The sequence below is a fragment of the Miniopterus schreibersii genome, assembly GCF_964146895.1.
Source record: "Miniopterus schreibersii genome assembly, chromosome: 12".
NCBI lineage: Eukaryota > Metazoa > Chordata > Mammalia > Chiroptera > Miniopteridae > Miniopterus > Miniopterus schreibersii.
This window is the reverse complement of record NC_138112.1, coordinates 65,667,940-65,740,028: the sequence shown is the minus strand read 5'-3', so window position 1 is coordinate 65,740,028 and position 72,089 is coordinate 65,667,940. Positions and strand designations below refer to the sequence as shown.

At 41.2% G+C, this 72,089-nt stretch overlaps 5 protein-coding genes and 1 pseudogene across 6 annotated transcripts; 5 read left to right on the top strand and 1 right to left on the bottom strand.

Annotated features, from left to right (window-relative positions):
- Positions 1-4,549: 4,549 nt before the first annotated feature.
- LOC308565755 (olfactory receptor 5B2-like) lies at positions 4,550-5,497 on the top strand (the record flags this gene model as incomplete). The annotated part of the gene is made up of 1 exon (XM_081155356.1): positions 4,550-5,497. The coding sequence occupies one exon, from the start codon at positions 4,550-4,552 to the stop codon at positions 5,495-5,497; it is 948 nt and encodes a 315-aa protein (XP_081011482.1).
- A 5,473-nt stretch (positions 5,498-10,970) lies between these two features.
- LOC308565791 (olfactory receptor 5B2-like) lies at positions 10,971-11,836 on the bottom strand (annotated as a pseudogene). Its single transcript has one exon. The product of its transcript is annotated as an olfactory receptor 5B2-like (transcript).
- A 7,204-nt stretch (positions 11,837-19,040) lies between these two features.
- LOC308565802 (olfactory receptor 5B2-like) lies at positions 19,041-19,997 on the top strand (the record flags this gene model as incomplete). The annotated part of the gene is made up of 1 exon (XM_081155414.1): positions 19,041-19,997. Exon 1 carries the CDS (start codon positions 19,053-19,055, stop codon positions 19,995-19,997), a length of 945 nt encoding a protein of 314 aa, XP_081011540.1. The 5' UTR covers positions 19,041-19,052.
- Positions 19,998-24,778: 4,781 nt separating this feature from the next.
- Positions 24,779-25,747, top strand: LOC308565588 (olfactory receptor 5B2-like; the record flags this gene model as incomplete). The annotated part of the gene is made up of 1 exon (XM_081154902.1): positions 24,779-25,747. One exon carries the CDS (start codon positions 24,779-24,781, stop codon positions 25,745-25,747), a length of 969 nt encoding a protein of 322 aa, XP_081011028.1.
- A 5,665-nt stretch (positions 25,748-31,412) lies between these two features.
- Positions 31,413-64,744, top strand: LOC308565586 (uncharacterized protein; the record flags this gene model as incomplete). The annotated part of the gene is made up of 4 exons (XM_081154900.1): positions 31,413-31,523; positions 33,249-34,212; positions 58,566-58,727; positions 63,723-64,744. The coding sequence occupies 4 exons, from the start codon at positions 31,413-31,415 to the stop codon at positions 64,742-64,744; spliced, it is 2,259 nt and encodes a 752-aa protein (XP_081011026.1).
- On the top strand, positions 50,761-51,726 carry LOC308565746 (olfactory receptor 5B12-like; the record flags this gene model as incomplete). Its single annotated transcript, XM_081155336.1, has 1 exon — positions 50,761-51,726. The coding sequence occupies one exon, from the start codon at positions 50,761-50,763 to the stop codon at positions 51,724-51,726; it is 966 nt and encodes a 321-aa protein (XP_081011462.1).
- Positions 64,745-72,089: the final 7,345 nt, after the last annotated feature.

Sequence of the window (72,089 nt, the reverse complement as noted above, 5' to 3'; positions counted from 1 at the left end):
TAGTTATTAACACGCACTCCAAACCCACAGCTACATGCAAGGGTCTTTGGAGTTAACTCGCAGTGACTTCTAAGGCCTCCCAGGGATAAAGGCTTTCTTCTGGAGAAAATAGACACTCATATGAATGGGGGCTTTCTCACACACAGAAAGTAAGACTTGCAATTGTTTTATAGCGTTTGATGGGAGTTTACAGTATTCCAGGCTCTGTGTTAAAAACGTAAATATTAACTTATACGCTCCTCCTAACAGCGGTGTGAAGCAGGCACTGTCATCTCCATTTATAAAGACGGGAATTACTACACCTGCAACCATTTTCATATGAACTTCAGGAAGCCACGTTGACGTGGGGCAACACAACTTTTATAACCTCCCAGCCTACTTTCTAGTACCCCTCTCATGATCCCACCCGATTGCCACCAGGGAAGTTAAGTCTGAATCTTTTGCTGGAGATATCTGCACTATTAAGAAGAAATAACCCCAAGGAATGTAAACACATTAGTGCTTCACAAACTAAGCTAGGTCTCTACAGTCTAATTGCTTCTCTCTAAGTGACTAGTCCCCTGACACCTTCATGTACACATAAATCCCTCTGGTTCCCAGTCATTGGCCTCTAACATCTCAACAGGACTATTTAACATCATTTTAGAGGGACCAGCCTGTATGCCAAAGGCTCTTTGGTGTTCTTTGATTGATCTTAATGTAAAATTTTGTCCATTTACTAAGTGACCTTACTTCACTGATGTATTACCCTGACTCTGCAGCAATGGTCAGGGGTAAAGCCCCAAGCTAAAATGTTGTCATGGTGAGTATAATGATTCTTTCTTGGAGCTGCTGAGCATTTGCAGAGTACATTTCTCCTATTTGTGCTCCAAACTGTGTCCCTGTGAGACAGGTTGGAAAATATTTTATAATTGTCACCTGATAATTACCTCTTCTTATATTTCCCAGCCTTTAGAGAACTTAAATCTTTGTGTCCAGACATTAAGTAAGGACTTCAATGGGCTCCCGTCTTTCTTTTTGAGTGGGACTGACAACTTGAGGATCGTAAGTGAAGTTGTATCATTTCCCTTTGAAGAGCAAGGTAACCTTCTGGCTCAGTTCCATGGTCTGTTTAGGTGGAGGTACTGGAAGGTGCGCTATGTTAAGTTACAAGGGCAACATCTTCCTCTGGGTTTTTCAGGGTGTAATATCCCAAAGTTAATACTCGGAGGCTTCCGTGCTGTTTACCCAGAGTCCAGATGCTACAACAACCTCCATTCATTAGGAAAATGGTGACTTTTCTCAAATTACAGAGGATGGCATTTTTCTCATCATTTAAAATTCCTGTGCTTAGGAAAGCACTTAGGAAATGGTGAGCACTGAGTAAGTGTTCCGTGAGGCAGTGAGCGAACAAATAAATAAATGAGTGAACCACTGAATGAGTTGTTTTTAGAGCCTGTTCATTGGACCCATTCTGAAGTTCATGGTCCTGTGTTATGAAAGCAAAGTCTCACGTGTAACTTGGAGCCAACTATTCCAAGGCTCCTCATCAAAGATTTTAGATTTTTTTGAACAAGGAATCCACAGCAAAGGGTGTGATTTGCATTGTCACACACCCACACCCACACACACCCACACACACACACACACCCAAGAAGCAAAACTTCCGTAAGGCCCAACTTACGGTTTCACTCGCAGCGCATCTTTGCCCTCTGAGGTTTATCCTACATGCGCCGAGTACTTAGGACACCTAGGAAAACACCTGCACGCCGGGAGTGCCGTGTGTCAGCAGTGATGACTAGTCATTGTAAAATATTGGTCTAGGACAATTTGTAGTAAATTAATTCTAAGTTCTCACAAAACAAATTCATGGAGGGTTTACTGGTCAACGATTTGGCGAATATAGAAACTGTATTGATCCAACAAAAAGGCGTTTCATAGAATATTCTTCTTAATTATATTCTAATAGATATACATATGTTCCTCGTGTGATTTAAATATATTTTACTGAGTAGGTACTCAGGGGAATTTAAAGAGAGCTATTGACATTAACTGTATTGAATAAATGTGGACTATTTTATAAAAGATATTCATGAAGAGTATATTCTATGAAAGTATCGATGAAATACATGTAAATTCTGTTCCTCTTAGATTTTTCATCTAGAGTCTCAGAGTTTTTATCTTTGGAGATCCACTTTCATATAGAAACAGCAATCATTTCTTCACTAGCTCACTCATCCGACAAAAATTCATTGGCTGTGTAATAGGTGCCATGCACTGTGCTGGGCACCTGGATACAAAGATAGTAAACCAAGGCTTTTCCAAGAGCCAATCTAGAAAGCAATGGACAGATAAGTAAAATAAAGTTCCCTCAATATATGTAAAACAGTTACCTCCATTTCGCCATTTTTGTGGGGGGGGGGCTTTTAGAGAATTTTAAAATTGTGTTCAAACTTTGAAATGAAAAAGCTACAGTTCAAATATAGTGTGTGGTCCTAAATCTCAAGCACTTTTTACTACCTCAGATAGACTTACAGTTATGAAATAATTAAGTCTCCTTAATTATTATCTGTTGTGCGCTCAGTTACATACTAGACACACTGGGGGGAGTGTAAGGCAACATAATATATTGTTTATATTATGCATTGTTTCCATAGCATTCAACTGGGATTCAGACTGTGAGGGGTTTGAATCCATATGAACTAGGGCAATAGTACCCGGACTGAAAGGCTATATGGCTCCCCGTTACGCTGTTGATATTACTGTTGTTAGGGGTCAAAAAGACATTGTCTGTAGGACATATTTACTATCTAGTTGAAAAGACAAAACTTCAACATCCTTCAATGTCTACTCCTTAGTTCCCACCATCTCTCAGCTCCCGTATCTCCATCTCAACGATCCATTCTGGGCCTCAGTTCTTACCAGATGTGCCCTAAAGGGTGGCTTGGCCTGGGGTAGTCACACTGGAGGTGGTGACAAGTGAATGGACTCGGGGTACATTTTGAAGGTAGACATACAGGATGTGCTCATGGACTACATGCGGAGTGTGAGGGAAAGAGCTCCGAGGCTGAATAATTCTGGCAGTAAGGGATCCTTTGTTGAAGACTTCATCAGGTCCCACCAGATATTTAGCCTGGATTCTGAACATTGTAGAGGTTATTTTGTAATGAGAGTATGCACTGGGTGAATTGATTGGTACAGCTTTCAATAGGCTCCTCGGGCAGAAACCATGCCATGAAAGATGGCGTCTCAAAATTTGTATCTGTAATTATCCCTAGAACTCAGCCTCCATTTTTTGTTCACATTTGTAAAAATAGTATGTTTATGTAAACAAATCTGGATTTAAGTTATGAGCTCACTCATTCACATGTTTCTTTAGTAATGTGGTTCCAGTAGCTTTGTTAGGTTTATTTTGTTACTCTCTTTCAACCTATCTTTTATGTACTACTATAACTACTGTTAATAATAATAATATTTATTTAATCATATTAAAACATGGGGCTTATTGCATGCTAATTATGTATTAAGCAGTATTCTGAGTGATTTAAACACGTCAACTCATTAAATTCTCCAAACAGCTTGGCAAGGTGCTATTACTATCACCCCTGTTTTAAACTGAGGCCCAGGAAGGTTGTGACTTGCCCAGGGCTGCCCACCTGGCACGTGGAGATGCGGGAATTTGAATGACTCCAGAGACCATGCTCTTTACCAACCATGAGACGCTGCCTCTCTAAAGACCCGTGTTGTCTTCAACGCACCTTCTAAAATTGCTATGAGAATTCCCTAGAGTAAAATAGGAAATGCAATGCCCACTTTATTTATTTATGTTTTGGATGAAGAAATTCAAGCTCAGGGACATTTAGGTTGCTTTCCAAGGGGATGAAATGAGAATGAACACCTTCCTCCACCTTCTGCCGCTTCCCTCGAGGATGAAGCCAGGCACAGGCTGTACAGAGCACTGTTTGAATGGTCACAGTTTTGAGATTTCTTTTTTTTTTTTGGCATATGTTTCAAGGGGGACAGTTTTCACTGAGAAGTGAAAGGGCAACTATCCTTTCTTAGATCCCAGGCGGGTCACACTTGCTTAAATGACAATCTTCCCAGCACTTCTCATCCAGAAAGGCAGTGGCACATCATTTTTGTCTGGTGATTGCCTAGTAGGATGGCTGGGACATTAAGCGAGGTACTGTTCCTTCTTCTCAGGCCACCTGGCACATGGAAAGTCCTCCATTAATGTGAGTGTTACGTGGTCAGGGGATGACAGGCTCAGTGACAGAGAAAGCAGAAGTTTTCAACCCAAATGAAAATAAGCAATGGATACTTTGAAGATACGGTCATTTGGGATACCTGAGGGGGTGTGGAGCTAAGGAACGCGTGTAAACCCTTACAGATCGGAAGGCGGGGGTGAGAGGTGCCAGCGTCTTGGTCATCGGGAACCCTGCACTGGTCACGGGGTCATGGCGCCCTCATGGCATGTGGGTGACGTGGGCACGCTGTGAGTCGTTTCCCACGCGTAAGTAATTCATCCATTTTGCCTCTCTTGTTCTGCCAGGTGACACACGATTTCGAAATGGCCTCCATGGAGAACAGCACAGAGGTGAACGCGTTTAGACTCTTGGGACTGACGGACACACCAGAGCTACAGGTCCCCCTCTTCGTAATATTCACTCTCGTCTATCTGATCACGCTCATGGGAAACCTTGGGATGATCGCGTTAATTCTGTTGGACTCTTGCCTGCACACGCCCATGTACTTCTTCCTCAGTAACCTGTCCCTGGTGGACTGCGCTTACTCCTCGGCTGTCACCCCCAAGGTGATGGCGGGGTTCCTCACAGGGGGCAAAGTCATCTCCTACGGGGGATGCGTTGCGCAGATGTTCTTCTTCATCGCTTTTGCCAGTGCAGACTGCTTCCTGCTGGCTGTCATGGCTTATGATCGTCACACCGCCGTGTGTAAACCCTTGCGTTACACCAGCATCGTGACGCCCCGGGTGTGCGTTCAGATGTCCGTGGGCTGCTACGTCTGGGGCTTGGTTGAATCCGCCATCCACACTGGCTTCACCTTCTGCCTGTCCTTCTGCCGCTCCAACGTGGTCCATCACTTTTTCTGTGATATCCCTGCAATCCTGGCTCTTTCGTGCTCTGATATCTCCATCAATGAGATAGTGCTCTTTATCTTAGCAGCTTTCAACGTCTTGTTCGCCCTAACGGTTATCTTGACCTCCTATCTGTTCATATTCATCGCCCTTCTGAGGATGCGCTCAGCAGAGGGGCGGAAGAAGGCCCTGTCCACCTGCGCCTCCCACCTCACTGCTGTCTCCATCTTCTATGGGACTGTCATCTTCATGTACCTACAGCCCAGCTCCAGCCACTCCCTGGACACCGACCAAACGGCATCTGTGTTCTATACAATCATAGTCCCCATGTTGAACCCTCTTGTCTACAGTCTGCGGAATAAAGAGGTTAATAATGCTTTCAGAAAAGCCATGAAGAAGATGAAGGTTCTGCTCAGCACATAATTTTAGTTAGAGATATTATACATCTGTGTAGTCGATCAGTTGTCTATTGCTATGCAACAAATTACAACAAGACTTAGTGACTTAACCCAACAGCGTTTATTTCTCATAATTCTAAGGGCAAGTACTTTCACGCGGGCTCACTCATGAGGTTGCGTATCTTCTGCACGATCAGCTGGGCTGAGAGGGTCGAGATGGCCTTACATTTCTGCATGTTCAATCTGGCTACTGGCCACTTCTGCTCTGCATGGTCTCTCATTCTCCAGAAGTCTTTCATCCTAGTATTTTCAGGCCAGCATTCTCACAGCGTGACTGCTTAACTCCAAGAGTTTGTAATGAGTGGAAAAAAAATGAGAAGTCGAGGCCTTATAGTTCCATTAAAGAGAAAAATAGCTTAAGCTTCACTGTTATGGTAGAGTCAGGCTGGCCCAATCCCAATAATTACAAGAATTTAAAAGTCAGGTGGTTATCACCAAGCAGATTCAGAATTATTGAAGGAACTGAACACCATAATTCAGGTAAGACTATCACACTGTTGACCAAAAAGTTTAATCAAATTGTAGTTCTGGAAGGAATATTAAAGTTTATCAAAGTTGATACCTTTGTTCTATAAACGAGGAACCCATGTACTCAATTGGCCGCTGCTACGTCTGAGACTTTATGAGCTCTGCTATTCATACCGAGGGCATCTTCCCACTTTCGATGAGTGTCCTTCTATCATTTTTTCTATAACAACCCCAACTCCAGGCTCTCATGTACTCTAACACCCCTTCCAATGATATTGTATTCACATATACAGTGATGCTGAGAAATTTGCTCAGGTTTTACAACTCTCAAGTGGAAACTTACAAGTAAAACCCAGGTAACTGGGCTCCTATAATACAGCTCCGCCACCTTTGTTGGTATATTATTAAATCAAATTGGGGCTATAAGAGGTGTCTTCTCATTTATTATCACTTTGGCTCCTAAAATGTATTCAATTACTTTCCTTTTAGAGTTTTTAAACTAGGAAGTTAATTTTTTTTCCTATTAACTCACTACCATCTGACTTACTGTATATATTTAGTTATTTTATTATTAATCGCTTCCCTCTGTAACATAAGCTTAGGGAAAATATGGATTTTCAACTATTTTCTATCCACAAATCCTACAACAGGGCCTGGCCCCTAGTAGATACTCGATAAACATTTGTTTGATGAATTAAACGCATGACATCCAGATTTCCCTGCCGAGGACCAGATACTTAATGAGATATACTTTTGTATCTCCACCTTGCTATCCCAGAAGCATCTCAGGTACAATAGAGCTTTCATTTTTTGCCTCCAACACGTTTCTCCTTTCGCGATGGCTGTGTCACCAGATGGCTGTGTCACCAAATGGCCGCAGCACTAACCCAACGGTGTGGAGTCTTCCTGATCTCTCCCTTCCCTCCAGTCATGACTCCCTCTTCCCCAGCACGTCATTTAAATTTTACTCGCATGCAGACGGTATCATTAGAGTCCTTTCTCTTCATTCCCAATGCTATGTACTTAGTCTAAGCATCTCTCTTTCTCCCATTAGTGTCTGCTGAAAATCCCTGACTGTTTTATAGTACTAATAACATTTTAAAATTATTATTGCATTTAGTTGTTTTCTTGTCTCCCTCATAAAGCTGTAAACTCTACGAGGATAAGATCTTGTCAGTATTGTTTCTCCATTGCCTTTTCAGGGCTTGATGTGTGTAAGAACTCATTGTATAAGTTGATTACCTGCATCATTTGAAAATTAGATGTTGAATAAATTAATGATGAAAGCAGACTATTCAGTCCTTACTGTGTCAAGTATCCATTCATTGAGAGAAATTTTTAAATGTCATTGTTTTCAGAATCCATACCTCCAAAAAGTGACGGTTTTATGACCCTGAAATCTTCCTTGTGCTGTTTCCTTTGACATCATTTGTGTAAAGAACATCTGATTTTTTAAGCCTCATTTCAACAATATTTTCTTTCACAAAGCCTTTCCTGACTGTCCAAGTAGACTTGACCACTGACTCCTTTGTGCCCCTTACGTGCTCCATGCAGACATACATCATTAGGAGTCTTGACACTTTGTTTCACAACCTTGGTTTGGGTTTTCCTGATGTAAATAAACAAATAAACACACAAACACTTCTTCCTTAAGGAGAAATTTTATTTTTTATTAAATTTATTGGGGTGGCATTGTTAATAAGATTATATAGGTTTCAAGTGTTCATTTCTATGATACGTCATCTGCATATTACATTCTGTGCCCACCACCCAAAGTCAAACCATCTTCTGTCACCAAATATTTGGCTCCCTTTATCCTTTACTACCCCCACCCCTTCCCTCTAATAACCACAATACTGTTGCCTGTGACCATGAGTTTTCAGTCTTATATCCCACATATGAGTGAATCACATGGTTTGTAGCATTTTCTGCCTGACTTATTTCACTTAGCATGATACTCTCAAGATCCATCCATGTTGTCACAAATGGCAGTGTTTCATCTTTTCTATGGCTGAGTAGTGTTCCATTGTATATGTACGACATCTTCTTTAGCCAGTCACCTATTGAAGGACACTTTGGCTCTTTCCATGTCTTGACCATCATGAATAGTGTTGCAATGAACATAGAGAGGCATATATCTTTGCGAATAAATGTTTTCAATTTTTTTAGGTAGATACCCAGAAGAGGGATTGCTAGGTCATATGGTAACTCTATTCTTAATTTTTTGAGGAACCTCCGTGCTGTTTTCCATAGTGGTTGTACCAGTTTACAGTCCCATCAGCAGTGAATGAGGGTTCCCTTTTCTCCACAACCTCTCCAACACTTGTTATTACTTGTCATGTTCATAATAGCCATTCTAACAGGTGTGAGGTGGTATCACATTGTAGTTTTGGTTTGTGTTTCCCTAATAGTGAAAATTTAAATAATTTGTATAGACCTCCCCTAGGATATGGAATGTAGCCTCTTCCACCTTGAGTGTGCACTGAAGCTTGGTGACGTGCTTCTAAAGTATAGAGTGCGCAGGGGGGGAAAGGTAGCATTACATTGAAGAACCTGGCAGAAGTTCAAGGGATCATCTTGTTTAACTGATCAAGGTAAAATCCCCAGTAACAAGTCATGTTGGCAGTGTGTGTCCCTGATAGGACATGATGAGAAGGTCACTTCTTATTCTTTCTCAAAATTTATATAACGATGTCAAAAAATCAGATAAACATAAATTGAAAGGCATTCTACAAAATACTTATTAAGGTGACAAAAAAATTTTAAAAACTGAGAATCTGTCACAGATCAGAGAAGACTAAAGAGACATGACCAATGTGCAATGTTGCATCCTGGACTGGATTCTGTAAGAGCAAAATGTCCTTAGTTGAAAAATAATGATCTGAATAAATTTTTGACATTTTAGATAATAGTAATGTATCAATGTTGGTTTCTTAGTTTTGACAAATATAACGTGATAAAGATATTAACTAAAGAGGAAACTGGGTGAGAGGTACATAGGACTTGTCTGTTTTGAACCACTGACATTAAATACATAATCATTATTTATGGAGACATTTTGCAAATTGAAACAGGTAGGAAACTTATTATAATCTCATTTTGTCTTTTTATGGTTTACTAAACAAAATTTATTTCATGTGTTATTTTCCACTTACTGAGAAATACTAATAAAAAAATTAAGATGGTTTGATACGATGCATTTGATAGTATGATTTCTAAAAAATTAATTTCTCCAAAAGTAGGAAATACAAATAGTGAGTGAGAATTTTTTTTTTTTTTAAAGCCTAGCCATGGCTCATGAAATGCTCTAAAATTCTATTGATTGATTTTAGAGAGGTAAGAAGAGGAGAGAGAAAGAAAAGGGAAAGAGAGAAAAAAAACATCAATTTGCCATTCCATTTATTTATGAATTCATTGGTTGCTTCTTGTATGTGCCCTAACTGGGATCCAACCTACAACCTTGGCATGTCGGGATGATGCTCTAACCAACTGAGCTACCCAGCCAGGGCCTCTAAAGTTATTTTCTAAAGAATTCTATGACGGATAATGAACTCCTATAATTATCAGTGGTTCAAATATATTGACTGCTGGACTCAAATTTTAATTAATTTATTTATTCATTAATTTAACAAATATTTATTGAGAAATTAGTATAAACCAGGTTGTAATTTATGTATTGGAAATGAAGTTGTTAGTTAGGAAGACAAAGTGACTCCTCTTGTGTGGTGTATGCTCTCAGTAGGGAAATACATATATATATAAATAATGGTAATATTTTAATAGCTGAGTGCTGATCAGAATTATGAAGGCTAAAGCAAGGAGTGCAGGAAAGGAACAGTGTCCATCGAGAGGTGGAGGAATCTGGTATGATAACATTTAAGCAAAGACACGAAAGAATTGAGCTTTCTGAGCACTGGCAGCAGCGAGTGCAAAGACCCTGAGGCAGGAGCATGCTTGGAGTTGCCCAGGAAAAGCAAGGAACTCAGTGTGACCAAGGTGGAGTGAAGGGGGAGGGGAACGGTGACACATGACGGAGCTCAGCTAATACTGAAGCATCCATGAATGAGTGGCATTAATACTGTCATAGAATTTTCAATGAGAAAAATGGATAACATTATTAATCACTGTTTGTTTGTTTACAAAATATAAGATAAGGTAGTCATATACAGAAAAATTGGAAAATTCCCTTTTATTTCTCAATCTCCTTTGCTTATACTCCAGCCTTTTTGTTTTTGAAATTCATCCTGTAAACAAACTGTTTTTGCCAGTAGACTTACTGAAGACAGAAATATCAGTTCCTTTAAAATATTATACATATGTAGCTCTGAATAAAATGTGCCAACCAAAAGCATGTATCTTTATTCAAACAGCCATATCACATTTTTCTTCATGTTAGACTCCTAAAATAGTTTTGAACTACAGAAATACTATTGGACATAAATGTATATTCTGATGTATAAATTATATTAACTTTTAAATTAAAAACTGGCCATACTCCATCCAACTCTTTTAACAAATTTCCCACTTTTGCATGTATGTGCACATAGGGGATTCTTGCATGTGCTTCTTTTCATGGATTCGTGTGTGCCATGTTTTCCATACATGCTTCCATTGCCACATGGCAGAGAAAATATGAACATGGAAATAAATTAAATATAATTAATAAGGTTTATTACAAGCAAGGACACCAAAATTCTTAAGGTCCCCTTTGGCCATTCTAATTCAGATATCATGTATTTGGACACAACATTTTCTTTTTTCTAGATGATAAGCTTTTGAAGAAAGAAGAGTATTCTCAGCAATTTATGGGCATTGTGGGCCATAAAAATGTGAGTCATGCACGTTGAACATCTGACAGGAATAAAACTAGGTTATTGGAGATCCTACAGCTTTAACAGGTGAAGCCTAGAGACAGTTTTGCCTTCTCAACAACCTTCTTGAATGCATTTTTTACCTCCTTGTTTCTCAAGCTATAGACCAGGGGGTTCAGCATGGGGATGACTATAGTATAAAACACAGATGCAATTTTGTCTGTGTCCGTGGAATGGCTGGAGCTGGGCTGTAAGTAAGTGAAGATAATAGTTCCATAGAAGATGGAGACTGTAGTGAGGTGAGAGGCGCAGGTGGACAGAGCCTTCTGATATCCATCAGCTGAGTGCATCTTCAGGATGGTGACAAATATGAACAGGTAGGAAATCAAGATAACCACGAGAGCAAAACAGATGTTGAAGCTTGCCACCACAACAAGAATCAGCTCACCAATATGTCTGTCAGAACAAGAGAGAGCCATAACTGCTGGAACATCGCAGAAAAAGTGATGGACCAGATTCGACATACAGAAAGAGAGGCTGAATGTGTCCCTAACGTGGACAGAGGCATTCAGAAAACCACAGACGTAGGAACCTACGGCAAGACGCGCACACACCCTGGGTGTCATGGTGGTGGTGTAGTGCAGGGGCTTGCACACTGCTGCGTAGCGGTCATAGGCCATGGAGGCCAAGAGGAAATTTTCCACAGTGGCCAAGGCTACGAAAAAGAACATCTGAGCAGCGCATGCAATGTAGGAGATGACCTTGTCTCCTATGAGGAATCCAGCTATGACCTTGGGAGTGACAGCTGTAGAGTAACAAAAGTCAACCAAAGAGAGGTTACTAAGGAAAAAATACATGGGAGTGTGGAGATGAGAGTCCATGAGAATCAAGATAATTATCCCCAGGTTCCCAACCACACTGATGAGGTAGATGAGAGTGAACATGATGAAGAGGGGGACCTGCAGGTCTGGGGCGCTGGTCAGTCCGAGGAGGGTGAACTCAGTCACTTCTGTCCTGTTCCCCATGGAAATTGTAGGATCACAAGAGGCCCTGTAGCAGTGAGCAATAAAGGAACACAATGATTGACAAAAAATCAATCGAATAGAAACTGAAACAGATAGACAGAAAGATAATAGATAAATGTACATCTTTATAATGGCAATAATTTTTACTTCACTGTTATTCTGACCTAACATACGGGTTTGACAACAAAGTTTACTGCATACATTACCTACAGAGTTACACGTTGCTGAAACTGATGGATTTTTACGAATCATTTCCCACCTTCTAAATTTTGTAAATTTTAAACTGGTTGTGTAAATAAGTAATGTCTTGATCAAGATGACATATCTGGAATGAAAAATCTGTCATTCCAGTTCTCTAAGCCTAGTGAATGCTTATACTTCTATGTTGCTTATATGCCAGGAAATGCTCTAGACATCTTACATCTATACCCATTTATGTTTTTCAGTAACTCTATAAGATTGACTAGTTGTTGCCCTATTTAACTTATGAGGCACAGAGGTTCAGTAAACATATTTAAGTTTAAAAATTATTACTGCCCAGCTGGGCATGGCTCAGTGGTTGAGCATTGACCTATGATCCAGGAGATTCGATCCCTGGATCAATCCAGGAAGGTTCGATCCCTGGTCAGGCACATGCCCAGGTTGCAGGCTCAATCCCTGGTGGGGGACCTGCAGGAGGCAGCTGATCAATGACTCTCTCATCATTGATGTTTCTGTCTCTCTCTCTCCCTCTCCCTTCCTCTCTCTGAAATCAATGATAAATTTTTTAAAAAATTATTACTGCCAAAGCCAAGTTATGTACACAGGCAGAGTGGTTCTTCAGCTCATTGGTCTTAATATAAATAAAATTGAATTTAATGCAACTTGCGTTTACTCTTTGTCTCTACTGGTCCAAACTCAGTGTTTGGAGTTTCACAGTTAAGTAACTGAGACCTATATTCGTGGTAGATGTGGTGGGTAACTGGAGACACAGGGGCATGTACAACCAGCAGAGGCAGTTCTGAGGAGAAGACGTATAGCATTGGATACAGAGCTTGGGCTCTGGGAAGAGGTGCACATCAGTCCTACCGTTTACTACCCAAGAGTTTTTGGTTCCAACCTAAGTACCCGAACCTGATTTTCTCTATATACAAAATGAAGGTTGTAATGGGATGAATCTCATGGTATTATTGTGAGGATTAAATAAAATAATGGGTCAAATAAAATGAGTGAAATGTTGGGTATATAGCATGGCCTCATAAGTGTTAGCTTATTAGGGATTCAGGTGCAGGTGAGCTTTAAAGTCTTGTAGTCTCTCTCTCTGATTTCCTTTTTCTCACATACTTGGTTCACTGAGATGTGTTCCCTAGTGTTTTTCTGTCTGCCCCTCCTCCGGGAGCAGGAGTAGCTATTCTAGCCATTCCATATGAGCTGCTCTTTGGTTTAATTTCTTTCTTAAAATCTATATTTTAACATGAGCTAAAAGAGTGTCCTTTGTTAAACTCATTTCTTCTTTCATTGTTATCATCTCAGTTGAATCATGGAGATTGAGGGTTGAAAGTTCCCAATTTGTTGGCTGCTTTTAGACTCTAGGTCTGTTTTGGTGTTGGGATTTATGTTTAAACTTTTTATATAACTATGTTCTTGAGTCAGAGCAATGTTTTAAATCTTGTTAACCTGAACTTGAGGTCTTCAGGACGCCTGTCACTCACTAATCAGTATTCTCTACCACTGTCCTCCTAACTCTTTCGCATCTTCACTTTACAAGCCTAGCCTCTGGAGTCACTAGGTTTGTCAGCCTTTGACAGTCATAACCGCTTGTAGAGTACAGTATGTTCTGCAAACAATCATAAAAGCTATAGATATATATAATTATATTTAGGTATGTTTACATATATGTTTATAAATAAACTTATCTTTTCATTTAATCTTCACAATAATGTTGTAAGGTAGGTGATATTATAATTCCCATTTTACCATTAAGAGAACTGAGGTTTTTGAGAAGCTATGCAAAGCTCTACAATTGCGCAGTGAGTATGAAGAAAATTCAAGATTCATGATTCAAATCCATCTGTGACAAAATCAAAAGCTTAGACTTTTAGCCACCTCACCATCAACATTTGTAGATGTGTCAGTAATAACAAAATAAGATTATGTGGAAAAGATCACAATGGATCTTGCTAATTCAATTACAACACTTCTGTAGTTTAAAGGAAGGTTATTTCACTCTCTTCTGCTTTTTTTTTTTTAAACCTCCAGTGAAAGGACCACAGATAGTAAATATGGTGAAATTAAGACTCACTCAATAAAAGCATTACTTTTTTTGCTAATCTTTTTTAGGAAAGCAACATAATGATATTTTGTAAGTATCACTGCACTTCTTACTGATGAAGTTTTGACATTTAAACACCAGTCTCAACTCACTGTTTTAGAAAAAACTGTTCAAAACATCTAGTTATGTGCTCAAATAACCTATAGTAGGTACAGCTGCCCCATGGATTTTGCGTAAGTTACAGTTCTTACTACAAATGTGTATAAAACATAGAGGCTTACCTTGCTGATGAAATGAACGGTCACCCCTGAATAATGGTTCTGACCTATGAAATCTAATCATGGAATAGTGCATATATATTCTTGGTGAACTTCTTTATTGGGTACTGGTCAAAAGATTCCAAGATCTCTAAGACAAGTAAAGATGGAAGAAAGCCCCAACATGAAGTCAGAAACCTGGGTATAAGTCCTGAATCCACCATTAATACTTACTATGCTTTTGGAGGAGTCACTTGTCTTCTCCTTAGTTCTAAAATTACTTCTCCCTCATAATTTACTGAATTGTGCCTATAAAGAGCAAATAAGGAAAGCTCTTTAAAACAACCAGGGGTTATCATTTAAAAGTCAATCAATATAATACTCATCTTGAGATGTTTTCCCTGGCCATGATTGCAGGCTCATAGCAAATCCTCAGATCAGAAGTCAGAGGGAAGGCCTGCACGTACTAACAACTATTAACATTAGGATGAGTAAAGGATAGCCAAGGGGGCTCAGCACACAGTCTGGTCTCTTTAAAATGATGCCACATTGAGTCATTGGGATTTCAGAGGCAAATTCATAGGAATCAGGAGGGAGCCTAGAGACGTGGAGTTCTTTGGGGATGTCCCCTATGAGGACTTCAAGAGCTCTTGTCCCAAGGTCTTAGAAAAGAAGCAATTAAATTGCCTGTAGGAACCTAGCTAGATATGATGAGAGTGCACACATGTTTTCATATTACTTGTTATTTCTTATTCGTCCTACTTTCTGATTAAAATATAATTTATAAACAATAATATCTATGGTTTTTAGTGTATAAATCTTCAAGTTTGGTCAAATGTATGTGGTCATGAAACCATTACCAACCACATCATCATATAGAAGAGTTCCATCATCCAAACTAAACCTCTGAGCTTTTCTTTGTGATCAGCCCCTTCTCTCACCCACTGCCCCAACCACTAATTTTGTCTTTGCAAGAATGTCCTATAAATTAAATCCTAGTGTATATAGCCCTTCTGTCTGGCTTCTTTCACTTAGCATGGTGCATTTGAGATCCACTCATATTGTTACCTATGTTAATTTCCTAGAACAGCCATAAAAAAGTACCACAAACTTGGTAGCTTAAACAACACAACTTTATTGTCTCATATTTCTGAAGGCTAGAAGTCTGAGATCAAGGTGTCAGCAGGGTTGTTCTGCTGGTTCCTTGTGAATCCCGTAGGAGAGAATTTGTTTCATGTCTGTGTCTGAGATTTTAGGTGGTTTGCTGGCAGTTGTTGGCATTATATATATGTCTTTATTGATTTCAGAGAGAGGAGGGGAGAGGGAGAGAGACAGAAACATCAATGATAAGAGAGTCATTGATAGGCTGCCTCCTGCACGCCCCCTCCTGCGGACTGAGCCCGCAACCCAGGCACGTGCCCTGACCAGGAATCAAACCCTGATTTCCTGGATCCTAGGTCAATGCTCAACTGCTGAGCCACACCAGCTGGGCTGTTGGCATTTCTTGATGTTTCAATGTATGGATCTCTCAGATGTATTTGTGTGTCGAGCAAGAAATCCTTTTTTGAATTATAGCTACTTAAACTGTTGACACTTCGAGGGGAAAGGCCAAGAGGATCTTTTACACTGCCATTCCACTTACGTCACCTCTCAAATTTTCCCTTTTTAAGAGGACATGAGTCATATTGGATTTTAAGTTTACCCTACTCCACTATGACTTAATTTTACCTAATTAAATCTGCAAAAATCTTATTTCCAAATAAAAACACATTCTGAAGTACTGAGAGTTAGGACTTTAACAAACATTTTTTTTCCTTTTTATTGAAATTATTGGGGTGACACTGGTTAACAAAATCATACAAATTTCAGGTGTACAATTTCACAACACTGTGTTATGTGTTCACCACCCCAAGTCAAGTCTCATTCCATCATTATTTATCCCTGCATGCCTTCCTCCACTCCCCTTACCTCCCCTCCCTGCTAAGTGAAACAAATGAATTTTTGAAGAACACAATTTAACCCATAATAAATCAGTGGTAAAATCTTTTTTATTATTGCTGAATAGTATTCCATTATGTATAGATATCACAGATTGTTTCTACATTTCCCACTTGTAAGACATTTGGGTTGGTTCCAATATCTGGATATTTCTTTTAAACATTTTTATTTTTTATTGATTTGAGAGAGAGAGAGAGAGAGAGAGATAAACATTAATGTGAGAGAGAGACATCAATTGGTTGATTCCCACATGTGCCCTGAAAGGGGATAGAGCCTGGGTATGTGCCCTGACCTGGAATCGAACTTGCCACCTTCTGGTGTACGAAACGATGCTCCAACCAACTGAGCCACATAACTGGATATTTTGCATAAACTTACTAAACATCTGTCCAACGTTGTTTTTGTGTGAACATAGGTTTGCATTTTACTTAGGTAATTTCTATGAGTTGGGTTGCTTGGTCAGATGGTAAGAATATGTTTAATTGAATGCAATTCAGTGTTTCCTTATCAATCTTCTATCTGGTTTTTCATTATTAAATGTGGGATAATGAAGTCTCCACTCTACTGTGTTACTATTTCTCCCTTCAATTATGTTAATGTTTACTTCATATATTAGTTATCTTTGATGCATATATATTTATAATTGTTATATCTTCCTGGAGAATTGACCTTTTTATAATTATATAATGTCTTCCTTTGTCTCTTCTGATGCTGTTTGAGTTAAAGTTTATTTTGTCTGCTGTAAGTATGCCCACTCTTGCCCATTCCAGTGTGGAATCACTGCCCAACACACACACAATCAGCATGTTCACAGAATCAACATAATGTCACCCTAACTAAGGAATGGATAAACAATCTGTAATGTCCATAAAATAGAATACTACTAAAACCAAAAAAAAAGATTGCACTATTGGTAAAAGTAGCAACATTAATGGATCTTAAATGCATTATGCTAAGTGAGAAGAGCAGCATTCATAGACTACATACGCTAGAATCCCAGTGAAGGACATTCTTAAGGCAGTTGTACACACAAAACAGGTAAGCGGTGTCCAGGGGCAGTGGTGGGAGAAGGAGTTGGCCACAAAGAACTGGCGCTTTTGCACACGTGAGAAATGCTCTGTTACCTTGATTCTGGTAGTAGTTACATAGTCATACACATTTGACCAAATCCTTAAAACTATACACACACAAAAATGTGCGGGCCTTACTGTTTGTAAATGATGCATTTAGAAAATGAGAAAAGAAAAATAACAAGAAGTCATGCCCAAATACGCACCCACACTCACCATGCAGGCAGGTCCCCAGAGGCATTTTAATTGCACCCCGCAGATGCTCTCAGGGGGCACGTTCCCTGAGAGCTCCACATCTCTATAACTCACTCCTGGCTCCCTTGCATTGGCCTCTGAAATATCAACACTCCACACAACATCATTTTAGAGGGACCAGCCTGCATGCGGGGTCCTCTGAGCATCATATACTCATGTGAATGTTAATAGTTGTCATTACACACAGGCTTTCTGTCCACTGAAGAATTGCTATAAACCTGCAACCATAGCCAAGAAAATCACCCCAAGCTAAAAATTAGATACTGGGTGATTTAAAATGGTTACCTGTTAAACAGTTGTTTTCTAGACCTTCCCTTATATGCTATTTACAGACACAATCCCGTAAATTATGTGGGAGAAGTAATTGTATTATGTTTATTTTAAAGGAGAAGGTAAGGGACTCTCCCAAGGGCACAGGAAGAATTCATGGTGGATTCAGGACTTGGGCCCAGGGTTCTGGGTCCTTGTTAGCGTTTTTTCCTCTATCTTTCACTGTCTTAGAAAACTTGGAACCTTTTGATCACTTCTAAAATATAGCTTGTTTATCATTATTTATGCATTATTTCATGGCTGAATTTCTGATTTCACACTTGTTATTCAGGATTGACTGTCTCTTCTCTTCGAGGAGCAAGGTAAGCTAAATATTCTACATACTTATTTTAAAAAGCTACATATAAGTTATTTGAGCACAAAAATAGATATTTTGGACTTTTTTTAAATAATAAGTTGAGGCTGGAGTAAAAATGTCAGAACTTCCATCAGTAGGGAATTTAGTGATATTTATGAAATATGCTGCTTCTTTCCTGAAGAAGATGAATTGAAAAAATAAGATAAATGATGCTCTGATTGGCTAGGGCAGTAACTACATCTTATACACTCAATTGGGCTCCTACCAGAGGTTTAAAAGAAAGCATAAATGTGAAGTGACCATTCTTTAAACTACAAAGGGAACTAAAGGAATTAGCAGGATTGAACTGTAGTTCAACCTTTTCCCTTTCCTATCATTTTTTTAATTTATTACCGGCACCTTTAAATATGCTGACAGTGAGGCGGCTAAACACACAGAGAATTTGATAGTGTTGAACATCGGTTTCAGTCTCAAATCCTGAATCTTCTTCATGCTAGTGATATAATTGTTGAATATCACGTAACTTCTTGAATCCTTAACTTTTTAATGGTAAGATAAAAATAATACCACCCACTGTATACACACGCATTTATATGTAAAGCTCTTGACATTAGATCAAGATAAATTTGAAGTACAAATTTTTAATGAAATAATATACATAGTATTTTAATTTCACTACACTTTTCTTTTTGGTTGTCACTTTTTTCCCTTCATTTCTCACTGCTACAGGACATCTCGTGATTCCCAAATAGCACTGATGGAGAACAGGACAGAAGTGACACATTTCATCCTTGTGGGCCTAACCAGCGCCCCAGGCCTGCAGGTCCCCCTCTTCATCATGTTCACCCTCATCTACCTCAGCACTGTGGTTGGGAACCTGGGGCTGGCGGTGCTGACCCTGCTGGACCCCCGCCTCCACACGCCCATGTACTTCTTCCTCAGGAACCTGGCCCTGGTGGACTTCGCTTACTCCTCAGCTGTCACTCCCAAGGCCATGGCCGGGTTGCTTGTCGGCGACAAGGTCATCTCCTACAATGGGTGCGCTGCTCAGATGTTCTTTTTCGTAGCCTTTGCCACTGTGGAAAATTACCTCTTGGCCTCCATGGCCTATGACCGCTACGCAGCAGTGTGCAAGCCCCTGCACTACACCACCACCATGACACCCGGGGTGTGTGCGCGTCTGGCCATAGGCTCCTATGTCTGTGGTTTCCTGAATGCCTTCTTCCATGTTGGGGACATATTCAGCCTTTTCTTCTGTAAGTCTAATCTTGTCCATCACTTTTTCTGTGATGTTCCAGCAGTGATGGCTCTGTCTTGCTCAGGTATACGCATTAGTGAGGTGTTTCTTGTTTTTATGTCAAGCTTTAATGTGTCTTTTGCTCTTCTGGTTATATTGATTTCCTACCTGTTCATATTTATCACCATCTTGAAGATACACTCAGCTCAGGGGCACCAGAAGGCTCTGTCCACCTGCGCTTCTCATCTCACTACAGTCTCCATCTTCTATGGGACTGTCATCTTCATGTACTTACAGCCTAGCTCCAGCCACTCCCTGGACACAGACAAGGTGGCCTCCGTGTTCTATGCCATGGTCATCCCCATGCTGAACCCTCTGGTCTACAGCCTGAGGAACAAAGAGGTGAAGGGTGCACTCAAGAAGGTGATTGAGAAGGCAAAATTTTCTGTGGGGTTGGGATTTTAACCTTGTAGTATGCACAATAACATTGTTTAGTTTCTCTCAGACTTTTTCCATGCAATAAATTACTTTTTAAGTCCCACATGCATTTAAATTCCTGAGGTGACATCCTTATTTTTTCAAAAGATTTTGTCCAGTAAAGAGAAAACATATTCAGAAATATAATAGTTGAATGAGGGTGGCTAAGGGAAAGCATTAGAAATTTGGGACCTGCTCATCAAACGTTACTAATGATATCTAATTTATTCACTTGTTCCACTTAATTTTCTCTACCACCTGCCAATGCAAACATATATGTTAAACAGGGGCACAAACAAGCCAATGAAGAAAGGTGCATGTGTGTGCTCCATCTGGGCACTCACACTAGAATGGAAAATTTGTCAGAGATATGCTAGTTTTTAATTAAAATAATTTAAGTAGTTAATTGAAATATTAAACACAAAGTTATATCCAATCATAATTATTTCTTTTGTTGAATAACTGTTCTAAGATCCTAAGTAGGAGAAAATATTCACATACTTTTAAGTAAAAGGACATAGATACTCTTTGGGCACATTTTGTTGAGAAATACATAAATATCACTTCTTAAATGAATTAATGTTTCTGTCTGGGCTGAGTCATTTTGTGGAATCATGTTCACATTACAATTTTCAAAAAGATAAAACAATCACCCAAATTTCATAGCTTACCTAGGGTTTCCTCTTGGTGTTGTACGTGCTGTGGGTTTTGATAAATGTGTAATGAATTGAATCCACCATTATAATATCATACAAAGTATTTTTACTGCCCTAAAACGCTCTGTCTAGTCACCCCTCGCTCTCCAAAGCCCTAGCAACTACTGATCCCTTTGCTGTCTCCATAGTTTTGCCTTTTCCAGAATGTCATATAGTTGGAATCATACAGGCTGTGGCCTTTTCATATTGGCTTCTTTCCTGTAGTAATATGCATTTAAATAAACATATACTTACCATATGGCCAAGCAATCCAATTCCTAGATATTTACCCAAATGACATGAAAACTTGTATTTATGTGAAAATGTTTAGGCAAATGTTTATATCAGCTTTATTTGTAATTATCAAACACTAGACCTAACACAAATGTCCCTCCGCTGTGGAACAAGATAAACGATCTGTAATGTCCACGTGACGGAACACTCCTCTGCAATAAAAAGCATTTCACTGTGACACAGGTAATAGTGTGGACGGACCTCAGATGCTAAGTGAAAGATGACAGACTCAAAGAGTATACATTCTAGGATCACAGTTAAGGACATTCTTATAAAAGCAACATTATTTAGGCAAAACTGTTTGTTGGTTGCAAGGGAGGGTAGGAGAAAGAGTTTTCCAAAAGAAGATCATAGGAATTTGTTTAGCTAATAGTGGTTTCTTGAACACCAATTTGATGAATCTCTTAGAACTATACACTAAAATTGTGGATATTACTGTATGTAAACTATACACTAATTATAAATTGGCAGAAATAAGAAGAAAAGGCAAGTAATAAAAAAACATGTACAATGAAAATGATCAGCATGTCCACACAGGCAGTTTAATTGCGTCTTTCCTGGGAAAGTGGGGTGAGGGGTGTGGATGCCCTCTAGGGACATTCCCAGAGCTCCCCGTCTCCGCAACCCTCTCCACGGCCCCATGCTGTGGAGATCCCAATGGGACTCAGTGTGACATCATTTTAGATGCGCCCCAGCCGGCGATCACTTATTCATCTGCATGGTGACACTTGTCAGCACCCAGGGGCCCTTTCCTAGGATTTGCTATGAGCCTGCAGCCATGGTCAGGAGCACACCCTAAGATAACAATGACCTGCATTGACTTTAAAATGAGAATCTCTCACTGAGATGCTGTACAGGTTTTCTCTTATGTGTTGTTCACAGAGTTCTGTGAATTACGTGGCAGAGGTAATATTATATTATGATGTTTATTTTACAAGAAGGAGGTAAGCGGCCCCGCTCCTCGGAGCCTGATGCCGCTACCCGAGAGGCCGCTCCTTGGACCGCATTGTGCATATTCTGCGGCTGATATTCTGACTGACCGGTTTTTCCCTCCCAGCAGACAGGTAAGCATCTATATTCCATGAACATTTTTAGCAAGAAGTGTAATTCATGCAAAAGCAGTAAGACCCCTGTATTTACTTTGAGTTATTTGAAAGCAAAAACATATTTTTCAATGTTTTGCTAAAATATTAAGGTGAGACTGGGGTATAAATGTCAAAAAATGAGAGTTTATAGAGACTTATGACACCTTTTTCTTCCTTCCTAAAGATCTGAACAAAAAAATAATGCAGATGGTTCTGTGATTGATCAAGTGGTAATTTCACCTTGTTCACCAAATGTTGACCCTCTCATTGGAGGTAAAAAACAAACAAACACGGAATCATATACTTTACAATGTAAACTGTAGTTGAAAAATGAAATTTAAAAAATGAGAAAAAACTAACAAATAAACTAAAAAACCAAAGAGTGAAATGATTTTTAAACTACAAGAATGTCTAATCTGAACTAACAAGACCCAAACTACATTTTAAACTTTTCCCTGTACCTCATGCCTGTCATTCCTAGCTCATCTACACACATGGACAGTGAAGGGCTACAAACAGGGACTTTTGATTAGATAAAAAGTGAATTTAACTCTTGAATCGAGATTCTCTCAGATGAGCTGTGTAATTTTAGAGCATCACATAGCTTCCCAAGACTCCCCAAATCCCCAATTTCCTTAATGGTAAAGTAGGAATATTACTACCTACCTATCTACCTTACACACACACACACACACACACACACAGTCTTATTTTTTGCAGAATGTACTATATGGTAAAAGTGGTCATGTGTGTTAAGGTTGGCGAACAATGTCATGAGCTAGGCTTGGGAAGTGTAGCTGCAAAAGTTTTAGGAGAGGGGTATTAGGGGTAGAAAAGAGCAAAGGGGGTCAAATATATGGTGATGGCAGGAGACTTGCCTTTGGGTGGTGAACACACAATGCGATATACAGATGATGTATTGTAGATTTGTACACCAGAAACCTATATCATTTTATGAACCAACGTCACCCCAATAAGTTGAATAAAACTTTTAAAAAGTGAAGATTTTTTAAATTTTAGGAGGAAGATGTTAGTAGTTAGCAGAAGATGGATACCTTTCCAATTGAAACAAAAGGTTTAAAATAAATACTGTTCCTACACAGAACAGATTCAAATAAAATATTTTACAGCATAGCACCCAGCACCGAGATACATCTATAGGCTAAAGACAGCCCATAAACAAGGAACTTTCAACCCTGATCTCTGTGATTCTGCTACGAGGTGACAGGAATGAGAGAAAGAAGGGGTTTAAGAACAGGGCACTAGTTCAAGGTAAAACATGGATTTCAAGGAAAAAACAAAGCAGAATGGTGGCTCTCGTGGAATTGCTGGAGCAGCCTTACAGGCGATGCAAGGAGGGAAGAAACTGGAGACGCACAAAATCTCAGTGGCCCCAGGGTGTGAGAAAAGGCAAACTGGAGAGGAAGGCTTTAAAACGACACAACCCTCGCAGGCCTGGAGACCAGCAGTCACCGCCCATCTTCCCCAAACCAACGCAGAGACCATCACTGCGTCCATCACTGCGTCCTAGTGGCAGCATCACAGCCAGCACTCATCAGACTGTGCCAAGCACCCAGCACTATTTTTTAAATTAACTTTTTGTTGCTGACAGTGTTACAAATGTCCCCCACTTCCCCCTTGGCACCCTTCACCCAGCCCCCACCCCGCCCCAGGCCTTCCCACGCTATTGTCCATGTCCGTGGGCTATGCCTAAATGCATATATGTTCTTTGGTTAACCTCCTGTCAGTCGGTTTTTTAATGTATTACCTCATTTCATTTTTACAGTAATACTGTAAATAAAGTAGGTCTTATTACTGCCTTAATTTTGCAGACGCTATGTAAGGTTCGGGTGAGTTAGTTTCGGATGACTGATTCCTACATGGTGAACAGCAGAGTGAATATGCACTCACCCCAGAGCCCGGCCTCGGCCCCGGCCCCACGCTTCGCCTTCTCAGAGCTGCCTCTGCTGGCTGTCCACGCCCGGCGGCTCCCATTTCCCAGCACACCGACTACGCATACATCTCGCAGTTACTACGCTCTGAACCCCCAAGCATTGTGTTTGGACCAACAGAGACACAGAGTAACTGTAAGTGGAGGTGAGTTCAATTTGACTTACATGCAACTAAGGCCACTGGACTTAGGAACCGCTCAGTGTGGATTCAAGGGTCGGCTTGGACCCAAAGCATGGCTTGTCGATTAATATGTTTGAATATAAACAGTTACTCAGCCTCTTGTGCGCCCTAATTTAAATGAGCGTGGTAATAAAATCCACGTCTCGTGTTCAGAGGGTCTGAGGAATGCACCTTTGAAGTGTCTGGAGCAGTTTTTGGCAGGTGAGCAGCGTGCAAGTTTGTGCTTTTACTAGGCTTGCAAAAGCGAACTGGCGGATATATTCACTGTGGACAAGCCATTCATTCAGTTATTTAAGTTTCTATATCTCAGTTTACAAACTTACACACTTTAAAATTACAGAGATTTCCCGTAAAGATCCTTCAGATTCAACGACATGTAAATCTATGCATAGTTAATACATTAAGTTTCGGTGTCAAGCCCGTTTCTGCCTGGAGTATTTTGAAATACATGTTATTGCTGTAATGAAATAATACATACTGTATACACACTTATCAAATTAAGTTGCTTTATCACTGTTTCATTGTTCCCACAGCCAATGAGCATTTTGTGATTCTTGCATTAATGGAGAACAGGACAGAAGTGACACACTTCATCCTTGTGGGACTAGCCAGCGCCCCAGGCCTGCAGGTCCCCCTCTTCATCATGTTCACCCTCATCTACCTCAGCACTGTGGTTGGGAACCTGGGGCTGGCGGTGCTGACCCTGCTGGACCCCCGCCTCCACACGCCCATGTACTTCTTCCTCAGGAACCTGGCCCTGGTGGATTTCGCTTACTCCTCAGCTGTCACTCCCAAGGCCATGGCGGGGTTGCTTGTCGGCGACAAGGTCATCTCCTACAATGGGTGCGCTGCTCAGATGTTCTTTTTCGTAGCCTTTGCCACTGTGGAAAATTTCCTCTTGGCCTCCATGGCCTATGACCGCTACGCAGCAGTGTGCAAGCCCCTGCACTACACCACCACCATGACACCCGGGGTGTGTGCGCGTCTGGCCATAGGCTCCTATGTCTGTGGTTTCCTGAATGCTTCCATCCACACCAGGGACACCTTCAGTCTCTCTTTCTGTGAGTCCAATGTGGTCCATCACTTTTTCTGTGATATTCCAGCAGTCGCAGCTCTTTCTTGCTCAGACAGACACATTAGTGAGCTGATTCTTGTTGTGGTGGCAAGCTTCAACATCTTTTTTGCTCTCGTGGTTATTTTGATTTCCTACCTATTCATATTTATCACCATCCTAAAGATGCCTTCATCTTCGGGGTATCAGAAGGCTCTGTCCACCTGCGCCTCTCACCTCACTGCTGTCTCCATCTTCTACGGGACTGTCATCTTCATGTACTTACAGCCCAGCTCCAGCCACTCCCTGGACACAGACAAGGTGGCCTCCGTGTTCTACGCTATAGTCATCCCCATGCTGAACCCTCTGGTCTACAGCCTGAGGAACAAAGAGGTCAAGGGTGCACTCAAGAAGGTTGTTTCAGAGGCAAAATTGATTTTCTTTAGGATGATGATTTTACGATTGTGCAATGGACAGTAACCTAGTCTCATTAAGGCCACAGTAAAATTAAGGTCCCCAAGTAATATCCTGTCCTATCCAAAAGCCTCTTGTCCTGAAAAAAGGAACATTATGTCCAGAAATGTACCTGAACCAGGATGGCTGAGATGTCATGGGGCCTGCTTGTCAAAAACCTTAGTAAGGATATTGGTTCATTCACTTACTCTACATGCATTTTTCTACCACATCAATGCAGATACATCGAAACTGGGGCCACGCAGGAGACCATGAACGAAATGCATGCATGCGCCCCAAGAGGATACCTACACCTTGGAGTAGAAACCAATAGTGTTTTACATTTTGCCTCTGGAAATGCTTTGGAATTGTTATTACTGATATTTCATGTCTACTTTTGTTGAGTTAAATGATCTTCTGTTAGTGCCTCATTCTTTTACCCTACTCCATTCGCACTGATTTTTTCCCTATTTTTTCACAATCTGACAACTCCGAACATGTTCCTTCCTCAGGGCAGTTGTACTTGCCCTTCCCTGTGGAATGCTCCCTGGCTCCGTTAAGGTTGGCGCTGAAATGTTGCTCTATTAGAGACTTCTTTCCTGGCCCCTTTATTAAACAGTCATTCCTATTCCCATGGACATTGTCCTTTCGCTCTGTTGTTCCTCATAGTCCTTGTGAGTCATCGCCTGTTAAATATTTACTTGTCTACTTTATTATATATCTTCCCCAACTAGAATTTAGGCTCCATGAGAGCAGTGACTTTACCTGTTTTGGTTACAGCACGATCCACGGTACCTAAATGACTATCTATTTCATAGTAAATTCTCAATAAATATTTGTTAAATGAACAAATAAAATAATTAAGCTTTGAGTCCAACTGTATCAATATGTTGAATATTACAGTGTGTCACCCATAACATTAACTTTCTAGACAGATGGTCAGTGCATTTCAGGAAGCTCAGCTAATTTGCTGCTTTGCTAAAATACTTTTATATACATTCTCACTCATCGCACGCACCCCAATAATTGGACACAAAGACTGCCTGGATCTCATAAGTAAATGAAGCATATGCAACAATCTTATAATTATACTTAGAAGTGATGTCTCGTTGAGTGGCAAGTAAAACATCAAACAAATACTAGTTAGTAAACCACAAAAAGGCTTTGAATATGAGATCATTTAAAGGTTTAGTATCTGATTATATTTGAAATTATTTCGTACATATGAAATATAATTAACTGAAATGATTCTAAATATCTATAGAGAATATAAACATGACAACATCTGCCAAAAATAAAAATTTAGCACATTCAATATGCTAGTACAGGGCATAAGCTTTATGTTTTTAATTTTGGTCCTCGGGGAGCTCTATACTATACAAAACCTACCCACATAAATGTGTGCACTTGTCTAATTTGTGAATAAGAGGCTCCGATATCTCAATATCTGTAAGACTGTGCTTGGATATGCTGACATTCTTACCCTAGTACTTTTGGGTGTCGGTAGCATAACACAAATGTTCACTGCTTTCTTTACTGTGATAATTCTCTTCTTGGACCCATTTCCAATTATTATTTTAAATAATCATTTAGCCCGGCCAGGCGTGGCTCAGTGGTTGAGCGTCGACCTAGGATCCAGGCAATCGGGGTTCGATTCCCGGTCAGGGCACATGCCTGGGTTGTGGGCTTGATCAATGACTCTCTCACATTGATGTTTCTATCTCTCTCTCCCTCTCCTTTCCTCTCTCTAAAATCAATAAAGATATATCTAAAAAAAAATTTAAATAAAATAAATAAATAAATAAATAAATAATCATTTAACTTTAGAATTATTTTGGAGTTACAGAGAAAATTTTAAAATAGTGCAGATGTCCAATGTAACCTTAAGAGAGAGTCAGGGAGACTTGACCACAGATAAATGATAAGAGGGGAGTGGGCAATGTGACCTTGGAAGCAGAGACAGAGGTGATGTGACCTACAAACCATGGAATGCCAGCAGCCACCAGAAGGTGCACAGCTCTTCCAACTAATTGATTTTTGTCCAGGGAAACTGATTTTGGACTTCTGGAGGGAGGGAAGGGCAGGGTCTGGGTGGAGACGGACAAAGGGAAGGAAAACAGGGGACATCTGTAATAATATCAACAATAAAAATAAAATACAATTAAAAATAATAACAACAGGTTTGTGGTAATTTGTTATCACAGCCATAGAAAACTAATAACATTCTTGCCTAATTTCCCCTACAGGGTACATTTGTATAGTTAAGAAACCAAGATTGGCACGATGCTATTTTCTAAACTTCAGATTTTATTCAGATTTCATTATTTCCCCACTAATATCATTTCCTTTTCTTGCATTTAATTGTTGTGTCTCCTTAATCGCTTCTGGTCTGTGACAAGCTCTCTGTCTTTCCCTGTTTTTGATGGTTTGACAGTGTTGAGATGACTAGTCAGGTATTTCACAGAATGTCCTTCAATTGTGATTTGCTGATATTTTCTCATGATGGGACTGGGGTTATAGTTCTCAGAGACTCACGTGAAGTGTGAGTCTCTCACCACATCATATCAGCAAGATTTGTCTCTTTTTCCTCAATTATTTATTAACTCGGTCCTTTATTCATATTAGCATGTTCTCGTTTATTGTATGTTATAGGTAATGACCAATACTAGGTTATGTAGTTTTTGCTCACATTGTTCCATGTTGACCATTCATAGCTCTTTCAGTTTGGCCCTTTGTAGATCTTGCTGTCTCTACCCACATAATAATTAAAGACTCATATTATTTACTTTTTGATAATGGTAACAAATATATTACCTGGAACGTACATGGGATTCAATACACTTAGATTATGTGAGTGGATTATATAAAAGCGATTCGGGCTGTGCCTTAAGAGTTGGAGGTAGGAAACATTCCTCAAGTGCGAGCAGATAAACATCTGTCACCGTAAAGCGGTAAGCTGTCCTGAAGGCGAGCAGAGTTGTTAGAGACAGCTAGAGAAGAGTGAAAAGAGAAGGGGAATCGGTGCTGAATAATTTCCTTCTATCAGACACTGTATGAGAAGGTTTTTTATGATGCTTAAATGTAATCTTTGTAGCTCTGTGAATATACTGGAACTATATGAAGGGGTTTTTACAGGACAGAAAACAGATTCGAGGAGCAGCAGTCCTGTCCTCAAGGCCACAGCCGCCTAAGCTGCTAATCAACTGGACTTATCCACACATCTGAGGCTCAGCCACACTGCCAGGCACATGAAGCGTGACTCAGAGCTGTACCACCTGAAAGATGAAGAAACTGGGTATTTTTGTTCTTTTTGCTTTTGGCATTTAAGGACGGCTGCTTCAGTTAAATTAAATGGCCCACACAGTTGCTAAGTATATTCTTGCAGTAAAAGAAGTCTTCAGCCTAAAAGTTGCAGAATCTTTTTTTTTTTTTCTGTTTCATAATAAGCATTGGCCTACCCAGGAACGAGTGTCAAGGGGATGTGGGTAGAGCACCATCAGCACTGGCTACAGGATGGTAATTTGGGAGAGAAAAGAAAACCATCTGCCTGCAGACCTGAACTAAACTTTCAAACTGACTCATCAAAATTAAGGCAGAAGTTAATCTCCATCTCTCTGACACATGTGTCATATTTGTCTGTTCCCTGTAAACCCGGGGAAGAAAAAACATGGATATTATTTATCAATTTCTTAAATTTTCTAGTAGCCTAACATTTTGTTATAACGCCAAAAAGAATGGAAGGGAGGAAAACGTAATAATAAAAACACGGCAGGTAAAAAACAAAATTAATTTTTAGAAATATATTTTAAATACGAGAAATTACAATAGATGTAAATTAATTAAACAAAACCATTCTTGATTATGTAAAAGACACCTTAATTTTTTAAATGGAGGGGGAAAGAAAAGACAGCAAGACTGAAAATATATGATGCATGTGCCACTGCACACGTCAGATGATGTCCCTGTACACAGGGGAGTTGTTTCCTCCCCGTGTGGGTGGCATGAGGGTGGCTCCCTCATGGGACCCTGTCCCCTGAGAGCTTGGCCCTGCACGATCTCTTGCTTTCAGTCCTGGGCTGGGAAGTGTCATCATGACTCTGCACGGCACTATTTTAAAAGGACCAGACCCTGAGCAGAGCTCACTTGGTCAGCTTACTGAAGCAAATGCTAATATTTTTAGTATACATCAGCTGCTCCCCAAACTGAGTATTGAAAGTGAGTCTGCAACCATGGACAGGGAAGACACCTTAAGACAAAAATGAAACCCTCACTTAGATCTTTTATACACCCACCCTCATTTGCTATTCACAAGTACAATTTTGCAAAATATGTAGACAAGATCATTTCATTATCTCTATATCACAAATCAGGAAACTGGGATCAACAGATAATTTTCTGAAAGCAGAAAAATCCAAGGTACATGCAATACGTAAACCCAGACTTCCTAGCTCCACGCATTAACGATTTTTTTCTCTGTCTCTTCATGCTTCAGGGACCTTGGAAGCTTTTGATTAGCCCAGGGGAGAGAATTTCTCCTCTATTATTTATACATTCTCCTGGGGCTGAGTTTCTGACTTCAGACTCACAATTGAGGACTGGCTTTCCCTTCATTTCAAGGGCAAGGTAAGCCCCTATATTCAATATACACCTGTAGTGAGAAATGTAATTGAGGCAGAAGCAGTAAGGAAGCTACATCTTCTATGAGTTTCTGAGCTCATATCCGGCTGTTTGAACACTTTTTTCTGAAACACTGGCATAAATATAGGATTCAAATGCAAAACACTTAAACCAGCAGAGACTAGAGTAATATTAATGAATTTCCATGCTGCTTTCCTTTAGAGAGCAACAAAAACCTACAATAGATGATAACTCTGATTAAGTAGTTGGTAAATGCTTCTATTTACTATGTGTTGACTTGTCACAGAAGTGACAGTTAACCAACCGGTAAAATAACACTTCTTTAGAGTCCAGAAGCATTACTATGAAGCTACCAAGATCCTTACTCTATTTTCACCATCATTTCCCCACAGTCTCACCCTTTTATTACTCGCTCATTTAGAAAATCTGACAGTGCAGTGATTAAATGCATAGGCATTGGGATCAGCTAGACATGGGTTTGCATCTTAACTATCTCATACAGGTGGAGAATTTTTAAAAGGTAGATAACCTCTCGAAACCTCCATTTTCTTAACCGTAAATTAGAGTGTGTGTGTGTGTACACAGTCTAATCCCTTCCCTTCCTCCTCTGCTATATTTATCATCTATGTGCAAATCATCACTTGGGTGTCATCTAGTGTCTATATATGTGTCTCTCCATTTATGAGACAAACTACATGTAATCAGTAATTTTAAATTGTTACGAACCTCAGGAGATCTATGGATATCAATTGATATATTGTGATATTTTTAATAATACTTTGCATTATTATGTGGGTGAAGTGTTAATAAATACATATAATTTAAAGCACAGACATGTGAAATAATGTGTTTAGGAGCCAGGAGGAAGATGGTAGAGAATAGTGGTTACCAAAGAATGAATGTCTTTCAAAAGGCTCCAACTAAAATATGAAGGATTTGTGCTTTCTCCTGAATAGATCTGCAGATTAGTATCCACACTCAGAGCACGAAGTTTCATTTCTCCACACCTCAATATCCACGATGCAGCTAAGTGTTGATAGGAATGACAGTAAGAATGAGTGTAAGAAGGGAAATACTTCAACGCAAGCTAAATGTGGATCTCAAGAAAGAGATTAAGAAAAGAGGACTTGAAGGTCCCTATGCTATCATTCGAAATGACAACAGAGTAAAAAATACAGGGGGCAGGGGAACAAAATATCTGAATGGGCGGTATGTAGGAAAAGGCAATTCAAAGGTTAGAGCTACCACACTTCAAAGCCCACCCACCTACATCTGTCACCTGACTTCCCTAAACCAACATAGGGACCATGGTTCCCTGCTAATAATAATATCACAGCCAGTACTCATCAGGATTGTGCTTAACAGTTGCGTAAACATCCACATTGTGCTGTTTTCATTCATCATTTCTTTCCTCTCTTACAATAATCCCTTGAGGTAGGTCTCAACACCACCTTCATTTTGCTGATGGATAAAATGAGTGAAATCAAGTGACAAGGAGGAAACTGGGAGATGTTCTCAATTAAATTACCATGGCCAGAGGTTGAGACTAATAACTGTTAGTCTGTTAATGGCTGCTGGCCAGCTGACAAACAACTGCTCACCTTCCTTCCATTGCCTGTTGGAATTTCAGATTAATTCCCAGGTGGCTATTTCTGTAGATTATCTTAACCAAGCACCATCTAGCTCCAGGAGCCTCTGCCTGTTGTTTACACAGGGATTTCGGGCTGCTGCCCACAACCAGTCCACAGGAGTGGGCATTCTTTATGCAGAGCTGGGCCTATCCCAGAGCTGGCCCCGCCTCGCTTCCTCCCCCTTTGCCTCTAGCCAATGTAAATTCTTTCAGACTCTCTCTGCCCCCTTCCCCCTACTTGATGGATAAAAAAAATCTCACAAAGCCCTGGGACAGTGGACATGCTTCTGTCTTTTATACCTTGCCCATGCTACTGAGGGTTTAGACTCCATGGCCCAAGACCAGATTTGTTTTGTTTGTTTTGTTTTGTTTTGGCTAGTATTTTGGCTCAATAAATGTTTGCTTACAAAAAAGCCTTTCAGCCATTGAAGTTAAAGATTTATGTTTGTTTAACATAAGTTAAGACCAATGTCTTCCAGGTAATAAATGATATATAGGGCTGATATATGAATACATTCACATGTTTTCTCAGAGCCAAAGCTTTTACACCCAATGCTTTACCTTCTCATCAGAATTGGCTTTGTTGGTTGTACATGCCCCTAATGCTGCATTTAGCCCACTGCATCTACTATTTATTTATGTATTACTCAACTATGCTACTCTATGAATTAAGTTCAGTACAATAGAGACAATTAAATAAATTGAATAAAATTAAATTTAATTCAAATTCATTAATAGCATTTAGGTTGGGAACCACTCTGATAGAGTCTAAAGCTTGAACTCAATGAATCCTGTGTAATCTTGAATAAATTACTCAATTTCTTTGTTGCCAAGTTCCTAGATATATAAATGGGAAAAATAACTAATCAATCTGCTGAACTGATGAGAGGATTAAATGAATATATGCATATAAAGCACCTGGCATGTGAGCACTAGAGTGTAGGTATAAGCTGTTAGAAAACTCAAAAGATCTGACTTAGAAGATGAATTCATTTCCAGGCATGTGAACTTAGACAACTCACTTTATTCATATATAAAATCAAGAAGTTGGGAAGGTGATCTGAAAAGACCCCTCCTCTTCAAAAGTCTATTTTTGCATAGATAACTTTTTGCTAAATTGTATTGTCATGCCCATGCTTTAGAAATAAATAATATTAAAGAACAAATTATTTATCTAATAAAATAATGCTTCTACATTTCATTTCTATGCAACTATTTTTTGCTGATTGGTGTGTTCCTTTACTTCTCTTTGCTATATAGCATCTCATGAATTCGCAAATCACACCCACAGAGAATAATACAGAGCTGAGACAATTCATCCTTCTAGGACTAACCAGCGCCCCAGACCTGCAGGTCCCCCTTTTCATCATGTTCACCCTCTTCTACCTCAGCACTGTGGTGGGGAACCTGGGGATGGTGGTGCTGATCCTGCTGGACCCCCGCCTCCACACGCCCATGTACTTCTTCCTCAGTAACCTGGCCCTGGTGGACTTCGCTTACTCCTCAACAATCACGCCAAAGGTCATGGCTGGGTTTCTAACAGGAGACAAGGTCATCTCCTACAATGCCTGTGCTGCTCAGATGTTCTTTTTTATAGTCTTTGCCACTGTGGAAAGTTACCTCTTGGCCTCCATGGCCTATGACCACTACGCAGCAGTGTGCAAGCCCCTGCACTACACCACCACCATGACACCCGGGGTGTGTGCCTGTATGACCACGGGCTGCTATATCCTTGGCTTTCTGAATGCTTCTATTAACGTTGGAGACACCTTCTGTCTCTCTTTTTGTACGTCCAATGTGATCCATCACTTTTTCTGCGATGTTCCCGCAGTCATGACTCTAACTTGCTCTGGAAAACATGTCAGTGAACTGATTCTCATTCTGATTTCAAGCTTTAATGTCTTTCTGGCACTTTTTGTTATCTTGATTTCCTACTTGTTGATATTTATTACCATTTCCAAGATGCACTCAAAAGGGGCATATCAGAAGGCTTTATCTACTTGTGCTTCTCACCTTGTGACAGTTTCCATATTTTATGGGACTGTCATCGTTATGTACTTACAGCCCAGCTCCAGCCATTCCCTGGACACAGACAGAATCGCATCTGTGTTCTATACTGTGGTCATCCCCATGCTGAACCCTCTGGTCTACAGCCTGAGGAACAAAGAGGTCAAGGGTGCCTTTAAGAAGGTTGTTGAGAAGGCAAAATTGTCTCTGTTTTATCGTAATGCATAGAATCTACAAAGTTATTTCACCCTTCTCAGATCTTCTCCGTGTAACAACTCAAATATTAGGGACAATTTGGGATATTAAAATCAAAGTTTTGTCTAATGTTATTTATTTCTTTAGTTGAGGAATAGTCCCAATCATTGAAAATGCAGAAAAAAATATAATAATGGTTTTAAGTGAAGTTTATTTAATGAAATATGTGTTTTTGTTGGCACATTTCATTCAGAGCTAAATAATTATAACATTTGGAGAATTTCAAATGAGGAAGAACTATTCAATGTTAGGGTGGAAAGTTTACTGAGGCTACTAATTTCCTGCAAGGAGTTGGGGTCATTATCAAGTGAATATTGGTAATAGTCTCCCCTTGAAGCATATAGTGTTTTTTCAGCTTCTATCCATATAGTTTGGACTTTCTGGAGTTCTTTCAATGCTCATTAAAATTATTTTAAAATCAAAGCTTTATTTCTAGTGAAAAACCAAATTAAGCTAATGCTCATAACATTTTAATAAATTCATATGTCAGTCATTACTGAGTGATCTGGGAAGAAAAATACGTGCGTGTGAAAGTTTTCTAAGGTAAAGTCATATTAGAATAAAAGAGATAAAGAAGGTGAAGGCATAGCTAAAGAACATATATGTGTACCCCATGGACACTGACAATTGTTTGGTGAAGGCCAAAGGAAAGGGGGGTGGGGTTGGGTGGAGGTGATTAGATTGGGCGGGGGTGGGGAGGCACCTGCAATAATGTCAACATTAAATTTTTTAATAAAAAAAGAGAGAGATGGTTAAGTCACTTTTACCTTAATTCTTTACATAGTGTTTTAAAAATTGCACTTGAGTTAATAATAATTTCAATTTTTGAAATGGTTTAATGCCACTCACTCATCTATACTTTTATTAAGCTATACCATGTCTTATTACTTTCCTACCATTCATCCCACTTCATTCACCCTGGTTTCTAGCAATGCTGGACAGCGCCAACCTTGCCCTTGTCTCAGTTCCTATGTATTTGCTGTTTCCTCTGCATAAAATATACCCACACTCATTTCAGATTGCTGGTTAAATGTTACCTACTCGGGGAGGCTGTAGAGACCTGCCATGAACTATTTTATAAAGCAGTCACTCCCATCCCATGGATTTTCTTCTTCCCTAAGCCTGCTCTATTCTTCATAGTTATCATCAACATTCAACTCGAGGTTTTTTACTCATCTATTCCCCTCAATTTGAGTGGAAAGTCCCTTTGAGCATTAGCTTAATCTGGTTTTTCACTAGAAATAAAGCTTTGAGCTTTGATTTTAAAATAATTTTAATGAGCATTGAAAGAACTCCAGAAAGTCCAAACTATATGGATAGAAGCTGAAAAAACACTATATGCTTCAAGGGGAGACTATTACCAATATTCACTTGATAATGACCCCAACTCCTTGCAGGAAATTAGTAGCCTCAGTAAACTTTCCACCCTAACATTGAATAGTTCTTCCTCTTTTGAAATTCTCCAAACTGTTTCCCTGCCCACTTGCAGCCAACCAGTGACTGACAAAGGTACCTGAAGACCAGTTAGAACATCTCTCCCACTTCCAGAAAACGTATCTTAATAAAATGCTTGCCAATCACACAGTGACTCAGTACTTATTCATGTTACTTAACAAGCTTACTCTCTTTTCTAACACATTGGAACTCCACTGAAAGGAAAGGGACTGAAGATGGTTGCTTTGTTGCAGGTTTACGAACAAACAATCGTTAAGTTTGTTTGGGACATGGCTTTGCATTTGATATGCTTCAGAAGTGATGATGAAGAGTAATGAGTAAGGGAAAAAAGTATTCAAGTGGTTGGAACAAGGGCTCAAGGAGAACAGTGGAAAACTGAGTTATTCCCAGAGGGGAAAAAATCAGGTTTCATAAAGAAATATCTCCCATCATCAGGTTTGATGGGTCTGGAATCAACACAAACATCCCTCCACTGGGACATGGATAAACAATCTGTAGTGTCCATGTAAGGAAATATCATCCAGCAATTAAAAATATTACACTAATGATATATTATGGGTTGAATTGTGTTCCCCAAAATTCATATGTCGAAGTCCTTGCCCCAGTAACTCAGAATGTGATATTGTTTGAAAATGGGGTCTCTACAGATCTAATTAGTTAGAATGAGGTCCTACTAGAGCAGAGTGGGTTGCTAGGTCAGTATGACTGGTGTCCATATAAAAAGGGGAAATTTGGAGAAAGACACACACAGGGAGAACAGCATGTGAGAGTGGGCAAAGAGATCAAGATGCAGCAGAAGTCAAGGAACAACTAAGATTGCCAGCAAACCACCCAGCAACCAAGAGAAAAACATGAAACTGATTCTCCCTTTAGAGCTGTTAGAAAGAAGCTGCAGAACCAACCCTGCCAGCATCTTGACCTCAGAAATGCTAAACAGCAAATTTCTGTTGTTTATGTCATACAGTTTGCGGTACTTTTTAATGGCAGCTCTAGGAAATTAATATAGGAAACAATATAGATGGATCTCAAATGCACCATGCTAACTGAAGGAAGCCAGAGCCAAAGGCTACATGTACTAGAATTCTATTTAAACGACATTCTTGCAAAGGCAAAACAATATGGACATGAAATAGGTTAGTGGTTGCCATAGGTATTGGGCAGGAAAAAAAGTTGACCACAGAGAAGTTCAGAGCTTTTTCTTAGATATTGAAACTCTTCCACATCGTGATTGCGTTTGTGGTTATGTGACCATACAAATGTGACCAAACTGTTGGAACTCTACACTAAAAACTGTGTATATTACTGTTTGTAAATTATACCTTATTTAGAAAGTAAAGAAAAAAGAAATAACAACAAGTAATACAAAAACATGTGTGTACTCTCAACATATCCCGCAGTCCCTGCAGGCAATTTAATTGTTTCTTCCTTAGGAAAGTGGGATGAGAGCTATACATGCCTCATGGGGCACATCTCCAGACAGTTTTCTGTCTCTACAACTCCCTCTTGATTCCCATGAACTAGCCTCTAAAATCTCAATTATTTTAGTGTGACATCATTTTTGAAGAATCAGGCTGTGTTGTGTCCCTTTGGCTATCAATTATTTATCTGAATGTTCATCGTCATTGTCAGCACATGCAGTACTTTCCTCCCACCCCCCAATCCTGACTTTAGGGCTGGGCATAAACTCCCAGCGATGGCGAGGGAAAACGCTCCCAGATGAAAATTGATTGATTGACTTTAAAGTGATAATCCCTCTCGGCAAAGTGTTTTATAGAAGTTCTCTCGTTTGCTATTTGCAGACACAATTCCTTGAATTATGTGGGAGAGGTCGTTTTATTCTTTATTTCACAGATAAGGAGAGGATAGGAGAGTCCTCCAAGGGTGCACAAAAAGTGAATGGTGGATTCAGGACTCGAGCGCGCCAGCTCCTGGCTCCGTGTTGTGCTCTTCCTCTCATCTCTACCTGCACTAGAGACCTGAGAAAATTTGGGCCTAAGAACATCTCCAGCCTTATGGATTCATTATTCCATGATGAATGCCCGATTTGGGGCTCACTTTTCGGGACTGGTTGCTCTTTCCTTTCCAACAGCAAGGCAAGCTTCTACATTCCACGTACACTTTTAACGAGAAGTGCAATTTGTGCAAAACCAATGGGGCAGCTACACCTAGGATGAGGTATTTAAGCACAGAAATCGATTTTTTAATATTTTGCTAAAGCAGTGAGTTGAGGCTTGACATAAGTAGTAAAACTTCCATCAGTGGAGGGTTTAATGATATTTCTGAAACTATCATGCTGCTCTCTTGAAAGAAATTAGTAAAAAAAAAAAAAAAGAGTAATGACTCTCTGATTGAGTAGGTGTTAATTCCATGTTATTCATTGTCTGCTGCTTTCTCATGGAAGGTTAGGAAAAAAGAGGAGCCTGAAATAACTTTCTCGAATCAGCAAGATTTATACTGTAACCTTTCCCCCGCAATCTCTGATTATTACCAGCACATCTATAAATGCTGACAGGGAGGTGGCTTTTGATTTGAGCAGAGCTGGGTTTAAATCTTAAATGCTAAATTCTTCTCATACTAGCTGCTTGTTTTTCTCATACTAGCCGTTAATTGTAGAGCTTTACATCATCTCTCAAATCCTCAGTTCTCTCAATGGTAAATGGGGAAAATACTATCTACCTTACATGTTATTGTGAGGATTAAATGAAAAAATCTGTATATATATATGTGCATATAGGTCTTATTATTGATTGTAGAACTCAGTATATTTTACACGTGGTTGTGATTATCAAACACTGGCAAATGAAACAACTTCATGGGCTGAGCATGGAAAGTGAATTTGTGACAGGATTAAGGACAACAGTAAAACAATGATTCACAGATGAGAGATGCCATTCTAACAGCTTCAAAGTCAAATAAAAAGATAAATAGCACTGTTCTTACACAAGAACAGATTCAAATGAAGATTTTTATAACATGTAACTGGCCAGCAAAATAGTTCTGCAGCTGACAAACTGGGAAATGTGACCCCACCGATCTTTGTGATTCGGCTACGGGATAACAGTAATGAGAGAAGGAACTAGTTTAAGAAAGGAGACTCCCGCAACCCAAGCTAACGCACGAATTTTAAGGAAGAAATTAAGGGGAAATTGGCCTCCATGAGATGGTTGGAGCGGCCATTCATGAAGACGGAGGGAGCAGGCTGAGAAACACCGGAGACGCGGAAAATCTCAGGGGGCCAAGCGTGTGAGACAAGCCAACTGAAGAGGCCGTCAGGACCACAAAACCCACCTACCCCCCCCCCCAGCCTTGTGCTGCCCCACACACCTCCTCAAACAGAGGGAGAGGTTATCACTCGGCCCGCACTGAATCCTAATCCTGACCCTAATATTGTACCTACCGCTAATCACGGTGCTAAATACCCAACACCTTAGGCACTGTTTTTATAGGTTATCTCATTAATTCTTACAATAACACCTAGAATTAGGTCTCATTACTATTTTTGTTGTGGAGATGAAGAAAACCAGGCTGAAAGGGGTTAGATTAGGACCAATGACTTTTAGGTAGTAAGCAGTAGGGTTGACATGCACTTCATCCCAGAAGCCAAGCCCCAACCCCGATTCTACCCCTTCCCCTCGGAACCGCATCTGTTGGTTGTACATGCCCCTGCTGCTTCAGTTATCCTACCACACGCACTATGTGTTCATCTTTCAGTTACTTTACTGCAAAACCCCAGACACTGATTTTGGAATACTGTATATACTGAATAATAATAAATGGAATTAAATTTAATTTGATTTAAATTCAGTTAATTCCCAAGACCAGTGGACTTGGGAATCTCTCTGCCTGGGTACAAAGCTTGGCTTTGGCAGTAATACTTTTGTAAACTTAAATACATTACTCAACCTCTGTGCTTCACAAGTTAAATGGGATAATAATTAATCAACCCCATAGGGTTATTGAGAATAATAAATTAATATACATGCAAAGTGTATAGAGCAGATCCTGGTACATGAGCAACATAGATCTAAGCTTTGACTGGGTTCAGAAAAACTTGATTGAGAGATATATTCATTCATAACATTTCATATTAATCAAGACATTGCATTTTCTACATCTCAGCTTACAAATTTATAAAATTTAAAAGTTGAAAGCCCTCCATGAAATGTTTTCGGCTTCAACAGTGTGTAAACTCTATCAATAATTTGTGCCTGCTACAGGGCCTCTTGTGATTCCCAAACAGCACCCATGAGAACAGGACAGAAGTGACACACTTCACCCTCCTCGGGCTGACCAACGCCCCAGACCTGCAGGCCCCTCTCTTTCTCATGTTTGCTCTCATTTATCTCATCAATGTGGTGGGAAGCCTGGGGATGATCCTGTTGATTTTTGGACTCTGGTCTCCACACTCCCATGTACTTTTTCCTTAGTAACCTCTCTTTGGTCAACTTTTGTTACTGTACAGCTGTCACTCCCAAGGTCATAGCTGGATTCCTCATAGGAGACAAGGTCATCTCTACAATGCATATGCTGCTCAGATGTCCTTTTTCGTAGTCTTGGCCACTGTGGAAAATTTACTCTTGGCCTCAATGGCCTATGATTGCTACACAGCAGTGTGCAAATCCCTACATTACACCACCACCATGACGACAAGTGTGTGTACACGTCTTTTCATAGGTTCGAATGTCTGTGGTTTCCTAAATGCCTCCATCCACATTAGGGACACATTCAGCCTCTCTTTCTGTATGTCAAACCTGGACCATCACTTTTTCTGTGATGTGCCAGGAGTCATGGCTCTTTCTTGTTCTAGCAGACATATTAGTGAGCTGATTCTTGTTGTGGTTGCAAGCTTCAACATCCTTTTTGCTCTCCTGGTTATCTTGATTTCCTACCTGTTCATATTTGATGCACTCAGCTGATAGATATCAGAAGACTCTGTCCACCTGTTCTTCTCACCTCACTACAGTCTCCATCTTCTATGAGACTGTCATCTTCATGTACACCCAGCCCAGCTCCAGCCATTCCACAGACACAGACAAAATCACACCTGTGTTCTATGCTGTGGTCATCCCCATGCTGAACTCCCTGGTTTATAGCTTGAGAAACAAGGAGGTCAAAAATGCATTCAAGAAGGTTGTTGAGAAGGCAAAACTGTCTCTAGGCTTCACCTTTTAAAGTTGTAAGATCCACAATGACCTAATTTCATTCCTGTCATATCTTCTCCATGCAACAACTCACATTTTACATCCTACGCCTCATTTAAATTACATGGTGATATCCTTTCCTTTTTAAAAGTCTGTCACCTAAGAAAACGTACTATGTCCAGATAGGTAATATCTGAATGAGGTTGACCAAGAGGGGCCTTAAGAATTTTTAGGTAATTTTGCCATAAACATTACTAATTATATTTTATCTGCTTATGTGTTCACATTTTCTCTACACCATGCTCTCACACAAACCCATGAATGGAAGTACACGTAAGGATCCCATGTGTACACATACATACAAGAGTGAAAATTTGTTAAAGGAGTTGGATGAAGTGTGGTTTGTTTTTAATTAAAAAGTTAAAACAAATAACTGTGGTATTAGAATATAAACTTATGTTTAACATTTTTTATTTATCTTGTTTATAAATCTATCCCAAGAGTCCAAAATGAAAAGAACCATGACCTGGATTTTTTAATAAAGGTATAGGCTTTTTGTTGGCATATTTTATTTAGAGCTATATAAGTATGGCATCTTAAAGGAGTTAATATTTCTGTCTTCAGTAAGTCATTTGGTAGAAAAAGTATGGTCACGTGGCAATTTTCAAAAGTAGGACGACCAGAAAAGGAAATCATTTGGTAATAAAGGAATTTCTCAATTTTTCTGTGTATGGCTACCACTCAAACTGTATTTAAAAAATAAAGCACCAAATAATGATAGTCCCTCCCCCCCAGAAGAAATACTATGAAAAGGCTAATGCCACTCATTCATGGATGCTTCAGTATTAGCTGAGCTCTGTCATGTGTCACCGTTCCCCTCCCCCTTCACTCCACCTCAGTCACACTGAGTTCCTTGCTTTTCCTGGACAACTCCAAGCATGCTCCTGCCTCAGGGTCTTTGCACTCACTGCTGCCAATGCTCAGAAAGCTCGCTCACTTCCTTCAGGTCTTGGCTCAGATGTTACCACTCCATAGCCCTCCACCCCTAGATGGACACTGCTCCCTCCTTGCTCTCCTTGCTTTAGTCTTCATAGTCTTGATCAGTAGTCAACTATTAAGCTATTATTTTTACTATTATTAATTTACTTGTTTCTTCTACCTGTTCAGTTATCTCGCTACCAAGAACATCCTACACTAGGGGAACGACTTTCTTCTTTACTAACATCTTACTTCCCGCTACAAAAATGATGGCCTGGTTTATACTAATTTCTCAGCAAACGTCATTAAATGAATAAATCAAGCAATTAATTGAGCCTTGAGTCTAGCAGTCAGTATACTTGAACCACTGATCACTTAGTTTCTTACCTATTATATTTCTTCAGAAAAGAATTTTAGAGCATTTCATGAGATGCAACTAGTAAAAGATTGAAAACCATTGCATCGAGCAAGGAGTAACCGAAAGAGAACCAGGATAACTATACTAATAGCAAACAAGCAAGACTTTAAATTTTAAAAAAACCTTTACAGATAGAAAAAAGGACTTTATATGTCAATAAAAGGGTCAATGCATTAGGAAGATTGTGAATGTACTTAATGCCACTAAATTGTACACTTAAAATGTTTAAAATGACAAATTTTATATTATATATATATTTTACCACAATAAAAATAGTTTTAAAAAGAAAACAGAAATAGTATGGTAATGGCTTAAGAATAGATATACAGATCAATGGACTGGAACTGAGAATCTAAAACTAAGCCAGTATCTCTATGGTCAATTGATTTTTTTTTTTTTTTACAAGGATGTCAAAACCAACCAATAAGGAAAAAATAATCTTTTCAACAATGATGCTGGGACAATTAGATGCCCATATCTACAATAACAAATATGGACCCAGACTCACACTATATGCAAACTTTAACTGAAAATGTATTAAAAGTCTAAATGTAAGAAGTAAGAAGCAAAACTACAAAATTTATAGAAGAAATATAGGCATAAATCTTTGTGACTTTGGATTAATAATGAGTTTCTTAGATGTGACACTAAAAGCACAAGTAACCAAAGAAAAACTAAATTATATTTTACCGAAATATAAGAGTTTTGTGCATCAAAGGATATTATCAAGAACACAAAAAGACTACACATAGAATGAGAAAAAATGAGGAGACACCAGACGGCGGCGTAGGGAGCAGCTGCGCCCGCCACCTCCCGCAGCCACATCAGAACCACAACTAAAACCCAGAACCACCAGCACTCAGAGCCTCCTGGGATCCGGCTGCACAGAAGCCCCACAGCCAGGGAGCTGAAGCAGCACCGAGAGCGGGAGGAGGGGCGGGGACCCGTCTCTGGATCCTGGAGACGCGGCGGAGGGTGCCCCGGGTAAACCCGGGAGGGCATCTCAGCCGCGGGGGTTTCCCGGAGGCCCAGCAGGCCCCCAGCCCAGGGCCCCAGGCCGGGAAGAGACGTCCCCACAACTCCGGGCCTTGAAACCAGCGGGGACTGTCCTGAGGGTCGCGGAGGCTGCGGGAGCCCAGCAGCTCCTCTGAAGGGCCCGGCGCGGACTCACTCGGACGCTCCCTCTGAGCCCAGCGCCGGGCAGCAGCCGGAAAGGACCCGGGACCCTCGGGAGGAACTGACCTGCCTGAGATCCGGGCGGGAGGCGGAGGGCGGCTTCCTCCCAGGCAGAGGGGCTGGCGGAGGCCAAGGCTCCTGTGGCGAGTCCTCCCCGCACACAGCCGGCAGGCAGGCGCCATGTTTGAGTCGCCAGCACCTGACTCGCACCGTTGGCCCCGCCCCGTGACTCCCGGAGGCCCCGCCCCTCCCCACCTGCAGCTCATCCGGGCCCTTTCCAGGGGCTTTTCTGTGCAAGGGGCCTCTGGAGCCTCATGCTTAGGACTTTCCTGAAATCTCTCAAACAGGCAGCAGCTGCCCCATACGGCTTGATAAGCGGCCCCAGGCCTGGCACTAGCGGCAGCTGCATTGGCTCATAGCTTGGCCTCTCCTGGGCACCTCCAAGCCCAGCACAAGGAGCAGCCAACTACAGTTTGCTGTGTAGCTCATGCTAGGGGACCCTGGGCAAGGCACTGGCACAGGCTGACTTTGCACCTCCCGGGAGCCCCAGAGACAGTGCACCTAGTGGTCAGACTCGACCACACTGGATTACAACCCTGCCACATCCACGAGTGACACACTCAAGAGGCGCACTTCGTGAACACCAAAGCTCCACTGAAGCAAATCCTGCTCCATAGGGGTGTCTCCAGCACAGCAGCTCTCTGGCTGTAGCTGCAGCTGGTCCTCACAGGCGATTGGCCTGGGGGTCAATTCCTCCCAGTGATGCCAACAGCAACCAAGGCTCAGCTACAACAGGACAGTGCACACAGCCCACACAGGGGGGCACCTGGAAGGCCCAGCTCAGGTGACTGGGGAGGCTGAGCCACTAGACCCTACAGGACACCTACTACACAAAGCCACTCTACAAATTCCAGGAGACATAGCAGCTCTACCTAATACATAGAAACAAACACTTGGAAGCAGCCAAAATGCTGAGGCAAAGAAACATATCACAAAGGAAAGAACAGAAGAAATCTCTAGAAGAGGAACTAAATGAAATAGATCCAAGCAAGGTAACAGAGTTCAGAATAATGGTTATAAGGATGCTCAAGGATATTAGTAAGAGTATGAAGAAAATAATTGAGAAAATCGATGACATAATAAAGGACCAATTTGAAATGAAGGCTACATGAACTGAAGTGAAGAATAATTTACAGGGAATCAACAGTAGAGTAGAGGACGCTGAGAATCAAATCAGCAATTTGGAACATGAGGAAACAAAAAACACCCAACCAGAAGAGCAAAAAGAAAAAAGAATCCAGAAATGTGAAGATAGTATAAGGAGTCTCTGGGACAACTTCAAGAGGCCCAACATTCATATTATTGGGGTGCCAGAAGGAGAGAAGAGAGCAAGAAATTGAAAAACTATTTGAAAAATAATTACAGAAAACTTCCCCAACCTGGGGAAAGAAATAGACTTACAAGTCCAGGAAGCACAGAGGGTCCCAAACAAGAGGAACCCAAAGAGGCCCACAGCAAGACACATCATAATTAAAATGCCAAAGGTTAAAGACAAAGAGAGAATCTTAAAAGCAGCGAGGGAAAAGCAGTTAATTACCTACAAGGGAGCACCCATACGACTGTCAGCTGATTTCTCAACAGAAACTTTGCAGGCCAGAAGGGAGTGGGAAGACATATTCAAAGTGATGAAAAACATGGAACTACAACCAAGATTACTCTACCCAGCAAAGCTATCATTTAGAATTGAAGGTCAGATAAAGAGCTTCTCAGACAAGGAAAAGCTAAAGGAGTTCATCGCCACCAGACCAGCACTACAGGAAAAGTTGAAGGGTCTTCTTTAACAAGAAGCTAATGAACCAAAGAATCTGACGAACTAAATAGATCCAGAGACATTGACGTATGTAACAGACAATTATATTTCAGAGGGAAGAGGGAAGGGGGGTGGCAGGTGGGAAGAGATTAACCAAAGAAATTATATGCATATATGCATGACCCATGGACACAGTCAGTAAAGGGGCGAACGCCTAGGGAGGGGGTGGGAGCGAGGTGGAGGGGGTCAATTGGGGGGGGAATGGGACACCTGTAATACTTTCAACAATAAAGATAAATAAATAAAAAAAGAAATCAAAAACAAAACAAAAAAAGAATGAGAAAAAATAATTGTTATTCATATATCTGAGTAAGGACTATTTTCTAGAATATATAAAGAGCATTTACAACTCAATATGAAAAAGATAAGTAATCCTACTGAAAAATTGGCAAGATAACTGAATAGACATTTCTCCAAATAAAATACACTAACCTCTAATAAGCACAGTAAAAAAAGCACAGCATCTTTCGTCACTAGAGAAATGCAAACAAAACCAAAATATATAAATACCAAAATGCAAATATATAAAACCAAAATGCAAATAAATACCACTTTACACCTGGTAGGATGACTATAAAAAAGAAATTAGAAGCAACAAATTTTGGAGAGGTTGTGGACAAATAACCTTAATACCTTGCCAGTGAGAATGAAAAATGCTGCTGCTGTGGAAAACTATTTGGCAGTTCTCGAAAGGTTAAATATAGAGTTATCCTACATGACCCAGCAATTTCACTTTTAAGTATACATCCAAGAGAACTGAAACCATGTTTAAACAAAAACTTATATATGAATATTCATATCAGTATTATTTATAGTTTCCAAAAGGTTAAAAGATCCCAAATATCCATCAACCGATGAATCAAAAGTGGTATATCCATACAATGAAATATTATTCAGCCATAAAAAGGAGTGTAGTACTGAAACATGTTACATCAAAGCACCTCAAAACCATGCTAAGTGAAAGAAGCCAGACATCAAAGGACAAATATTGCATAAAGCCACTTTTATGAAATATCCGGAATAAATAAACCAACAAAACCAGAAATTTAATTACTTATTGACAGGGCATTTGGGAAAGGAAAAATCGGAGTAACAACTAACATATATGGGGTTTATTTTTGTGGTGATGAAAATTATCTAAGATATTTGTGATAGTTGTGAAACATTTTGAATATGAAAAAGCACTGATTGGACACTTAAAATGGTGGATTTTATGTTTAAAAATACTGTAAAGATGCCCTAGCCAGTTTTACTCAGTGGTTAGAGTGCCGACCCTCAGACTGAATGGTCCAGGGTTTGATTCTGGCCAAGGGCATGAACCTCGGTTACAGGCTCAGCCCCGAGGGGTGCGTGTGGGAGGCAACCAATCAATGTGTGTGTGTGTCTCTCTCTTTCTCACTCTCTCTCTCCTTCCACTTTCTTTGGGGGGAAAAAAAGCAATGGAAAAAAATATCCTCAAGTGATGATTTTTATATATATATATGGTAAAGAAAAAGAATGAAGTTGAACCCTTTTCTTACATCACATATAAAAATTAACTCAAAATATAAACCAAAATGTAAAAGCTATATCTCTAAGACTCTTAGGAAGAAAGATAGGAGTAAATCTTTTAAATTTTGGTTGGGCAAAGCCTTTACACCTAACACCAAAAGCATAAGCAATAAGAGAAAAGTAGGTATATGAATTCCATCACAATTAAAATATTTGTACTTTAGAGAGCATCTTCTAGAAAATAAGTTAATCCACACAGACAACAGAACATACTGAGCTTAGTACATATGTTTTTGTATTGGACAGGAGAGACTACGTCATAGTGCAGTAGCAAATCAACCCCAAAAGTCCTATGATTTAAAACAACAAAAATGCACCTTACTTCGGCTTCTGCCTTGTGCAGGAAAGCATCTCTCTGCATGTGTGCATCCAGCGCCCAGGCCAGCAGAGGCTTCGCCATCCGTAGCTACTCCCTGAAACATGCAGCTTCTCCAGTTACCATGGCAGAGGGAGAGGCATTAGATGGCTGTGCCCTGCCCTTTCTATACTTCAATCCAAATATGATACACATCACTTTTTCTTTATCCCATTATACAGAACTAGTTCATGGCTCCACCTGCCTACAAGAGGGCAAGGAAATGGGAAGAGCAGATGTAATGTTTGGGCACCACTATTTTTGTTCCACAGGCTATATCATTTTTTTATTAATGATAAAATATTAACACTTAAATTTATTTATCTCTTGATATGTGCTAGATAGACATCAGGCTCAGCTTTGTGTATATGTCAGCTCATTTCAACTTTAGGACTCTCCTATGAGGGATATACAATGTTATTATGCTCCTTTTTATAGGTGATACACTCAAGTTTGGAAAGATTTAAGACCTTGACCAAGTTCACCCTGCAACGGATGACAGAACCAGAACTTGGAAGCAGGCCACGTGACTGCACGGCTCAAACTTGTAACAACCGCACTTGGCTGCGCTGATCAGAGATAACTGCCTGGGCGCTCGGGACCAGAGAAGACCACACAGAGGAAAGAATGGATCCATCTCCTTAATTCTAAAAATAAGGACAAGAATCCCCCCGAATATCCCTAGAGCAGGTCTGTGGTGGTAAGCCAAATGGGTATATTTTGTTCTCTAAAATCCCTCTGGAGATTTCTAGGCTTTTGGGAACTAGGTGTGGGAAAGCTCGCATGAGGGCCTGACATCACCCACCGCCAGTGAGTGTTCACTGCTGCGGCCTAAGCTGCCTGGAGCCTCTGCCCCCCCCCCGCCCCCACCCTGTGCACTTCACCTGGAGCCTCTGCCCCCCCCCCCCCCCGAGCCTCCGCCCTCCCCCCTTGTCGCCATAAGCACCTCGGCTGAAATGCATACAGACTTTATCCTCTGGCACCTCCAGTCAGGTTCAGGCTAGGAGGGCAACCTGAGACCGGGGGCCTCCTGAGGGATCCCTCATATGATTCTAAACGCTCCCCCTGAGATTTGTTGTGCAAAAAGGTCATTATCTCTGCCTTGATATCTGCAGAGCACACGCCGAGGTATGATCCACTACACAGAGCTCCACACGTGGGGAAGGGGTGTCTCTGGACGCAGACTTCTGGTCTACAACCTGGACATGAAGGTTTTCCCTGCTCCCTCCTTTGTACCCTCAATTTGTCTGTTCCTAGGACAAAGGTAAATATCAAGACCCATGCAGTCAGAGCTGATTAGAATGGAAAGGGGCTCTAACAGGTCCAACAGTTTTTTGAGGAAAATAAAGCCCAGAAATGTTAGGTGGCTGGACCATGGCCACCCTGTTAGCTAGTCTGGTCGCTCCCAGTCGGCCGCTCTTTCCACTCTACTATGCTGCTCTACAGCATCCAGATTCCTGTGCTCATTACCATCAGATGTCTTATGTAAATGATCGGGGTGATGGTTAGACTCCAAAGGGAGATTCCACCTCCTAAATTTTTATTTAGAACATGCCATAGTTGGAGTAGTGCAAATACCATCTCTCTTTCGGAATTTCAGAAGTAATAGAACTTTGAACACCTACTTGGACATCTCAAATATAAAGCCTTTTGTTTTTGGAAACATCAAAGTTTGAACAGTCAATATTGTTGGCTAAATATCTTGCAGAAACTAAGAAGAGATGAGATAGACTATGAAAGTAATGGCCTAGGTTACCTGATTTTTAAAATGTTGTGGTATCTTTTTTTTAAATGTAATACATCAAATTAAAAATCTCTACAGAGCAAAGGAAACCATCAACAAAATGAAAACAGAACTCATTGTCTGGGAGAACATATTTACCAATGATACATCTGATAAGGGGTTAATTTCCAAAATATATAAAATGTTAGTATCTTTTGTGCTTGTCAAAGAAATTTCACATTCATTGTCACATCAGAGCAAGATAGCAGTCAATGAGGGAGATAAAGGATTTTGTGGATTAAATTCTTAATTAACTTCTTGTGAATTAACTTCTGACCAAGTGGCAGACCTACATCCAGCTGATTATCAATAGAACTAGAATTAAAATTGGCCTTGTGTTTATAGTACAATCCTATCCATACCGCACCACCTCTGAATTTCTGGATCAAAAGGAGCTCTTTTGTGTCCTTTTGTACCTACAAATAGTATAGATAAGAAAGTTAGTCAAAATATTGGCCATTCTTGGTGCATCAGTAGAATACAGAAGTTAACTTTTTCCAAAAAGAAATTTAATAAGATTTACAGGTTTACGCATTTGGACCAACTCTGGCAACTCTAGCAAGCAGACATGTAAGAACTGACAAACCGGTCTCAGGAGGAAGTAACTTCATTGTCAGTAGGGTGTTCTGGCATATTCTGGGCACTTTTATTATCATTTAGTAACACTTTATACCCACATTTATTACAGCACTTATCCCTTTGGGGGGGGGGGGTAATTTGCAGATGTGCTTGTCTCTACCCCCTTAAAAAGTTGGGAATCATGTAACACCAGCTCCAGGTACAGAGCTGGTTTGTGTGCAAAACCAGGTAGGAGGAGAATATAATACAGTGGGTATTATATGAACTGGGTATTTCATAGACAATGAAACAGATTTGCAGAGTGTCAGTAGTGTTCCCAAGGCTGCATTGCATCTAAATTGCTCATCAGGGAATGACACATCTGCACAATTGGAAAAAGGTATATTCTTGTATTATACTTGTTGTAAACAGTCACCGTGGGCTCTTCTTCTAAATGATTGCAGTATATCTATAATCTGACACATTTCTCCTCTCTTTCTTCCAGGGTTCAGTTCTCTCTCTCTTGTTTCTACCAATTACTTTTTCACATGACACCCCAACTGAGATGTTGATTGTGCCATGTGTTTTACTAATCAGTAATACCTATCTGCTTAGAATTGCCTGTTTATACAGTTGTGTTTACCACTTTATGCTTTTATCCATGATATTTCTTCTGCCTGGTATAATAGTAGCAATGGTAGTAGTTGCCCTGGTGAAGTATAAAGAAAAAAGCCACTGTGCATCTTCAGCTATTATTAACAAGCTGGTGAGGCGTTGTTCAGAAATGGGAATTGTATTTGACAGGGCTTGTCAGCACCATATACCAATGACTGACAAAATGTTTCTTACATTTTACTTTCTGTTGATTAAGCTTTTTATGTTTATCTTAGACAAGGGTGCTTGCAAGATACTGCAAGTACTGAAAAAGAGTTCTCGGTGGTTTAATGTAATCAAGCATACCATTCAGCAAGCAAGCTGAAATGTGCCCCAAGTCATAATACAGTATCCCCCGCTAACAGGGACATTCCAGTGTCCTTCCATGCCTCTTCTAGATGAACGAGCTCACTCAACCCACCCCAACCCCCTATTGAGTCCCACTTCTTGCACACGGGTGCCTGACCTTGACAGGAGGCTGACCAAGAGACTGTTGACACTTCAATTTTCATAATAACCATCAAGTAGCATCATCTTGTGTTTGCTCATTTTATCATAGATGCCTCTCGTGATGATTCCCAAAGGGCTTTTAATGGAGAACATTTCAGAGGTGACCGAGTTCATTCTTGCGGGGTTGACAGATGCCCTAGAGATGCAGATCCCGCTCTCCATAGTCTTCTCTCTCATCTACCTCACCACTCTGGCTGGAAACCTGGGGATGATCGTGTTGATTCTGTTGGACTCTCGACTCCACACTCCCATGTACTTTTTTCTCAGTAACCTCTCCCTCGTGGACTGTGTTTATGCCTCAGCCGTCACTCCCAAGGTAATCGTGGGGTTCGTCACAGGAGATAAGATCATATCATACAATGCATGTGCTGCCCAGATGTTCTTCTTCGCAGCTTTTGCCACCATTGAAAGTTTCCTCCTGGCTTCCATGGCCTTTGATCGCTGCGTAGCAGTGTGTAAGCCCCTGCGTTATAGCACCACCATGACAAGTCCTGTGTGTGCCTTACTGGTCGCTGGACCCTACATCTGTGGACTCTTGCAATCTTGCATCCATGTTGCCTTCACTTTCCACCTCTCCTTCTGTCATTCCAATGTTGTTAATCACTTTTTCTGTGACATTCCCCCACTGCTGGCTCTCTCTTGCTCTGATATCAACATAAATGAGATTGTGCTCTTCACATTGGCATCGTTCAATGTCTTTTTCACTCTCTTGCTTATCTTGGACTCTTACCTGTTCATTTTTATTGAAATCCTGAGGATGCACTCAACTGAGGGGCAGAAGAAAGCCTTCTCCACCTGTGTGTCCCACATGACCACTGTTTCCATTTTCTATGGGACAATCATCTTCATGTACTTACAGCCAAGTTCCAGTCATTCCATGGACACAGACAAGGTGGCCTCCGTGTTCTACACCATGGTCATCCCCATGCTGAACCCTCTGGTCTACAGCCTGAGGAACAAAGAGGTCAAGAGTGCATTCGGGAAGGTGGTTGGAAAAGCAAAGACTTCGTTGGGCTTAGCCTACTAATTATAAATAGCATGCAAACCACTGGAACTTCTGACCTCTAGTGTCTGTAAATATCTTCTGAATTTTAATTATTTCATGTCTTTTTTTAAGAGAAGTAACCCTTTATTTCCTTGTTTCACAGATAAAGCTGGCTAAGCTGATAACTGATTTTTGTCTTTAATTTTTCTGAGCAGTTCCCTCCATATGAAACTGGTTCTATTCATGTTTTGGGGATGTCTTTTCCCAGAAATAAAATGTTACTTCTGACTTAAGATCAAGATTGTAATCCTAGATACTATAGAATCCCACACTATATCACTCTGTTGGTCTAAAGTCTAAAGTGCTTTGTAGGTAAACCTCATAAGTATATGCCATCACAGTTACATTTTCAATTACTAAAATTCAAAAGAACTCCATGATTTTGTACATAGCATAGAAGCTTGGTTCCTTGACATTCATTCTCTTGAGAATTATCTTGAGACTGTTGACATGTAGAATCCTAGGATCTAGTTCCAAATAATCTAATTTAGCATACCTCTCCTAGAGCCCAGAAATCTGTATAATGATCACTCGTTACCCACATATACCTGAATCCTGACCTGAGAGAGCAAGAGTGCCAGTGGTGAGTTTAGATGATGAGGGTTACCATCTAAGCAAAATTATTTGGTTCCTGAATTTCAAAGAGAAAAACACAGTTCAGAAGGCAAAAATATATTCATACCTATTCCTTACCTGAGTTCTAATAGATAAATTTCATATAAGAGTCTGGGTAGGAAAGACGGCCTGCGTGCTTAAACTTCCCCCATATTTCAGAGGGGTTGGTATACAGACGGCACTTAGAGAACTGTTACCCTAGAGCAGTGGTTCAAAGTCATCCTTATAAGACCAACAGCATCAGCATCACCTGGAATTTTTCATGAGTGTTAATTATAGGAACCCTTCCACCCAGACCTACAGAATCAGAAACTCTAGAAGTACAGCCCAGATATTTGTGTTTTAACAAGTCCTCTTGCTGATTCGAAAGCACTAAAACCAGTGGACTCAGGCCACCTGGAAACACTAGCCTAGAGCAGCGCATCCTTCCCAGTTTTGTTCAGCTAACCATCGTTTGACCCTATAGCCTACTGTAGTGGGCACAGACATATTAAGATTTTTTAAAATCTCTTTTATCAAGGACCACTAGTCTTCTCAGTATAACACAGTTATCTTTGTTATGAAAGCATTAGAAAGACTTAAAGAGACATGAAAAAGTGGAAATAATACTGATCTTTAAATCTCCTTTAATGTTGATATTCTGAAGACTCCCAACACTCACCAGTTTTACGTAGGAGCACATTCAGCCACATAGGTTTTTGAGGCCATCAGAAGTATATAGAGGGATGGGAGCGTTTGTGTTCTCTTGTGTGGCACTACCTACAACAAAGCCCATGTTATCTGGGAAGGTTTGTCATGCCTGTTTTCTAGAAGTTTATGCCACATTAATGAGGAGCTTTACTTAGATAAAGAAACTAAGCTGGAAAGTTCACATGCTCCAGTGAACATCCACTTTTTGAAGGGTTACAGACGACACATCTCCCTTTTTGAAGGATTTCATCTAGTTTTATGACTTGAAATTTACCTAGAGGGCTACTTTGGTTTATCATAAATACTACACATTCTGGGCTATTTTCAGATAGATCACTGACCCCAGGTAGGTTTCATGCTACCAAACAAGACAATTTGGTCCCTATAACTGCTGGTGAACATAATTACGTTGTGTTTAAAGCATTGTGGATATTGTAAAGTACCTACTATTTTGAAGAAACTGTGGTTCTATGAACAGAAAGAAGAGAGAATGTGTTCTTGACCTCTGCATGCCCTTGCTTCATATCTGGGTCATCTAAGGAAGGCTCTCTCGACTGACCATTGTAATAAAAAGTAGTCAAGTTCATGTGCTGTTGCTTTTTTATATGTAGCCTGCTACATAAAAACCTCTGATACTCCTGACTTAGATTAAAGGTTTCCAAGAAACTACAGGATTAAGTGAAGAGGTTGAAAATGTAAATTCTGTTAGCAGAATCACGGGTAAAATAGTACATGAAACTGAAGGGAGGTAACTACAAAGGAGCAAATAAAACCACCTGGTTGGGTAAGAGTTAAAATTATAGTTATCATCGTAGAAATTAGTAGGACTAGGGCAGGGGTCAGCAGAGAGAAATATAAATGTGATTGACAGGGGAAATGAGGAAGCTAAAAGTGATAAGTGGGGCACAAGTCCATTCCGAGAGAAAGAAGTAGAAATTAGAGTTTTGAGGTTAGAAGGGACCACGAACGTCCTCTAATCCAACCACCTGTAACACCTCCATTTTCCTGGCGAGGGTCACTTTGGTGCGCTCCCCGCCTTCCGTGAGCACTGAATTGTCATGAACATCTCCCGCTGACCAGGTCTGCGAGAGCACAACATGCAGAGGTCCCCATCGGGTACAGCCAGGAATGAGGACACCATCCTGTGACCCCAGGCAGCAGTTCTCTGTGAGCATCACATGGAAAGTTGCCCATTAACTTTGCCAACCCAGGAAATTTTTTCCAAGTATGATTTTAGTTGGGTTTGTTTTAAGAAAGATCATTGGGGAAATGTATCCTCTCTGGGACCCATTATTTTAAGACATGCTATAGGGCACTAAATTGTCTAGCTAAATCAGGCAAGGATGGCCTCAAAAATAAAGAGAAGAATGCAGAAGAGGAGCCTGGTCCTCCGACGCAGGAATCTGGCTGAGGAGGGCCTCAGAGGAGCCCCACGGCCTGCTCTGCCCCTCACCTTGCCCAAGGATGGCCTCGAACATCTGACTCGTTTCCTGAACACCGGCAAGTCCTTTCCCACCCACATCTACGTATTATGACATCACCTACCAGTCACTTTTCATTTCTAGGGGACTGTGCACGCCTGAAGCCCATGTACAGAATTATTTCATTTCATCCTTAAGGAACAGGATACATAGGACCGGGAAGCATTCCAGGAGAGCTCCCTTAATCATTTACGGCAGAAACTTTGAGCATTCCAAAACCGTTTTTTTATGCATGAATTTTCTTTGATAGCCGATGGAATAAAGTGAATAGCAAAGAAGTAAGAAAACATCTCCAGAGATCTTTCAAAAATTAATTGGCTGTTCTTTTCCTAATTGATCTTAACTTACTGTTTATAATACTTCAGAGCAAGGATAGTCAGACAAGACCTACAGACCAAATTCAGACTCTTTCTGTGTGGCCTCTGAGCTAAGAATGTGTTCTTACTATTAGAGAAAAGAACAGGAGGGAGGGAGGAAAGCTTTAGAATTAAGAGCAAAGGATTTCTCTTTCTGGGTACCCAAAAGTCTTCCCAAGAATGTAAAACTGAGTGTTCCCATTTTTTAACTTCATTTTTATTACAACTTTTTAAAAAGCTATAATGATCACCATAAATTTGTCTTAAGATTATATGCCTTAAATTTGTCTTGTGATTATATTACATATATTGATATGTTATATTTGTGTGGCTATGGGGTTTTGCGTGTTCTAAGTAGTTATGTTTTGAATGGAGAAAAACTTGTGCTTTATGTAAAAGCCCTTTCTTTTTTTCTCTTTAATTTTTGGGAAATACATATATTATGTATTTATATAATATACATTTGGAAAAATACATTCTATTTGTGCTTAAAGTAATATTAAATATTAACAAATATAAAAATAAAAAACTTTAATTCTCCACATCTAAATAATAATTTGGCTTATACTGAATTATTACTTATGTGGTATGAGGAAATTAGCACAATTTTACTATCTCACCTTTCTATTACCCGTTTCTCATATTTTCATATGCTACGATTATAGACCTAGATTACTATTAAAAATTATTTTCCATAATAAGTTTTTCAAGAATTCTATTTGAAATTTCAGTTCTTTTTTAAACACTATTTGAAATAATTATTTAGACGTAACCGTGTTTTACTATGTTTTAATTCTCATAACTTTTCTTTTGTATCACAAGATATCCAACACTTCATTTTTATTTTGATTCATTTTTTTAACAAACGACATCACTTGCGTTACTGAGTTACTGTTTCAGCATGCATGTGGACGACATCATTCTAGAGCCTTTACAGATCTGAAAACACCATTTTCATGTTACAACACATGGATGACCACGGCCTTGGACAGGCTCTCTTAATCAGGGTCTGTTTTCCTTGAAACGTTTTGGATTGGGGCCCGTCGTCTCCTGAATTTTTGTATCATAAAAGGCATGTTTTAAATACAAACCCACCGGAGAGTGGTGACTGTGTGACAAGCGGTAGCTTTTTCCCCCTTCTGGGAGCTTCCTTTTCCTCACGGTCGGTCCCTGTCCCGGGCTCGGCTCCCGGCCACCTGCCATGCCGCCCGCGTCGCCCGTCGGGGCGGCAGCTCTGCAGTCCGGGGGGACGGTCCCAGAAATGCTTGGGCCAGGGAGACACACGGGTGGCCATGTCAGGCACCTGGGGACAAAGGCGTCCCCAGGCCTCTGTGAGACCAGGGCATCCAGAATAACGCGAAGGATGTCATGATTTAAACTCTGTTCTGTGAAATAAAGGCCTTCAATTATCCAGCTACGAACCCTTCATAAGAGCAAAGCGCTAGCACCCGGGAACAGGTATGTAAAGGCTGGTGTTTAAGGTTATTTTTGAAGACTGTAGGGGTTTTTCCCCCTCGGCAACATACTTAACTATGGAGAATCCCGAGGAACACCGTGTCCCATCTTTCGTTACGGTTAGAATCTGTATCACAGTCGGGCCAGGTCCGTACCCGAAACAAAACGTAAAGATGTTTCCTCGCTGGGCTGCAGGCCGGCTCCGCTCCTGCGGGGCAGGGGCCAGGTGGCCAGGAGCGCGGCGCTCGGCCGGGGGGCCCCCCCTGAGCTCGTGGCGGGCGCCCCGCTGTCCCCAATTCCGGGCGCCCCTCTCGCTGAGGATCCCTGGTGGCGCAGCCGTCTCGCCCCCCGCGCCCGTGCGCCCCTCCCTGCGCAGCCTGATGCCTCCAACGCCCTGGGGCCCGGAGCCCCATTTCCCCGCCTGGCTGCGGGGCCCAAGTGTCTTTTTCTCCCTCTGGGTGGCGCCGGCTGTTTCCGCTGGGCCATCGTGGCCTGTGATCGCCACGTGGCCTCTGCCACCCGCTGCACGACACCCTCCTCGGGACCCGGGCGCCATGCGCCCAGCCGGCGGCCTGCGCCCTGGCCCTGGCGCTCTCCCTGGGCCCGCAGCTCACCGCCTGCGCCGTCACCTGCCCTCCTGCGGGCACCTGCGGGGAACCCACCGCTCCCTCCGCGGGGCGCCCGCCCTGCCTCGCCTGTTCCCGCACCGCGCGCACCGCCGGCCTCTGCGTCCTCAGCATCCTCGTGCGACCGTCCCCTTCGTCTCTGTCTCCGTGTCCCCCGTGCCCATCGCCCCGGCCGCGCTGCGCATCCTGCCGCCCGGGGCCACCGGGCCTCCCGCGCGCCTCCCGCGCGCCTCCCGCGCGCCTCCCGCGCGCCTCCCGCGCGCCTCCCGCGCGCCTCCCGCGCGCCTCCCGCGCGCCTCCCGCGCGCCTCCCGCGCGCCTCCCGCGCGCCTCCCGCGCGGCCTCTGCGCCTCGGCCTGCCCGCGACCCCAGCGGAGCTCCCCGTGGCCCAGGGCCGCCAGTTTGCCCTCATTTACTCCTTTGTCACCCCCTTGCTCACCCCCCTGATTACACCCTGAGGAACAGAGAGTCAAAGATGCCCTGGAAAAGGCCATCGGTGGCAAAGGGCCGGCCGGAGCCCTCTGAAGAGTTTACTGGAACCCCAAGGAGGTCCCTGAGCAAGTGACAACAGGGAAACTCCTACATACAAGTGCCACAGTGACATTTACTCCCCACAACTCGGATTTTCATTCGTCCTTTGTTCCTAACACACTTAGTTGCTACAGTTTGCTCTCTTTTTAAAGTTCTTCAAACTTTCATTCTCTGAAACCGGACAGGGGTGCCTGGGCCGCTGTTGTTCACTTAGCCCCAAACTTAAAACACGCATTTCCTCTGAGGAGACTTCATTGTCTTTGGAGCGCCCTCCTGAGCAGCAGCTGCATTCACTGAATCCTTGAACAGCGCTTTGGATGAGAAACGTTCACAGATATCCCATTCAATCTAATGTGCTCTATTCTTGTATTTGCCTTTAAAGTGTGACAAGTAACCACCTGGTCAATTTGCCTGTGTTTTTTTCATTAAACCCCTTTCTCATGTAACAATGGTGTGTGTGTGCTGGTCTAATCTGTGCTCACACATCTAATCCAGGAACGTGCAAGTAGGACAGGGAAGGCAGAGCAGTCAGTTTGCCCTCAGAATTAATATGTGTTGAGAGCAACTGCCAGCTTTCTAACGGAAGACCCCTAAGTTGTCAGAAAATAAGACTGAGTTGTCAAGTGTCATGGTTTCAAACTTTCCCGAGGTCATCCTCTGCATTAGTCAGGGTTCTCCCGAGAAACACAGCCAACAGGGTGTACATATATAAAAGGAGAGATTTGTTTTAAGGAATTGGCTCATTTGATTATAGAGTCTGGCAAGTCCAAAATGTCCAGCCCAGCGAGCAGTCCTGAGTCCAAAGGCATCCTGGAAATGAAATACCTTCTAAATGCTATGCTGTAGAGTTAACAATACTTAAATACTAGAATGCAAAGTCGATATATCTGATGTTATACAGTAGGGGGCTAAGAGAGGGGAGAAAACACACACATACAAACATATTCATAAAAATGAAGAAATCCATGCAACATTTACAGTCTTCATTTCTGCAATTGGTTATATGGTCAAAACTGATATTTATAATCCCATTTTTCAATGCCCATTCCATATTCTCTTTGTCCTCAGGAAGTTCCACAGCTTACTATGGTTCGTTGCTTCGTGGCGTGACCCAAACCTTCATTTCTAAAGGGTATGGGATTTCAGCAGTCTTCAAAAGGCTCTTCATCAACTCCACCAAGCCAGATGGCTTCAGGATGGTGAACATGGAAAGACCAGTGAATTCCGTGAGTATGGGCTCATTTATGTACTCCATTTGCTATGAAGTGTGTTCCTTGAGGGGAAACAATGCTTTATGGAAAAACCATGACTATAACCAAACATTCCGTAAGTCTTTACTTTCTACACAAGCTTTGTACGCAGGGCAGGCAAATCTATATCCAGGGGAAGAGCAATTATGCATCCCCTGAGCTAAAAACTCCATTGATCACCTGGCCTCCATAAGCACCCACTCTGACTGGGGAACTACAGTGACTTTTGGGTCCCTGGAATTAGTGTCAGCTCAGAACCAGTCAAACACCAGTTTAGATGTTACCGCTCAACCCTGCCTGGCTGTTGGAATCTGACTTTCCAGCACACACATACACATACACACACACACAATCGAAGAGCTACATTAACCACTCGACCCACACAGAGGACTGTCTTTGAATAAATGGGACACGTGGAAGCAAACATTCATACAAAAACTTGTGAAAATTTATATACACATGACCAACCAACTTTTTTTTTTCAAGGAATAAGCTAATTTGCTAAGACCTATGGGAGTGTCTCTGCTCAAGGAGAGTGAAACAAAGAAAGTTGCCATGAAAAAGATGAAACAGTTGATAAATATTCATGAGGTGCTATTAAGTCTACAGCACTACATGAGGTCCCATGGAAGCCAGATAAAATGGGAAATATGGTCTCATTCTCCTGGGCGATACTAGTTTGGGGTTTGGGCTGAACCCAGGTATGGACAATCTGGGGGAAATAAACTCCCTGAAACGAAAGGCTCAGATGACCTTGATCAGGGAAATTCATATTTCTCAGGAAATTGTGTCAAGCCCTGAGAATGTCGCTAAAGGGTTCAATGCTGGTCTTCACTTCGAAAAGCATTCCCCAGACCTTCTATTGCCAGGGAACTCCAAGTGTAGGGACAGTTTTCGTTTGGACTAATTATCTGGTAACATGGGAGGAAATCAGCAATTACTACACCACCTTCTCTTGGGAGATGAAACCTATGACACAAGACCCTAGATAGCAAAGTAATTGACTTCTTCCATGGCTTTTCATTCAGGGAGTTTACAAAAAGTTTCAATTCTCTGAATAGTGTCTCCAGAGACACTATCACCTGCTAGGGGAGAACATAACTTTTAGAATATAACTGAGGAGGTTGGTCCGGTTAACTCCTCTTTCTTCTCATGCCAAAGGTAAGAGAAAGTCTTTTCCTACCTCCTTCTAGGCTCGCATCATACCAGGCACTTGCTGATGCTGGGCTGGAAAAGCAAGTGATGGCTTCACAAGCGGAGACTCCAGGATTTCAGAACCAGCTCAGCCCATGACTTACAGTGCTCCTCTGAATTTGGAAGGCCTAGTCTTCTGATTAAAATGCTAATAATCCCAGTCTAAGAAATATTGAGGGAATGACTAAAATTAATTACAATAAGGTTTAAGGATTAATGGAAAACCCTTTTAATCCTCTGCTATCAGGCAGATATTATTAATATCATCCCCTTAATAAATTCAAAGAAAGGAGGGAAGAATTAACATTTGTTATCCAACTTAACAAGTTTCATACATCAAACTAAGTGTTCTAAATACTTTATCTCATTTAATCTCATCATGACTCCATTAAGTAAATATTATTGTTTACATCTTTTAAACATGTGGAAACAGAAATTAATTGGAGGTGGTCTGCCCAGGCAACAAAGCTATTAGTGATAAACTGAGCTGCTACCTCAGGTCTGTTATTGGCAAATCCACTAATTCCCTTTTTTACAAAATGTTAACTAAAAAACTGGGGAGCTGCTGCAGCCCAGAATCTCTCATTTCCAGAATGCACAAGGGTGATGCTCCTCATGACATTCTTGCCAACTGAGGCTGGTGTGGCCGGGGAGGTGAGAAGGGAGATGAGATGGTTGGGATGGGACTCGAAGCACTGAGATGGGCTTGGAATCATGAACAGGGGCCGGCCCGGGGAGGATTCCTGGGGGTGATGCCGAAGGGCCCTCTAACCCTGCCTCCGTCCTATGAGAAGCATTTAACAGCAACTTGGAACAGCAAGTTGATTTGACGTTGATGTAAGTGTCACCCTCTCGGAACCATGAAAACACTATTTTGTCAACCTGGAATATGGACCCCATTATCTGCCTACCTCTCTTCTCCTGGTTAATTTCCATTTTTCAGACGTAAACTTAAATATTTCTTCTTCTAGGAAGCCTTTCAGAATCCCTTAGGCACAAACTATGCCAGAGCCCCATGCTGTACAACCTTACAACACACTATTTTTCTTTACAGCACAGCACTTAATTACAGTTTTAATTATATATAATTAAATTATACATATATGTGTATATATATGCCAGGTTTGTTAATTAAAAGAGTCTGTCTCAGTAGGATATATAACCACTTGGGCACAAATGTGCCATTTTGGTTTTGGGGTTTTTTTTAATTTTATTTTTTATCTTCATGTGAGGATATTTTTTCCATTGCTTTTTCAGAAAGAGTGGAAGGGAGAGAGAGACAGAAACATGGGTGTGAGAGAGACACATCCATTGGTTGCCTCCCGCACACACCCCAACTGGGGCTGGGGATCGAGCCTGCAACCGAGGTTCGTGCCCTTGGCTGGAATCGAACCCTGGACCTTTCAGTCCGCAGGCCAATGCTCTAACCACTGAGCCAAACCAGCTAGGGCACAACTGTGCCATTTTTGTCACCAATGCATGTAGGGCTTGGCACTTAATAAAAAACAAATGTGAGTGACTTAAGGAAGAATACTTAAGATATAGTTACAGATTAAAGATTTATTTAAATGTCAATCTCAGGAGGCTAGAGCAATAGACAAATGCTGAACAAATTATGAAGGATGATCTGCTTCTCTAAAAATTAAAAAAAAATAATTAGAGTTTTGGGATCCAGGGAGCTACATATCAGTCCAAGTATGATGAGACCATCAAAACAATCAAAAGCAAACTCATGAATTATTTTTAGTTTAATTATATTGAAAAAATAGACTGTTAATGAAGAGATAGGTGACACCCACGTCTTTTCGTAGTTGACCATTCCTGTGATCTGTCCCATATAGTATACTTACAAGCTATTAAAAATGAGAGCACGTCCACAGCTAAAACTGTGAAATGTATCTAAACCACGTCACGTGAGCAACAGCAAAAGTAAATTAGAAAAAAAGCTTCGGGCTGCATGGCCAGAGCTCTTTAGTTCCCAAAGTGATTCATGTAGAAATGGCCCCATGGTGTAGAACAGAATGAACATGTAGAAGTTACACAGAGGCAGATTCCAGCCATTATTAGAAAGAACTTTAAGAGAATCCTGTTATCCAACAAAGGAGGAAGCATGTGAGGAAGTAATGAGGTTCTCTAGGCATCAGAGATGAACTGCTGTTCAGACACTGTATTCAGGGATCCAAAAAGGGACTGAATTAAGCAAGTTCTGAAGTCCTTTCCAGCACTAAGAATTCATGGACTATAGAGACCTATCATAAATATTTTATTATAAATCCTGGAGAGCCTCATTAAGATTATATGAGTGTGACTGACTATAATAAAATTCTCAGAAGCCATCATTAGCGCATCTCAGAAGTCATCATTAGCACACAGATTTCAAAGCCTTCCATCATATAGGCGGTGGACTAGCCTCAGATGTCTGTCTGTTGTAGCCTTATATATGCTATGTCTATGAGTGATGGGATTTTTTCCACAGTGCAGCCCAAATGTTGGATGCCAAGTTGTTGTCTGTAAGGGCTCTTAATCTTAAAAGTAAAAAGAGAAAACGAAAAAAGTGTAAATGACATATTTTTACAATATATTTACCCATATGACATTTATTTATTGAATGTCTATAATTTATACATTAGGCTTGGTGATATAGGGGAATAAAATATAAATAAGGGAAATGGCTGGCTTTGAACTTGCAAGTAATAATGATGGTTATCTGTTAATAGGTTGCTGTTACTATGAACTAGGTATTGTGGTAGATACTTTATATTATAATCTTATTTAATCCTCACAACAACCCTCGGAACTAAGCATAATTATCATCCTCATTTTTCACACAAAGAAACTGGGACTCGGAGAAATTATATATTGCCTAGCAACACAGAGCCAGGACATGGAATTACTCAAACCACATCATTTAATTTCAAAACTGATTTCACTGATACACTTCCCCTCCTCTGCATGTTGTAATACAATATTAAATATACTCAGTGACATGAGAAATCATTCAAAGTGTCAGAGGAAAAGAGAATGAAGTGGATTCTCCTTGCTAACTATTAGATAACAGAGACCTAGCCATTCGTGCCTAAAGTGCTCTTAATATTAAGGACGGTGTCTAATCATCTTTCTCCCTATGCCTGTGACACTGAGCTGGGTTTTTGTGAATGATTTTTACTAGAAGTCATAATTCTGGATTAAGATTTTTCTTCAAAGCTCATAACAAATAACTATTAGAATTGGGTAAGTTGATGCAAGGTCACACGTTGCCTATTTTCCACCTTCTTTAATACAACTTGGTCTTGGAAAAAAAGTAGAATGGATGATAACACTGTGTTTCCTTCTAGTCCCACACTTCTCCTGATTGGAATGAATGAGTGAATGAATGAATGAGTGAATGAGTGAATGAGTGAATAAATGAATGGCTTTCCATCCTCACCTAAATGACCCCTGCTCTCAAGAATTTCTTGACACTTTCTTGTGAATTTACTGAAAGCATTTGGTTTTTATTCCGCTTATACTGAAAAGGGCTTTGAATTCCACAAACTTCCTCTGTCTATTTTCCTCAAAAAATTCTCACATAATTTAGCCCAACTCTTGGCAGGTAGAAATTAAGTTGTCGCTATCTAAGTTGTGAAGAGTGTTGGTAAAAGGGAAATTTAAATAGAAATTAGTCCTAATTCTTCCAGTTCCTAACTCCAGCTCTGATGAAATCGGATCAAGGCTCACAGTGCGAACTAATAAATATATTATCAGCCTAATTCTTCCTTCCGTCGCCGTCCTCTCCACACAGGGATGCCCGGGGGGAACGGCTCGGCCTGGGTGGAGTTCGTGTTCCTGGCCTACCCCCGCCGCCCCGAGCTGCGGGCCCTGTCCTTCCTGGGCGTGGGCCTGCTTTACGCGCTGACCGTCGGGGGGCATGTCCTCGTGGTGGCGGCCATCCAGGCCGACACCCGCCTGCACACGCCCATGTACTGTCTCCTGGGCAGCCTCTCGGGCGTGGAAGTGTGCTACACGGCGACCGTGGTGCCCCACATGCTGGCCAACCTCCTGCAGCCACAGAGGACCATCTCCCTCCCAAGCTGCGCCACCCAGATGGCTTTCTTCATCGGGCTGGGCAGCGCAGACTGCTTCCTCCTGGTCGTGATGGCCTACGACCGGTACGTTGCCATCTGCCACCCCTTGCGGTACCCTCTCATCATGACTTTAACTCTTTGTGTTCGCCTGGTCGTTGCTTCCACGGTCATCGGCTTGGTCCTGTCTTCACAGCTGGTGGCCTTCATCTTCTCTCTGCCCTTCTGCCAGGCTCGGGGCATCGAGCACTTCTTCTGTGATGTGCCACCCGTGATGCGCCTCGTCTGCGCCAACAGCCACAGCCACGAGCGGTCGGTGCTGGCGGCAGCCACACTGGCCATCGCCGTGCCTTTCTGCGTCATCGCCACGTCCTACAGCTTCATCGTGGCGGCCGTGGCCAAGCTGCGCTCGGCAGGTGGCCGCCGCCGGGCCTTCTCCACCTGCTGCTCCCACCTGGCCGTGGTCCTGCTGCAGTACGGCTGCTGCGCCCTCACCTACCTGCGCCCCGACTCCGGCTGCTCCCCCGGGCAGGGCCAGCTCATCTCGCTGGTGTACACACTGGGAACCCCGCTGCTCAACCCGCTCATCTACACCCTGAGGAACAGCGAGGTGAAGGGGGCCATCGGGAGAGTTCTCCCCAGGAGCTGTCTCCGCCAGGGGAGGGCACGGCCCATCGGGGAGGGTTTGGCCCCACCCCACGCGAATCCCGGGGCACCTAAGATTCCGCTCGGTCGATGTTAAAACTCATCCTTAAAAATGGCATAAATCGTCTGGATACTGCTTAGCTACGTGTACCGGAGACCTTGGAAATGTTTCTACCATTTTAGTAGGCTCGGTCGTTTTCTTCTAGAAAAGAAGTTAACAAATGAGCATAACGTGACAGAAAGTGACAAGTACAAGACTGCATCTCAGGGATCCGCTAGAAGCAGATATGTCATTCAATAAATTTTCACTTTAAAAATGTAATAAAGACCCAAAATAATACAAAATTGTATCCCATTTAGTCATTTTAACTAAGTATGGGTGTGTGTGTTTTCAACTCCTGAACGTTAAGACCCGACATGTTTTAACCTCTCTGTTGGATATTTATCCCAATGTGTTTGTTTTGCTTAGAATTTCATTTTACTTTTTATTTTTAATGCAGGAGATTATTATTTTCAATCAAGCATTAATTAAAGTTACTGAAATATTTGATACCAAATAATGTAATAAATAGATCGTACGCAGAAGTATGAGAGAGGGGATCAATAGGGGTGGTTACACCCTTACATGCCAGCAATAGCAGGGGGCCACTGTAGACCCGAGACATCACAAGCAAAAGGAAGGTACAGTATTACTGGAGACTGGTGAAAGCTAGATATATCAAGAGCAGACACTTGGTAAGAACTGTGGCTTTGGGGGGGTGGGAACAACTATTGGCAAAACTATGGCCGTGCAAAGAGACAGCAGGGAGATAATTACTCCAACCTCTCTCCGCTTGTTTCCTCCCATCTCTTGCCCTGTCTCCCACTGGCCAAACCCAACTGGAAGCAAAAGGGCAGGGGAGACTGAATGCTCCCCCTCTCAGGAGCTAGCCTCTTTGGACAGGGCAGAGAAGAGAGGACCTTGAGCTCCAGGTGGGACAAACGGAACAATCAGAAAAAGATATGTTGACAATCTAATTTCTTCATAATAAAGTATTTGCTGAACAATTATGGTATGAAGGAATTGTTTTCTTTGTGTCTATACTTGTATTTATTCATTCATTCACTAAATGTTGAGCATTTAAATATGCCAGGCATTAACCTTCCAAGAAACAGTGGAGAAGGGTCTATAGCTCTTTGCCTCCTTCTTTCCGGTTCATTTACACCCATTCCCATGGCCTCATCTTAGGTTATTTTAGCCTTAAATCTATGATTTCAAATACTAGTTATTAGTAATGACTAACATTAAGTATTTATTGTGTATCGTAAATATATATATATTCTCTAATCTTAAAAAATCCTATGAAGTAAGACTGTTATTATTCTATTTCCAAGGATGAAACTAAGTCACAGAATTTAAGTAACTGGTGTGAGCTCATGCAGACAATAGGTGATGGACTTGGACTTTAGGATTTGAACCCAGTGATTACAGCTTCAGAAGCCATGTTTATTTGCAATTTCATCATAAAATGATGACGAGTATCTTTTCAGAGGCTTACTGGCCCCTTGGCTATTTTCACTGTGAAGTATTACTTTAAGAATTTACCAATTTTAATTGGATTATTTCCTCTTTTTCTGAGTTTTTCTGTATATTCTGGACATAATTCCTTTGGCAGATATATTTATTGTTAACATTTTCTTCCTAATTTTAGCTTAAACTTAAAACGAAGCCTACTTTATTATTGTTTTTCTTTATAGTAATTACTTTTGCCTCCTATTTAAGAAATACTTGCCTTCCCCAAGTTTGTGAAGATACTTTTTTATGCTTTCTTCTGAAAGCTTCCTAGTTTTAGCTAACACATTATGTCCATGACATATCACATTAATACTACGTATTGTATAAGCTAAGGGTCAATGTTCACATTTTTACGGTACATATAGTTATTCCAGTGCCGTTTGGTTTTCTTGTTGAATTTCTGTGTGTGTGTCTATGTTGTGTGTGTGTGTGTGAGTTTAATTCCACACCCTCTATCCTTGATCACTTTTCTTTTTTAGTATGTTCAATATGATTTTATTTGGCTTTTTTGTTTGTTTAAACAAAAAGTGTTTATTGCCATGCCTTCTGTGGTTTCCAAGATTGTTGGAATGGGTAAATTCAACATGCTTATTTTGGCTTCAGAAAAGACCTATGTATGTGCTGTTTCCTCTGCCCTGATACGTTGCCCCTTCCCTTCTCCTGCTGGCCTGTCAGCTGTGGGGTCACCAGGGAAGCGTCACCCGAGAGGGCCCCTCCCGCAGCACACTCGCCCTCCCAGTGCCCTTACCCTCTGCTGCCTTCTTTTCTATAGCGCTCACCCCTTTGAGCACATTATTAAAGGCTCCTATTTTCATCTGTTCTTATATCACCTTCCTTCCCCCCTCCAAGAATATACTCCCTATGGGGGCAAAGTTGTCTGTTTTGTACAATGAAGTATCCCGAGCATTGGAAACAGAACAGGGTTCATAACAGGAATTCAACATATATTTGTTACTTATTGAACAAAGATTTATTATCAATAATGGACACGAGACAGGGAAGCTAAACATTGGCTAAAAATGAATGGCGGTAGGGAGGAGAAAGTATGTGGTTTTAAGTATGTGAGGTCTGGAAGGAGCTGGAAAGGCAGAAACAAATTTAAAAACATCGTTAGGCTGAGTTGGGAATATAACTCTATAGCCATAGGTATATAAAATATACAGGGACTGGAAAAAGTAGATTTATAGTTGTGAGCAAACGGAACAGCTTATCCTTGTATTATTTATTCTTGTATTATATGTTTTCATATGAACTGTAAACCTACTTTTGCCCACCCCTGTGTGTGTGTGTGTGTGTGTGTGTGTGTGTGTGTGTGTGTGTGTGTGTGTTTTAGGACTAGGAAGTATCAGCTGAGGGAAAACATGATCAAGAGACAGAAATAAGTAGGGGAAAAAAAATAAAGCCAAAGATCAGAAGGCATGATTATGGAAACTCTTCACAAGCTTCCTACTTCTCAAGAAAACGACTCAGCTCGTGGAAGTTTGGCGCTTGAGAGGCCTGGGGAGCCCCGGGAAGCGCCCCCCATCGCAGCCCAGGGGCCCACACGCAGCTTCCACTTGCCCGAGGCCAAGTTACCATGTGGCAGAGCCCCAGCCGGGCTCCCGCCCCCAGATGCCCGGGCCACTGCTGCTCCCCGAGCCCAGCCGCAATGACTGCGTTCCTTCCACAACACCCCGGGACCCCGCCTGGGACACAGCACCAGCAAGGTCCCCAGGGCAGGGCAAGAAGGGGAGCACCCAGCTGGGACCTCCGGTGACTGTCTGTGGCGGCCACCCAGCAGCGTCGCCCAGGAGTCCTTATTAGTTCAGCAGCTAGGGAAAGTTTTCTCAAATATTTTCTTTACTTGGCTTCAGTTTCAGGGGAACCACCAGGGATATTTCTCCTCTGCGGGGACCCATTCATTTAAAGAGATTTCATAACGGACACTAAGGAATCTGAGTAAATCAGGCAAGACCGGACTCTTGAGCGGATGTGTCAGAATCTGTTTTCTCTTGTAAAGGAGGAGACAGGTCTCATTCAGGACTTGATCTAGGATTAGTCCATAGGATCATCCTTCCAAGTGATGGCCCTCTCGCCCTACTCCACCCTGATCACAAGTTTCTAGGAGGTGTCTCTTCTTTTGAATATCAGCTTCCAATGGACATGTCTCCATTCTCATCTGGATATTATGCAGGTATCATGTACTGTCTACTTGTCCTCCCCAAGAGATACTGGATATTCCTTCCATTTTACCCTGTAAGAAGATAGAGGGAAGGGCCCATGACCTCTCTGGGTGAGCTCCTTCTAGTATCTTTGGCAGGAACTCTTAGCATCTCGCCAAAAAGTTAACCAGCTCTTTAGTGAATTTTCTTAGGTGGCTGATGGAATGAAGCATATTTTCAAAGTGGTAAGGAAACATCTCAAGAGAACTTATTTCTTTGATTGGATTTTGACTTTATTTCTGAAAATAATAATAAACACAAATTTCTACAGTGCTTTACAACTAAGAGAGAATATTCATACATAACAATATTAAATTGTAGAAAACAAATGAGTTATCAGGGTAGGTATTACTATTCACTTTTATAGATATAAAAAAGGGAACTTTGATAAATGGCTGAATTACCCAGCATCATATATGTAATAAGTGTAAAGCTAGGATGAAACTTGGACCCTTTACCTTTCCTTTGAGTGGTAAGATATATTCCCTCCACAGAGCTCGTTTAAAGAATATGGCATGGTTCTCACTTTTTTTCAAGTAGTGTTATTAAATCATAAGCATTTAATGGTGCTTCACGGGGGAAAAGAGTATTCTATGATGAAATAGAAAACTTTTGTGATAAAGTTAAGCTGTTTGCTTTACAACAGGACTTCACAGAACTTTATTGTGCTAATATGCACTGTGAATCTTGGGGGGGAAAAGTGAAAATGTTTTCTAATTTGACCACGAAAACTTTCATTTCTGAGGTGTCACAAAGAATTTGGTTCTAAGGAACACAATTTAGGAGTTAGTTTCTCAGAGAATGCTTAAATTTTCTTCCTATGTGTCATGTTCCCTTATGAGGCTATAAAGTCCTTATATCCCTCCACATAGCTGAGCCCAAGACTTGAGAGTTCATAGCAGATATTCAATAAACGTTTGTCTTCTTGATTTATGTATTGATAGGGCACAGTGGCCTTTCGGTTGAGGTGAGGAGGTTTTCTGGAGAGTTACAGAGTTTGTGGAGTTGGGGAAAGATAAGGATTGGGGAAAGCTTTCTGGGGAGACGATGCCTGAGCTGAACTCTGAAGGAGTAAGATGCAGGCAAGGAGTGGGAGGAGGTGAGGGCCCAGGGCAGACAGAGCAGACAATGCACAGTCCCCAGAGCAAGGGAAGCCACGCAAAGGAACCGAAGTGGTTTGGCAGAGCTGGGCAGGGAGCGCAAGGAGAAGAGTGGTGGAATCTGGCATTTGGTTTTGTTAGAGACAAGTGCTAATGTGGGGCGGAACTCTTCTGGGCCCAAAAGCAGTCAGACAGACAAAGCTAAAGACTACTCTCTTAAGCTTTTCTACGCTTAGTAAAATAATTTATTTTCTGCAAAAATTTTATACTGATCCGTAAATACCAGGGACAAGAAAAATCAAATCCCCATTGACTTTGGTGCAGTTTAGGAATTTGTCAGTGTCATTGGAACCCACAGCCTGAGCAGACATCGTCGGCTCCGTGCCGATGCCTTCACAAGCCAGAGAAACAAGACTCCCAGTCAAACTGAGAAACTGAGAAACTTTTCTGAAGGCAATAAATCATTGTGTTTTCATTATAATATAACAGTATTTTTCATCATAAAATTTAGAACTCATCATAAGAAATAAATTGCTTTCTAACAAATAATTCATTCATGCAAAAAAAAAAAGAACGGGAAAATATCTACGAAGAGTCAGGCAGAGACTTAACACACATCACTGCTGATTCTCACAGTACTCTGTAGGGTAATGAGAGCGCATCCTTCATAGCTAAAAATCTGAGATTCACAGGAAGTAGGTAAGTGTCCACGGTTCTAAAGCGAGTAAATGGCGGATCCAGACCCCATATACTTGTTGAGAGATCCAATGTCTCCTAAAAGTGTAAATGACTTGGGAATGGTACAGTGGTCACCGTTAGGTAGGGCAGTTTGGATTAGGAGAAGTTTTGGAGAGTTTTCTAATTATTCTACAAAAGATTTTGCTTCCCTTAGCTGCCGTGCGTAGCACCACCCTGAGTTGGGGCATGTTTCTCAGCAGCAAGGCCAGAATCCTAAGTGTTCTTTCTGCGTGGATGTTTGCATGCTCTTAACTAAGTTACGTAGCCTTTGATGTAAATGAAAAGTGAGAAATACTAAAGGGGTGTGTGTAGAGCCACACTCTGCTAAATAACCAATAGAACAGGGATTCTGGCCTCGGGTAAGCACATAACTAGCCATATGCTTTGGACAAGGCTTCATCTTGGTGGACTTCGGTTTTTGCATGTACTAAGATACGAGAGGACAGGACTAGATGCCTCTTGAATTCTCTTACAGTTCTCAGATATGAAGATTTAACTTTACGTATGTTTTACAAATGAGCACACATTTGACCTATGACTGGGCTTTGCTATTGGTTTCATGGCTCCCTGGCATTTTCTGAAGTGTTTTGGTTTTATACGCACTGTGGTTATGGATCAGCAGTATGCAAACATTACACGTTGCAATACTGCTTCATCACTAGTAAGGGCTGACTGCTACCTAGTTGAGTGTCCCAACATTATCAAACTTACTGGTTCAACAAGCACATCCATAGTTTAATTACTTTGCTTCCCATCATCCATTTATCCACTGAATCCATTTCACCCACACCTTCCTTTATTGCATGTGGCAGAAAAATAGAAACGAATTAACCACTGGCCTGAGAAATTCCCAATCTACCTGGGGCTAAAGAAATTGCAGCGTAATGAAGACTTAACTACAAAGTCATTCAATTCTGTTCAAAACAAATCAATTGTGGTGGGACTATGACTGGCAAACGAGACAGGCTTTCTTGCCCTTGTAGAGCTTAAATAGAGCCCTGATCGAAATGTTTATGAAACTGGTATTGCCAGAAATTAAGCGCTTTAAGCGTCCGCTCACTGAGGAAGACACCGGGGAACCCAGAAGTCAAGCGAGTTCAGTGGGTAGTGATGATAACAGGGTTGGGAGATTGTCTGAGGACAGCTTTGGGGAGAAGACTGAGAATAATAAATGTAGCTGCTTATGGGTTTGCATGGACTGGACTGTTAGGTGAAACAGAAATGAAGTTTTGAACGCCTCACATCATGCAATAGGAACAGAACAGAGAAATTTATTTTCACAGAGCTCTTCTGGACATGAGATAAAGAGCTAGCACAGGGAAAATGTCTATTAAGAACTTTTGAAAATGCAATCAACCTCTCCGCCTTTAGCCAGATGAAAATGTTGAAATGGTCAGATATTCCGTTTGTGCCAGTGGACAGGTTATTTCAAGGCCAGTGGCCAAAAGAATTGAAGTCGAGTGACAGAATCAATTACTTAGGGTTGAAAACTTGAACGTGAGGGAAATTTTCGCAAAGACTGTGCCGCACATCTTGAATAATAAACCTAACGACAATGATAATATTTATTCTTATATTTCACAAAAGCTGAAAAAAACATTTTCCATGCTTTTTACAGGGAGAGCGCCAGAGCCTCACAAACTCCTATTTTGAACAAAATTTATAGTGAAAACTGTGACCACTTAGATCATTCACTGTATTTCGTCTCCCTGAACCTCAAATGTTTTGCTACTTGGAGGCCAATGTGTCCTCCAAGTAGGAACATGTGTCACAGGTGACAGTCAAGAAAATGTGCGGAGTCTTTGAAAATAACCCCAGAGGAGCTCCAGATATGGTTTGAAAGAAGGA